The sequence below is a fragment of the Fukomys damarensis genome, unplaced genomic scaffold (genome assembly GCF_012274545.1).
Source record: "Fukomys damarensis isolate Sample0158 unplaced genomic scaffold, DMR_v1.0_HiC HiC_scaffold_19, whole genome shotgun sequence".
Taxonomy (NCBI): Eukaryota; Metazoa; Chordata; class Mammalia; order Rodentia; family Bathyergidae; genus Fukomys; species Fukomys damarensis.
Window position 1 is genome coordinate 41,347,838 of NW_022900931.1, and position 67,706 is coordinate 41,415,543.

General features: G+C 52.0%; 1 protein-coding gene and 2 non-coding genes across 3 annotated transcripts; 1 reads left to right on the forward strand and 2 right to left on the reverse strand.

The window, feature by feature from the left end:
- Positions 1 to 3,062: 3,062 nt before the first annotated feature.
- Positions 3,063 to 3,134, forward strand: Trnap-agg. Its single transcript has one exon. It is a non-coding gene; the product is annotated as a tRNA-Pro (tRNA).
- Positions 3,135 to 3,630: 496 nt separating this feature from the next.
- On the reverse strand, positions 3,631 to 3,702 carry Trnap-cgg. The gene has a single exon. It is a non-coding gene; the product is annotated as a tRNA-Pro (tRNA).
- A 9,466-nt stretch (positions 3,703 to 13,168) lies between these two features.
- On the reverse strand, positions 13,169 to 45,801 carry Rcsd1 (RCSD domain containing 1; the record flags this gene model as incomplete). The annotated part of the gene is made up of 7 exons (XM_033765963.1): positions 13,169 to 13,685; positions 18,691 to 19,341; positions 20,444 to 20,647; positions 23,616 to 23,687; positions 28,127 to 28,216; positions 29,324 to 29,425; positions 45,643 to 45,801. Coding segments are annotated over 7 exons (1,311 nt in total), but the record flags the coding sequence as incomplete, so codon positions are not given.
- Between the last annotated feature and the right edge of the window lie 21,905 nt (positions 45,802 to 67,706).

Here is a 67,706-nt window from a genome sequence, read left to right on the forward strand (position 1 = left end):
AGAAACAGAATCTGAGAGACATTTCAGAAAAAAGAAACCAGGACAACCAGGAGGGAAGTACAGTATAATCAAAAGAGAAGGAGTCTTAATTCTGGCCTGTCCTTGTCTTTAAGATCTGTTATCACAAGAATATCAGAATGCTGTGATCTGTGGGTGGTGACAGCAAGATGTTCCAGGCAACAATAAAAAATGGAAACCAGATCACCTGAAATAGATCTGCCTGAAGCCAAATCAGCTTCATTAACAATCAATCCTATAGGAAAAAAAAAAGTGTCTTAATCTTGGACAGGTATCTCTGATAGAAAATTTTGAGAATCTGAAAATTAGGATTTTAGTGTCTCCTAGATACTGACACACTCAATTAGGGGACACAGAGTCCTTGGGGAGGTGTCGATTATTACAGAAAGATTTGTTACCAGGTTTCTTCATTGAGCATAGCTAGGATAAAATGTTCCTTGAGATTCTGTCTCCCTGAAGCAACTTCACTACAACTGCTCCCTGCTTCACCCTGGACACAGGCCACAGGCATCCCTCCTGCCAAGACAGGACATTTCCTACCATAGGATAGGCAATCGGGATTCCGGGTTTTGTTACTGTCTGCTTCCTGCATCCTTGTGATAGATGCTGTGGTATCTAGTTTGCAGAGTAAAAGCCAAACTCCTTTTCAATCCCTAAAGAGAAGTAAGAGAGAGGGGCGGGGAGCTAAACTGCTCATCACTGTAGTAAATCCAGGCGAGGAAGGAGAACATAGGGACGTCTTAGTTTGTGGACGTGGAGGCCTCAACTGGTTATTGTTGTCCTGTGGGTTTTGGTGAATAAAGACTCAAGTTAGAGTGGTTTCAAATAAAACAAAGAAAGTCGGAGGCTATAACTTTCTGGCGTCAAACCATAGGAAGACAGTGGGCAGTTCCGTGTCCAGCACAATTTTTGCCAAATGTTTGTTGGTCAAAAGAACAATGAACACATGAGAAAATAAAGGACGGGCATTGCCACTCAGGTCCTGAAGAGGAAGGGTGGAGTTGGTGTGGGAGGATCGAGGCCCGGAGAGGGAGGTGCAGGGTGCCTCTTGAACATTCGACTTCTTTATCTATATCATATAGTAAACTTATCTATATTATACAGGGAACTTGGCATGCGTTTGCATTTTTTTTTTTTTTTTTGGTAGCGGGGATTGAACTCGGGTCCTTGCGCTTGCAAGGCAGGGCACTGAACCACTGAGCTAAATCCCCAGCCCCTGTGTTTGCAATTTCTAAATGAAAATTTTAAGGTTATTTTTCCCAGTAAACTATCTATAAGCACATACCTATTTTATGATTGTTCCATCTGGGAACATTTCATCTATTACTACAGCTATTTTTAATCAAACAATTTCTTAGTAAAAGGGTAAGTGAAATCAAAGGAACAATCTAAGCTTAAACCCTATTTTCTAAAGCTCATATGTCTATTTTGGCTACAATGGAAAGGGAAAGTCTGTGGTTAACTTTTGGCAGATCGCTAAGTTTTAATAAAGAACTATTGTGGTTACACAACCTCTTGGTTAAACGTTTATTCTATGTAGTCTATAAGCAAGTATTTAGCACTTGGTTAAGACTTTCTATGATATCTGTGTAGCTGTCTAATTATAGCATATTTTGTTCTTTAGTTGCTAGACACCACATTGGTCTTGAACGTTGCATTCTTTTCATAAAGGGCAAATCTAAATATCTTACTCTTTCCATCTTTCCACACCATTCTAACTCCATCTATGTAAGCCCCGGTGTAGAAAAAGCGGGGGGTTGCCTAGTGGCCATGAGATCACTCCACCACAATTCTTTGAGCGCCTTTCTGGGATCCCTATAAGTAACTGGACGCTCGGAAGAAAGCTGGGGGACTTTTGTCGGAGTGAAATCCTCCCTTCCTGAAGAACTGGAAACCCCTTCAAAGAAAGCCCCCGGATCAGGGGTCACGCTTAGGGGTTCAATGACTGACACGACTGACACATATTTCTCAGACGTAGCTTGTACAGGTTTCCTCACTAGGACCGAATTTCCCGTAATCACAATAGAGCCAATCAAAAATAAAAGGCAGAGAGATGCTTTCAACCTGAGGCCTGTCATTGCTAGAACTTTGTCAGGCAGCAACAGAGGAACCTCAGGCTTCATTCACCAGGGGTTTACTTAGCATCACTCTATCTGCCTGTTGTTTCCTCCGCGATTATTTGCTACAGAGACGATTCACAATTACTATGTATCAAAGTACGAAAATCTGTACTGACAAGGATTTGGGGACAATCTGTGCTCATTCAGAATTGTTGAGTACCATCTCGCTATCTATTGTAAGCAACAATGTGAAGGATTTAAGGGTTAAAAGTATAATTAAGAAATCATGGCTTCTTCACCTACCTAAAGGTATCAGCACCAATCAGGCAACAATCACACAAAATTTTGTCAATTACACAAAATTCATGTTGAGTGTCTTGTCCTCCAAGAAATTGGAGCCCGGGGAACTGCAACCCAAATGTATACCATATACAGTTGGATTGATATATTAAAGGATTTTTTTCCCCCACTGGAAGGTTAGAGCCTGGGATTTTCCCAAAAATCAAATAGATTTTTCCCGCTGAAGAGAACAGTTGGAGTACAAACACAGCAGTGGGGAGTCACAAGGCTCGAAAGGGGGAGGGAGCTTTGAACAGTAACATAAAAAAGTATTGGCAAGAACCGGATGACTCTGCCATTATTGGAAAACGTGACAAAGAATGAGTGTGACTGACGGGCACAAGTCAGCGAGGAAGACAGTCTGGAATGCACCACGGGGACATTGGCACAGGCTCGTTGCAATTTATTAACCAAGAACATAAAAAGAATTACGGTTTACCAAACAAGAGGTCCATATCACGCTAGTGACGACATTGTTTTCATCTATGTCACTTATTTTCAAGAAGCAAAGAGGGAACAGAAACATAACATCCATAAAATACAATAGCTAAAAGGAACTTGCAAACGAACGACACAACCACTTGGGGGCGCGGGACTCAATTTCTCCATGGACCTTTAGGATGGTGGAAAAGCACGACATACGGCGGCTCGTTGGTCTAGGGGTATGATTCTCGCTTAGGGTGCGAGAGGTCCCGGGTTCAAATCCCGGACGAGCCCTATGTTTTTACAGGGCCCTCAAGAGTGAATTTTTCGGGGAGTGATCAATAAATGTCATAAATAAACGTAAGCGGGAACCAAAGCACGGACAGTTTTTGAGCTTGGAGCGTACTGTAGACGTCGCTGTCACTGCGCCTGTGCTGGAGGAGCGCGCCGAACGCCGCGCCCGGGGGTGAAGGCGGGGGTGGACGCGCTGGCCGGGCTGCGGGATCGAGCTCCCCGGGGACCCCACTGGTCCCTGCGTTCTCCGACCGGGTGTGCAAGCTGGGGCGTGTGACTTAGGTAATGCCGCGCTGTCTGTTGTACCGAAACCACAGATGGTGTGAATTGAGCTCCCCCGATCCCTAGCTTCCTAAAACGAAAGAGATCGGCATACTGGCCCGCGGGACCAGAGAGGCCCCGTTTCAGTTTAGAATGGGCTGTCCGAGAAAAATAATTTTGGTTTTCGGATGGTGAGAGAGGAAAGAGAAAGACAAAAAACAAAATAACCAGCTCCGGGCTCGTCCGGGATTTGAACCCGGGACCTCTCGCACCCGAAGCGAGAATCATACCCCTAGACCAACGAGCCGCTCTCAGGCTCGGGGATGCCGGCACCTCCCTTCAGCTTCACACCGCCTCTCCCGCGCTCCCCCTTGGACCTGCAGTGACCCTCGTGCCTCGGCGTCCCACTCCGGCTGCCCTGGCTCAGGATCCAGGGCCCCTCTGTGCACCGCGGGTTTGGATCGCTGACGGCCGAGGAGTTCACGGACGGAAAAGGAGATCGTTCGGGAGGGAACGCGGTCCCTGCCCGCCGCTCAGCCGGCTCGTCGCTGGCACGGGAGTTCTTTGAAACCGTCGCAGGCAATCCCCGAGGCCCTACCGCTCTCCCATTTCGCAGAGGAGGAAGCTGAAGCCCAGACGGGGTGGGGGAGGAGACGCAAGGGCCGGGAACAGGGTGCGCGCGCAGGGCCAACATGCCTTGTACACGCCGGACCCCCACAATGTGAAACGCGGGGCGGGCGACCGAAGGAAATGATTCAAGTAGGCCGCGTGCAGTACGAGTCGGCCAGAAGGAAGCCCCTTCAGCTGTGTAACCAATACGCACGAATATAGAAATGGGGGTGGAGAAAGAAAGGTTTAAAAAACGGGCCACGTGGCCGGAAAGTGGTGGCTCCTGGCGGGGGAGCCTGGGGCGCCGGGGCCGGGATGGAAGGTGGGGAGGAGTGGCCGGGCTGGGCCTTCGCGCCCCCGCCCCAACCTGAGCCTTCCGAAGGCCCAGCCAAGCAGAGGTCCCAGGACCTGCTCTCCCGGCTGGCTCATCCTCTCTCACCATGGCCCTGCTCTTTGCGGTTTGCGGGGGTTGCACAGATTTTCTTATTTTGGGGGACAGTGTGTGCTATGTAGTTCAGGCTAGCCTGAGCTCACTATGTAGCCCAGCCCGGCCTCGAACTCAGGGCGATCCTCCTGCCTCAGCCTCCCTAGTGCTGGGATTAGAGGTGTGCACCCCCACATCCAGCTGTATTTCCCCCCTTTTTAGTAATATATGTCTGTGATGAGGAATGAATGCATTGACCGTGGGGAATTCATCCTTTTACTTTGCCCTTTCTCCTCCCTCCATGCCCAGCTCCCCGCTCCCGTCTCCACACAGTCCTCCTGTTTCCTGTGGTTTGTAAATTTGCTCTTTAAATCATTCATACTTTGGGATCCACATATAAGAAAAACCGTGAGCTATTTAACCTTTTTGTCTGATTTCAAGGTGCATCCACAAGACCCCCACTGCCAGAGCCCTCCTGCATTCTTGGGTTGCCTTTAACTCGGGGTGTGTGGGGTGCGTTGCTGCGTTTTCAGCGGAAAGCTTCTATCTTCGCCAGCTTCTCTGGTCTTCCCTTCGTTCCCCCTCGCTTCGGTTTAACGCTAGTGCGCTTTGGGGGGCACCTTGACGGCCGGTCAGGACCAGCGCTTCTGCCTTCCGGGAGCGCCCAAGGTCAAGGACACATGGAGAATCCGGAAACCAACGCTCAAGAGTCAGACCTTTCCGGGATCTCCTGCGACCTGGGTCCGGGTGTCGGGGTGTCCGCGTGCGGGCGCCGTGTCAGAGGCGGGCAGCTGTAAATCTTGCCTTTGCCAGGGGAGTTGGTGAAACTGTGGATACCCGCTTTCTGCCCGACACCACGTTCCCTCTTCCGACTGAGCCGAGGTTTGTGAGCTGGGTGTTGCCTTTAAACCACTCTTGGGTGGTTTGGGGATGGAGTCACCCTTTGCTGTCTCCTGAGAATGCACCCTGAAAGTTTTTGTGTTCCTTGTTGTGCTTCCCCAGGCCTGCCTTTCCATGCCTTGGAGTTGTCTGTGATAGCTCCCTGCTCTTTCAGAGACTCAGTGCAAATACTTTTCTTTATTGTTTTTTTTTTGGTACCAGGGAGAACTGCGGTCCTTGCACTTGTGAGGCGGCACCACTGAGCTAAATCCCAGGCCCGCTTTATTCTTCTACTCTTTGGTAAATAAGCGCTGTCCAACATGTCATGGAGATAAATACTGTTTGGTAAAGCCACTTGCGTAGATACTTTTCTCATATTTGGGGTTGTGTGCATCGATCCTGTTTACGGCTCTCGATGCTTGGTTTGCGGATAGCAAGTGAGCTGGAACCAGGAGCAGAGACGACCTTGACTCAGAGAGAACTTTGAAATGTGTAACTCTGTCTTCTGATTCCACTTAAGGGCTTCGATGACATCAAAGCTTTTGAGAATGGTGAGGATGTTAATTTTTATTTAGGTCAGATCTATGTTGTTCATGAACTTAGGGAAAAAGTAGGACCGTTCAGAGATGGTTTAGAACAACCAGGGTGATGGTTGTTGAAACTGTGAGTGGGCGTTTAATCGTTTGTAGGGGTGACTTTGTGACTATTTTCACAACCTGATGGTGAACAGTGTTGCTTACCCCTGAGTTCTGACCCAGTTTAGGCTTACGCGATGCAGACATGGCCAGACTTGGAGAAGTCAGCCCTTCGAAGTGAAAATACAGGGCAGCATCTGGGCCCTCCCGTCCAAGACGCCTTCTTGCTGACACTGCCGTGGTGGGCCTGTTTCCCCCGTTACAAGTCTTGCCCTGATTTAAACAGAAACTTGGGTCTGATGGAAAATTTATGTCCTTTAGTAACTGCTACTCCAATATTCTGAAGTAGCTTCAACTATTTTTTTTTTCTACATAAAACACATTTCGGTCTGGTTTTCCCCCAGTGATACTTTTTCTGACGTTTATTCCGTGCCTCCCTTCTGTGAGTCACCATTCATTTATCAGAGCCGGCTTCTCTCCACTTTTCATTCAGAAGCTTTCCCTCAATGTAGGTTTTGGGACTGCATGAGGTGATATCACATCAGATCTAAATTATAAAAGAACTTTCCACAGGGACCAGTCTCCTCTGCCAGGGAATCTTATTACCTTTCCGTCTTAGGCAGCAGACCATGTCCATATGTTATTGGGCTAACAGGGCAAAAGTGTGTAGTGTTCAAGCCAGGCATGGTGGTGCTTGCCTGTAATCCCAGCATTGCTGAGGCTGAGGCAGGAGGATTACTGAGGGTTGAACGCCAGCCTGGACCACATAGCAAGCCCCGTCTCAACAAACAAACAACTGAAGTGTATGGTTTTCGTGATCAAACCTCTGATTGTTTATGAGGACATGCTCTTGACAATACGATACAGAAAAAGATACAAAACTAGATAGTGCCACATTTATATTTTGTAACAACCAAGGGTGAAAAGGAAAACCTAATGCACTAAAAAACCAGAAAGAAATCTATAAACTGTTAACGCTCATCAGTCATCTCTGGGTAGTGAAATTATGAATGATTTTTTTTATTGGCTTCTAAAAAAATGGTTTACCCCTCTACAAGTTTTCTAAAATAAAGATACACTGGGGCCGGGGATTTAGCTCAGTGGTTCTGCTGCCTGCTTTGCAAGCATGAGGACCTGAGTTCGATCACCTGGTACCAACAAAACAAAACAAATAAAATGAAGATGTACTGATTGTATGGTGAGAAGAAATATAAGGATAATTCATGTTCTTAAACCACAAGGAAAACAGGGCCCTTAAAACTGTATTTCCTTGTGTTTGGTAGAATGAACAGGGATGCAGAATTAGAGGCACTGCAAAATAGGTCTGTTGTGCTTTCCCAGCCCGTGACTCCAGAGGTCATCAGTGGAGCCATTTGTGTCACTCCTGAGACTGTTCAGCAGCCCTGGTTTCCTTGAGCAATAGTGATAACCAGGCTGGGGGCTTTGCTGAAGAAGCTGTTATTTTCTTGGAGGAGAATATGAGTATTGACCTCCTGGTGAAAGCCATCTTTTGAGTACCAACCGTACAATGGTTCCATGATCTTGTTTCTGAAAGGCTGAGTAAAATATAGTTCATTCCATTCATACTTTAAAAACAGAAGCCATTGATAAGTAGGTGCATTAGTCATTTCCCTGTTGCTGGGACAAAAATGCCCTACACTCAAAGCTTAAAGGAGGGGCTTATGTACACTCATGGTTTTCAGTGGGTTCAGTCCATGGTCTCTGGCTCCAATGCTGAAACGCCATGGTGGAAGGTATGGGCCAGGAGAGCTGCTCACCCCGCTGGCATCCAGGAAGCAGGGAGCTGGAAGGTGAGATGCACACTTTCAGGTCACATCCTAGTGACCTGCTGCCAGTGGGGCCACCTCCTCAAAGCACATCCCACCTCGAACTCAGCCATGGATGAATCTACTGAGGAGTATAAGTGCCTCTACCATCTGGTCACCTTCTGATCGCATGAGATGGGGAGAGGATATTAGATCTAAACCATAGCAGTGTGGTAAGTGATTTTCTAAGTTTGCCCATTTTCAATGAATTTTCTCAAATTTCATGTAGAACTAGATCATGAAGGGCCAGAGTCATTACTTCCTGAATGTCCAGCGGGGGATGCCAGCCTGTCTCTGCCTCTTCCTCTCCTATGCTGGCTGGGCCAGGACCAAAGTGGAGAAGACCAGCTGTCCAGGATTAGGAGGAAGAGTAAGAAATCTTTCTGCTCTTGTGGTGGTTTTATTCTCCTGACCCCCTTTCACCATGAGGCGCACAATACATTTATCCTCGCCTCCTCCTCCTTGCAGAGTCTCAGAGAACCACAGTTTCCACTCTGGAGTTCCCACAGCTCTCTCAGGATTTGAGGGCAAAACAAATAGTGCTCCTTTCTCAGCACCCACAGCCAGGCTGGCCAGAGCACTGGTCTCCCCGTGAGCCTAGATCACCCCAAGCAAGACTGACAGAAAAATGGTTTCCTGCCCCAAGACCGCTGTGCACTTCGCCCTTCATTTTTAACCCCCTCTGGGACAGATCTCAAAAGTCAGCTCACACCAGGCAGGTGACACACACCTGTAATCCCAAATACTAGGGAGGCTAAAGCAGGGAAATTCAACATCAGCCTAATCAATTTAGTGACATCCTGTCTCCGAATTAAAAAAAAAAAAAAGTGCTGAGGATGTAGTTCAGTGGAAAAGTATCCTGGGTTCAATTCCCCATGCGGCAGAAACCAAACCAAATCAAACCAAACCCACTCAGAACAAGATGTGAATGACATAGGAGACTTAAAATGCGATCTCTCTCAGGAGTGTTTGCATTTTGACCAGGAAGTAGGACTGATGTCAAAGGAATCAGCAGCTAATGTTGACATTTCAGGCATCAGATTAAGAGGATGTTGGGTGGCCTGTGATGTGAGAAACAATCCCCCCAATCCAGTTTAATCATTTGCTATTTAACAGATATTTACTAAGCACCTCTCATGTAGGTTGCACTGAGAACAGTAAAGAATAATACAGATGCTGACCCTCATAGAGCTCCAGCTTAGTTTTAGACAGAGCAGTATGTAACTATGTACAACAATAGGACTGATGTTCTTGGGTGGCTTACGAATCATTTTATCTGATGACATTTGGATTTTTCTCAGCACTGTTTACATCTCTGCCACCTGCTTCTACCTCCCATGAAGCATTTTTACCTGGTGTGCAGGAAGTCAACGAGAACTAAGCAAAATATAATTTTGAAGCAAACCATAGAAGAGTATTTTGGTCTTAGACTATTTTGGTGTTTCAGGTAATTGCCCTACTAGGGACAACTATTGTTTTTGCCTCCCTAGCGTGGCTTCTTTAGCTCATGGTGATACAGGAGAAAAACAACTCCTGACCTGTGAGATGAAAAATGCGCTACGTCTGCGGTCCCACAACGTTGAGGAATGAAGTTTCGAACCCAAGGAAGAAGTTAGGAGAGTTTTATTGGAAACAAGCAGAGAAAAATAGCTCCTGGATTTCCAGCAGGGGTCCCCAGTGGGGTGGCAGTCCTTTGTCAGGGGCAATTTAGACAGCAAAGTCACAATGGGCCCAACTGCAATCGACCTATAGGGTTGCAAGTGCAGCCGCTTAGGTGATACTGATCCAATAGGGAAACGAGTCACATCCCATGGGGGCGTGGAAAGAACAGAGGCATTCTGGGGAAGGGATGGATCCAGGTGCCCTGGTCACCTCCCTGGGCGATTGGTGCCTATCTGGACTTCCTGGACCAGGTGGTACAAATTACAGTGTAATTTTAAGCTACTATTTATCTATCTATTTATTTTTGTACCGGGGATCAAACTCAGGACCATGGTTGCCAGACAGGCACTGGTTACTGTTTATTCTTTAGAGAAGCAAGTAGTTCCTGGCCATTACATCTTTTATCTTTTTTTATTTTTTTGAGACAATGTCTCGCTGTGTAATTCAGGCTGGTCTTGAACTCACTATTGCAGACCAAGGTGGCCTTGAACTTGTAGCCATCCCCCTGCCTCAGCCTCCCAAGTGCTGGGATTGTAGGCATTGTCCATACAGTGTAGGTACTGTACCACCACCCCGGGTTGTGTCTTTATCTTGAGGCCTGGCCTTCTTTAGTTGCGCCTCCAGCCAGTTTTGATGTCTTTATTTTTGTGCTGACTTCTCTGTGAGCCCTGTCCCTCTCCGACTGCTTCATTTTTATCATGTTGGCCACCTGTGAACAGCACCCTGGACGTAGGTTGTGGAATCACCTCGGGGGCTGAACAGGACCGACTCCCCCGGCCCCAGCTCTGGAAGAGGGCGCAGGAGCGGTCCCTGCCTCTCCTGTGTGCAGTGGTGGGGTCAGGGATGGGCACTCGCTTCTCTTGGGCCTGCGGGAAGCCCTGAGGACTCTTCCACGGTGGCTGGGAAGGGAGAAGCTCTTCCCTGGAGGGAGCCTGCCTGTGCTGGGGCCAATGTGGAGCAAGTAGAGGTTAATGTTGAGAGCTCCCTGGCTCGGCTGGTGCAGCTGTGTTCACGTCTCCCGGTGGACTTGGTGCGGAGGTGAACCGCAGGAAGGGCTGTGCTCTCCTCAGCCACTCCTCACCGGGTCCCTGGGGTCAGCGGCCGCGCCCTTCCTCGTTCTTGGGATCAAAAATGCCTAAGCAGAGCAGCGCCACTCATTTATTTCCTTGACATATGAGGCAGAATGGAAGAAATAAAGACGGGGGAAAAAGAGACAAGGAAAATCAGAATTTTGGAACTCTTTTTGCAAAACTGCAGGTTGGGGACGCAACATTACTTCAGCCTTTTGCCTCTTTTAGGAAACTCACTTTTAAAAAATTCCTAAAGTTCTGAAAGACACAGAAAGCCTGTAAACTGGGCTCTGGACCTGTGCTTTTCACCTTCCTCCCACGGACTCCACCCTCAGGAGCCAGGGATCTCAACTTCAAGCCAGTGTGAGTGGCTTGTGACACAGCCAGAGGGGGAGCTGACATACGTTCCCGGTCACCCACCCACCCTGAAGACACCCTGGGCACCCCAGATATCTCCAGCTCCATACAAGGTGCCTCTCCCTCTTTCTCTCTTATTCTTTTGAGTGTGTACTTTTTTGTGGTACTGGGGATCGAACACGGGACCTTGCACTTGCAAGAGAGACCGTGGAATCACTGAGCTAAATCCCTGGCCCTTGAGTTTGTACTTTTTAAATGCCTGTCTAGGAAATCCTTTCTTGCCTCTTACTGATGAGTCCTGATTTTTTTTTTTTCCACGATGGAAATCAGTGAACCTACAGCTTAATTCTATGGGAAGGGCAGGTTTAGAGCCTCCTAGGACCTTGTCCAGGGACATAGCTGTTACTAGACATCTAGTCAACAGCCTCCTGCCAAAGTCTGCCTGCAACCTGGGCCTCGGTGACTTCTGAGAGCCATGGTCCCTTGGGGACTCCTTGTGGTCCTCTGGTTACCTTGTTTGGTTAGAGCAGTATCATGTCCCCGTGAGATACTGGCGTGTCCCCTCCAGGTCTCTGTGCTTTTTTCTCTTACTTCCTCTAGAAGGAAGAACGAAGCTTGACTGCAAAGATAGTGGGTTAGGACTTCAGCCTGTCACTGTGGAACCATCAGCATTTCTTTCAAGCCTTTTTTTTCACCCCCTCGGTACCAGGGATAGAACTTGGGACCTCAAGCCTGCTGGGTAGGCACGGTACCACTGAGCTAAATCCCAGCCCCTGAAAGAGTCTTCCTAGCCTGGTCCATTTTGTACTAATTAAGAAATAGATAGGGGCCTGGGATTCAGCTCAGTGGTTCCACCACCTGCCTCACAAGCACAAGGACCTGAGTTTGACCCTTGGTACCCCCCAAAAAGAAATAGATGGGCTGCTGTTTTTGTATGTGTGTGTGTACCCTTCTCCACTAAACTACCCAAGCTAGGCTTAAATTTGTGATCTGCCTGCCTCAGCCTTCCAGGCTGTGGCGATTACAGGCATCTGCCACCACACACGCAGCTGAGAAAGGAATGCTGTTTTCACATTTATGTTCCACACGCTGTGTCCCCTGCCTTTCATCACATGGTCACAATCACCTCCCACTTACAAAGCACTTGCCCAAATCTCCACACAGCCCAACGGCACATAAGTAAAACCGTCTGTCATCTAGACAGACTTCTCTGTTGACAGACGGACAGACAGACAGTATACGCGTCTCAAAAAAAAAAATAAATAAAGACGATGCACGTGTCTCCCAAATTCTGTTAAAATCCAAAGTTTATGATAGTTGTGACGGTATCTATTGCAAACAGGTTACGAGTTACAAACTATTGAAAAATAGCTTTGAAAAAATATAGATACCCTAAATATTAACACTATCCTGAAATTAGAAAAACTGTCAATCAGATGAGGAAACTGAGGTACCACTGGTGACAAAGGCAAGGCCTCTCTGTGCCCGAGACAGCCCTGTGAGGCAGGCCCGGTCATAGCAAGCGGAGACCCGGAAATGCTGAAAGCAGAATAAAGACCAGAAGATGAGACTCTTCCCTGGACCGGCACCTTTCAGTGCGGTGTGTGAGGAGGGCAGGGGTCAGCCGCTTCTCCTTTGCCTGTCCAGACACAGGGTTAGGCCAAAGCTTCCTAGGAGAGAAGAGGCCCAGCTCATTCCTCCTGAGCTAGATGAAAACCTGCCTTAGGTTCAGAAAAGCTTCGCAGCAGCGAGGGAGGATGTTTTCTAAGGCAGCCTGCACACCACCTGCTCAGGCACTCCCTGGAAGTGAAAATCCGGTGAGAGGCTCTGTGAGTGCGGAATTCATCCCTGCAGGGGCAAAGCGCTTGTCCTGTGGGTGCCGCACTCTGCCAAGAGGGGGGCAGGACCCTCTTGGCACCCTGCCTCTCCAAGGAGTCCCACCGTGTCCTCAAGGGTGGCGGAAGGCTGGGAGCTAGAAAACTAAGGGAGCAGAAAAGCTCCTCTTGGAACTGACACACCCCGGGTACTGGGAATTGAACCCAGGGCCTTTGCACTGAGCTACATCCCCAGCCTTTCTTTATTGTTTAATTTGAGACAGAGTCTCACTGATTTCCTAAATTTCCTGGGTCGAGCTTGAGCTTGCAATCCTCTTGGCTCAGCCTCCCAGAGTTCTGAGATTATAGGCATGTGCCACCACCACGAGCTAATTTATTTATTTGTTTTCAGACAGGGTCTTGCTTTGTTGTGCAGGCTGGCCCTGAACTCACTATGTAGCCCAGGCTCTCCTTGAATTTGTGGTGATCCTCCTGCCTCTGCCTCCCTAGTGTTGGGATTATAGGTGTGAGCCACCACACCCGGCTATTTTTTCTTTTTAAACGCAGTTATTTCTTCTAGACCAATATTTTCAGAATCGATTGTGCAGTTCATATTTGGAGCAAGCTGACAGGCTGTCTCAAGGGTCTTGACACAGTTGGAGGTCTTTTATTTGTATTTTTCAGCAAGACTACTGTCTTTTTTTCTGTTCACTTAAGATGAATTTTTACCACTATTTGAGAACCGTAAACATTTCTGAATAGTAAAAAGGCTGTAACTTTACACAGGCAACATCTGATAAGCTTCCCAGGAGCCGGTGAGAAGCCCAGGGGCTGCAGTCTCCGAAGCAGTCACCACTCCTCCCTGCTTTAAATGTTTGTGTTTTAAACAAAGTCCATTTAGTGACACAAACTCAAGCCGACAGACAGCTTCCTCTCCTTCACCTCCAGCAGCTTCGTTGCTAGGGCACCACGAGCTCTTTTTCACATCTTCGTATCCTGGACAGGGGGCTCGTCCTGGGAACAGGGGAGGAGAGAATGAATTAGGAAAGGCTGGAGAAGTCCTGTACTCGGCCGACATCCTGCAAGGATAGCTGGAGTGTGCCCGACAGGAAGTCTGACGCAGGCCAGCTCGTTCACACACGACAGCAGTGTGAACTGGGCATTTCTAACTGTGTCACAGGCGAGACCCTGGAGGCACAGGGACGGGAAGTGACTCCCTTCGGTCACACAGCTAGGAAGTGCTGGAGTCAGGATTCAGACCCAGGGACCAGAGCTCTGGCCCTCAGCTACTAGGCCGTTACTTCTCCCTCCATGCCTGGCTTACTTGGGTCCCACCGCCTGGCTCTCTTAGCTACTCTCATTTCCGCTCAACTCTGTCTTCCTGCTCAAGGTTCTTTGGCAATATAAATGTGGAGCAAGAACAGATGGAGCTGGGCGGCTGTGTGGCTCAGTGGTAGAGCGCCTACCTGCCATGCACACAGCCCCGGATTTGATCTATGGCCCTACCAAAAATAAAGACTGACACACTCAGCGAATGGGCTGTTTGTTCCGTAGCTCCTCAGAGGTATCACGGTTAGGTCTGCCCCCTAGTGGAGGGGCGCTGAAGCACAGGCCCTGTCTCCGTCACTACTGAGCTTAGACACTCAGAGACACTCGGGGATGTGGCCCCGGTGTGAGCACAAGCAGGTGTGCAAGGGGACGCCTGCCTAGGGACAGGCAGGAAAGGCCTGGAGAGGGCAGAGATGCGGAGGAGGAGAGGGCTGAGCCCATGCTGGGCTGCAGCCATAGCAGGTGGCAGGGCAGGCACACTGCCCATGTGGAAAGGTGGGTGGAGCCCTGGGCCCCGCTGTGAGGACAGGAAAGGTCAGGGACCCTGGCAGGTAGAGAGCAAAAGGTTTAGCGTAGAAGAGGAGACAGCTGAGGTGGGTTCTTTTACGTGTTTGTTTCTGAGACACGACTTGCTACAGCATCCAGGCCAGTCCTGAACTTCCTGTGCAGCCCAGGCTGACCTCAAACTCCAGTGGTGATCCTTCTGCTTCAGCCTCCCTAACGCTAGGATAAGAAGCATGCAATGATGGGCCGGGCTGGCCAGAGGTAGCAAGTTTTAGGAAGGTGGATTCGGTGATGATGGGTAGGATAGGGTAGAGACAGAATTCTGGGGGGAGTGAGTTATGATCACACAGAACAGAAAGAAAGGCTAGCACTGGCATCATGGAGGGGCTAGGAGGGCGGAGGAGGGAGACCTCAGACAGACAGCAAATGGCTGGGGAGCACGGGTGTGGATGCAGGGGCAGTGTGCCCTGGACAGGAGAACGGAAAAGGGATAAGGGCCACCAACAATGGAGTCTGTGTGCCTGGCACCCAGCTCCCCCGGGAGGGAGGAAAGGAATAGGCAAAGCAGACATTGGAGGTGGGCAAAGGGCAACCGGAATGTCAAACTCAATATTGCAAAAGCAAGGAGAATGACTTGGAAAAGACCTTGAACCAGGCAGTTAGGAAATCTGGCACTTCCTGCTGGGACATCAAAGTCCCGGAGCTGATGTCTGGGTCATCTGCGTGTGGGTGTTTGCGAACTGCAGAGCCCCTGCCCCTCAGGAATGGGCACGTAATGAGCGTGTCAGATTCATTTTAAGTGGCAGAGTTACATCTGACTCAGTGCCTTCTACCCAGTGCTCCCTGTCCTTGTCAACAGGGCTCGTCTGAAATTCCCCAGACTGGGGATCGAACCCAGCATCTTAACACTGAACACTTCCTCTCCCTTTTTTTCGTTTTAGAATTTGAGACAGGGTCTCCCTAAATTGCTAAATTGTCTATGCTAGACTTGAATTTGTGATCCTCCTTCCTCAGCCTGGCAGAGTGCTGGGATTACAGGTGTACACTGACATTCCCAGAAGCAGCTAACCCTTTTGAGTGCTCTCTTCCATCTGGTGCCTTTGGCAAAATTAGGAAATGTTCCCCCGCTTGCTGTTTTGTTTTTGGTACGGGGGGGGGCGGGGATTGAACTCGGGACCTTGTGATCTCCAGGGACCTTGTGCTTTCCACTGCTGCGCTAAATCTCCAACCACCCCTGTTTTCTCTGGAGAGTGAATGGCCTCCTCCTTTGTGTTCACAGAGCACCATTAGCAGGGGAATCCCATGAATTCTGCGACTGGCTCTGAGTTTACTTCTTTCTGCCTTTTTTCCTCTTTGACCATAGCGAAAGGGAAGGTGGCTGCTTGTTAAGTGCTGGCTGCATGCGTGTGACCGTAGTTAGCTTATGTGATCTACTTATTTCTATCAGTCAGAGCACAAGGTGGGGAGGAGGTCAGGCAGAGAGAATTCTGGCCGCTGCCACTTCCTGAAAAGGCCTCCCTGCCTAACTCTGCCCAGCTTTGGGAGGAGCGGAAGGAGACTGAGGGCCGCGCGCCTGGCAGAGGAGCCTGGAAAGAGTTTCCTCCCTGACTGAACTCGGGACCCTGGACAACTCCGAGGCTCTCTCCAGGGCTTGGTTTCTCCCTTTCTAGAATGAGAGGATTGGGCGAAGTGGCATCAACACGGCGACAGCACAGAGGTGAATCCAGGGCCAGTGGCTGAGTGCAGGGGAGGTTCCTTTGAGCCACGTGGAGACAGGCTCGGGGAGGGGAGCCAAAGCCCAGGGATGGGCCAGAAGTGGCCGTGTGAGGATCGGGGCATTCTGGGCAGGGAGAAGGGCACAGAGGGACCTCGGAGGGGGAACGAGCCCGGTGCGTTTGAAAAATAAAAACATCAGCCAAGCGGGGCCACAGGGAGGCTGCAGCCAGGTGTGGGAGGTCCTATCCCTGCTCTAGGGGCCTGTGACTGTGTTCAGAATGGGGCTTTTGTAGATGTAACAAAGGACCAAAGACGAGAGTGTTAGACAAGCAGTTAGGCATGAGCCGGATGGGTGGGGCAGCCTGTGTTGCCAGGTAGGTACAGGATTTCAGTGCATAATACGTTTATAATCATCCCTTAGGTCTCAGACACAAAGTGGCCCCACAGCACAGTGGCATCTTAGGGTGACACTGTGCCAGGTATTTCTGATACCTGGCCCCCTGGTCATCTAACCCCAGAACAAGGCATCCTGCACTGCATTCCTGGATGCCACAGCCCCATGCCTGGTGCTATCAGGAAAGGAAGTATTCTTTAAGATCCTCCTGCAATGGGCCAGGACCTGACTTAAATCAAGAATTTATCGTTCTAGAAAATTCTCTTCCATGATTAAAGCTTACGAGGAAATACTGTCCATCTAAAAAGGTCAGGAAACCAGGTGTGGTGGCTCACACCTGTGATGCCAGCACTTGGGAGGCTGAGGCAGGAGGATCACCATGAGTTTGAGGCCAGCCTGGGCTACATAGTGAGTTCAAGGCCAGCCTGAACTATACTGCAGTACCCTGTCTCAAAAACAAAACAAAATAAAAAAAACAAACAAGGGACAGGAAGGTATTTTGCAATTCCAAAGTAACTTCCAAGTAAAATGTTGCTATGCAGTACGATTATCCTAGTTCCCTGGACCCCAGGAGTGACTCTGGGGTACACAGAAATGTATCAAATTCGTGCTATGTTTTGATGCCTTCGTGGCACTGCCCATCTTCTCGCTTGAAGGCCTAGCTCCCTCTGTATCTACTTTACAATAAAGTCTGCCTAGACTTCTGCTTGGCCTAGGTGTCTTCACCAAATTCACCAAGAGTTCGAAGAACCAAGGGCTAGGAAGGGAGGGGCCGGTTTCTCGGGGCACAAGGACCTGGCTTCCTGGTAGCAGGGTACTTCTGGGTTTGGGGGCCCTACATCCTATGACCACAGCTTACTAGAGAAGAGAGAAAACGTAGAGAGGGCCATGGGAAGATGGGCTGGCGGGGAGGGCAGGCGTGGGGGGCAGGCAGCAACCCCCAAAGAGGTCAGGGTCCTCCCTCAGAGCCCACAGCGAGCAACCTGTTAGCACCGTCAGCCTCCAGGCCTGTGAGAAGCTACATTTTCCGTTGTTTTAAGCCCTCCAAGTTCACGGTACTCAGTAAGGCAACTCCAGTGAGAGCGTTGGGTAATTTCAGCAAAGAGTAAACCATCCAGCCCTGTGCGTTGGTGTACACCTGTGGTCCCTGCCGTCTGGGAAGCTGAGGCAGGAGGATCACAGTTAGACCCCAGCCTGGGCTATTTATTGACTTAGCAAGACCATGTCTCAAAAAAAAAAAAAGTTTAAGGGCTGGGGATGTGTAGCTCAGTGCAGAGGTCCTGGGATTAATTCCAGTACTACAAACAACAGCAAAAACATAAAAGAAAGAGATAATCCAAATTAATCCACCAGCCACCCAGTTGGGTGGGTTGGTAAGAGGCTGCTGTCCCAGGGGGCTTACAGTGGACAAATGACCAAATTAACAGAATGGGAAAGAAAACTGGTTGGGAGTGACCAGGCTGATGAGGCCATCAGGGTTGGGGGTAGGAGGCAGGACCCTGAGTTTTTCCTTTTCTTTTTGCAGTACCAGGGATCAACCCTAGGGCCTCCCACGCGCAGCCCAGGACTGTGTTTCTCTTGGGGGGACTTCCAAGGCCTCAGGGCTGGTTTTCACTCACAGCAAAGACTATTTATTGCTGGGTGAGCCTAGGCAGGAGGACAGAGACGGGTTCCCTCCCTCTTTCTGTGCAACAGGTAAGTGACCAGAAGTCACGTTAGGTTCCTTCCTAAAGCCCAATTCCAATGCCACCTTCACCAGAAGCGTCCCCAGCTTCTCACCCCAGCCGCTCTCTGGTGCTGTAGGGACCAGTGACCGGGCTGTATCAGTCTTGCTTCCTCCACGGACACCAAAACCCACCAGGGAGCCCGTCAGTGAGAAGCTGGACACAGCAGGAACTTCTGTCCCTGGCCACCGGTCACAGCCTGTCCCCACACAGGCGGCACCAGCAGGAGCCTGGTACCTTCGTTTCCACACACTGAACTGATTCACCCTGGACAGAGAGGAGCAGAGCGCTCGGCAAGGGCTCCAGGTGGCCTGGCACAGCGGTCCCCATGTGAGCAAGCCCAGCCACCTACCGTGGGGAGCCCTGGGCCCCTCTGGGTGTCACTGCTGGGCTCCGGTGTGGCCTGGTGCGTCCTGGGGCTGCAGCCTGGAGCTGCCCCTTGCTCTGGCTTTTCCTTGCCTTCCTCCTGCGTGGGGCCACTGCCGCCTTCCTTCTCTCTGGCAGGGGCCTGGGCAGTCTCCTCCCCTTGGATCGCCTCCTCCGGCTTTGCATCTTGGCTCTTCAGGCCGGGGCCGTCCTGTTTGTCTCCCTGCTTTGCCTCTGCAGACTTCCCCAGCTCTGCTTCCTCTCCGGAGGCCTTTGCTTCTGAGGGGGGCGCACTCGCACCCTCGGCCTCCTCAGGGCTCCCCACCCGTGCTGGGCCCCCGCTGGCCCCTTCTGAGCTCCACCCGGCTCTGTCCTCCTGCTTCTCCGTGCTGCTCACTGTCCTCCGCAGAGGGGGCTTGCCGACCAGCACCCTGCTCTCCCCTGCACCCCCACGGGATGGCGGGGACCCCGGGGCCTGGCTCTTGGGTGCAAACACTTCATCCCCGTTCTCCTCCCTGGTGCCGTTCTCCTGAGATGACTCGGTGGCCCTGAAATCTCCGAGGTCCCCGCAGTCCGACTGAGACCTTCGGAACCTCCTGGAGGGAGGGCGCCTTTTGATGGAGCCCCTGGTCCGCACCTGGAAGAAGGGACGAGGGACAGTCAGCCCAGGCCTGGACAGGTGAGAGAAGGACTGTGTGTCCCTCAGGGCAGTCTCAGCCTCCCACGGGAGCGAGCCAGTGCCTCCCTTCCTAGGAGGGTGAATCCTTGTTTGCCTTTGGGTATAAACTAGGGCCTGTGCGGTTGTGCAGTCACACGCAGGCATCTGGCTCCTGAAGATACAAATGCTTCCCCTCAAGAAAAAGATGATCCTACAGCTTTGTAAAACATTAACTGGTTGGTGTCTAGCTTAGCACCCACCCCCACAAGAGGGACTGAGTTCCCTAAGTTACACACCCAGGCGTTTTTTTTTTTTAATTTTAAAAGTTCTGCTGAGTAGCTAAATCGCCCAGGCTGGTTTGGAACTTGGGATCCTCCTGCCACAGCTCTCCACTGGCTCCGTCTGCCTTCTGGGGGCTCCATCACCCCGAGATGGAGGGCTTCTGCCTTGTCCCCAGCCAGCAGGCCCAAGCCTGCCCGCCACCTGCTGGCCCCCAGTCTGTTCTTCGCCCTACTTGTTTGGACCCCTGTGACTTCCTGCTGGGTGGACTTCCTGGGCCGTCCTGGAAGATCTCACTGCCCCACCCTTAATTCCAAAGCCATATGTAGTTCAGATTCCCTGGCAAGAGACCCTTCCGTATGGCTTTTGCCTGGTTCTGTCCCACATCGCTAGCCACCTGCTTAGACAGCACTGGACTGTAGGCCTGCCCCCTACCTCCCCTGCTGGGGCCGGGGAAATAAAGAGAGGACACACACAGGATCGGGGCAGCTCCTACACACAAGCCCTGCCGGATGCCTTCTGCAAAGGGAACAGTTTGGTGGCCTCTACCTACGTAGGAACGGTCGGAGCCACGCTGAGTCACTTTGGACCATTCATATCAGGCTAGACCGGGATGTTCCAGGCTTCTCCGGGAGTCTGGAGAAGGCCTTTGGTTCTGTTCTCAGCTTCTGACCTTAGCCTTCTGTGCAGCTGCGCTTGGTTCCCTCCCTCCCATCAGCCTGCCACTGGGCACAGACAGATCGGGGTGGGGGGCTGTCCCCGCACACTTCCGCAGCACGCCACCGTACACAGGCAGGTGTACCTTGTTGTAGCAGGGCAGGTGACTCCCTTCCGGGGGCTGGTCGAAGCTGACGGGTACCTCCTCCGCCTCGCTGGGCCTCGACCGAACACCGGGACTGCTGGGGGTGGGTGGAGGGCTGTGAAACGGTGACACCGTGGCCTTGAGGCCGGGACTCTTGGGCGAGGCCCCGGGCAGCAGGACTGCGGGGTCAAAGGTCAGATTGGCCTGTCACGGAAAGGAGAGGAGTTTCAAACGGCTGGGGAGAAGGACTAAGCTTCCACCTGGCTTGGGGGTCACCAGGACTGCTTGAGACCAGTGAAGGGGAAGCTTTCCGTGTCACCTCCCACCCCATCATCAGCCACCTCACGCCCTGCTCCCGTAAGCACTGCCCACTCCATCCCACCCCCCGACCCCGACGCTTGGCTTAGCACGGGCTGCCTTTCAGAATACTCTGTGCATCCAACCAAGATGCCTCGCTTGGGCAACTTCATTTAAGAAGACTGTCTCAAAATGAAAAATTTAGAAAGGGCTGGCGACATAGCTCAGTGCAAGGCCTTGGGTTCAGTCCTGGGCTCCGCAATTAAGTTTGTTCTGCTTGCACTCATTAGGGTGGTGACTAAGGAATCCGCCCAAGATCCGCACCAGGTCTGTCCCCTTCAGCCTGCAGGCAGCAGATGCCTCTTGGAAGACGGACATTACACTCTAGGAGTGATGGACAGACAGACACGGTGTGGGCCACGCCCGGCACAGCCCCGGCCACCAGGGTAACACGTCACCAAGGCTGCAGGGGACGTGAGTCTGGGGGGAGGTCCTGAAGCCATCCCTGGAGGCAAGAAGGAATTCTCCCCCCTCCCCTCCCCTCCCCTCCGCCTCCTCCTGTCCCCCCATACAAATCCCTGCAAGGCTGGGGTCCCCAGACCCGAGGTGCTGCTAGGCAGACAGCAGTGAGGCCTCACAGGGAAGGGAATAGCTTGGACAGCAGATGGTGGCCGCTGAAGTCCTTGGCTTCTGTAGACCATCAAACCTGACTCTGGACAGTGGACCTTTTCGTTTACCAGCTGCCGTGAGACCTTTAGCAAGTCCAACAGCCTCTCCGAGCCTCGGGTTCCGAGCCTGACTTCCAAGGTCTTTTTGGGCTGCTCTCGATTTACTGGGCCCTGACCCCGGCTGGCCCACTACCCAACACTTCTCCCTTCCTGCTCCCTTCACCCCGGGAGGGCTCCTGTGTGAGGAGGTTGGGTGTGCAGACTGCAGAGTTCAGGAAGGTATTCTCAGCTGAGTCAGGGAAAGAGTTAAATTCACAAAATATAAAAGTTAAGCAGCAGCACTGTGAGCCCAAGCCAGGTGGTGGCTTCCGGGGAGGGCCGGACCCCAGGGCTTCGGGACTTGGTTCAGAGGTCTGCAGGGCTGGGGGGCTTCACCTGTGCATTACAGGAGGGCCCCTCCCCTGCTAAAAGGCCAGCAGAGAGACTTCCCCCTAGACAGCTGCTTGCAAATAAAATGGACCCTGCTAGTGAGCAGAAAAACTGACCTTCAAGCTTGGACAGAATCATAACTCGTTCAACAGAACATTTAGAAGAAAATCTCAGCTGAGGTTGCCTTTCTTGGTTCTTTTGCTCATGTGTTGCCCACGAAGTAAGGACCCTACTTCTGTGAGATTCAGCTCATCAGCCATGCCACTGCTGACACTGACAGCCAGACAGGCAAACCTTCTGAACCTGCTGCGTTTCCGAGAGGTCTCCTCAGTGGCTGCGAATGGGGATGAGCGCCGGGTCTGGGAACTCGTCCCTGCCACTTGGACGAGTGGGCCGCAGGGAGACAGAGTTGGGGGCCTGGGCGACACCCCTCTGCGGGATGCTGGAGGTCTGGCCCCTTGCGAGAGTTCGCCGGCGCCCACGTGGGAGCCCCTTCCCTCTAGAGTGGCAGTGACGCCGCCCTGCAGCTGCAGGGCCTCAGGGCTTTCAGGAGGAAGCACATTTCAGGGGACCTCAACCCCAAGCCAGCCCGGGAACCGGGGAGCTCCCCGTAGCCAGGACCTGTGGAGCCTGTCGCTCTGTCTTGACATCCCCCGGTGACGCTGAAGAGCACAAGCTGCGCGGGACCGACTGTGCCCTGAGCCTCGCTGCCCCTCCTCCTGCGAGCCGGAAGAAGCTGGGAGCGATCAGGACCCCGCCCCGGCTCCAGCACGGTGCCCGCCCCTTCTCTGTGCTTCGGCTCAGGTTCCAAGGTCTGGAGCGCCTTCCTCACCCCTTCCAGCCCCACCCCAAATCGGACTGGCGCCGGATGCGCTTTTCTCCCGCTCACTCTACTCCCTTCTCATGTGGACTTTCCGGGGCACTGTTTCGCACCAGGGGAGGTGGTGGGGAAGATTTTGTCCCCAGGGGACATTTGGCGAAGTCTGCAGACATTTTCTTCACGGTCACAACTTGTTGGCGGGTGCCACGGAGGGGTGGGACCGGGGATGCCGCTAAACACCTTGCCAGGCAGCCTCCCGGAACTCAGTGCCCCAGCTCTGCGCGTGCCAAGGCTGAGGAGCCCGACTGGCTGGGCAAGAGTGGGTTGAGGAAACGCAGGGAGATCGCTGCCACTACTCTCCTCTACGTCTTTCATTGTGTCAGGTATGAACATCTCATCTCCGCAAGATTGCGCGTTCAGGGGCAAGGCCACCTGTGTGGCCACCACTCCCAGAGAGCCAGCCCAGCGTGGGCACAGTTCACGAGGGCCCTGGGCACACAGGGCGACAGGCGGAGAGACCAGGAGGAATGCTCTGCACACCAGGAATTGGGCTGTGGTGTCGCCGTGCGTAGCCGCTGGAGTTTGGCCCTGCGTGTGTAATGCTGAAGCGATCGAGGTTCTGTTCGATCCTCCTCGAGGCTGGCTACTCCTGGACTGTTTCCTTTAATCACAATGTGCTTTTCCTATGCGACATTCGAGGCATGCGGTCACGCACCCCCGAGGAGGCGTTACTCGTGCTCATGCCTGACACAACCCTAAGGTTAGAGCTTTCCTGGGAGAACCCTGAGAGCCTCGCCGCTGGACAGTCTGCTCACGAGCTGACAAGCAGGGGCCACTCTGAGGTGGCCTTCGGTGTCACGACCGGGAGTTCCGAAGGCCCCTTCCCGAGCCCTGCACACTGAGTGTGACAAGTGGGGCTGGGTCAGAGGGAGCCGCGGGCGCTGTGACTTCTCCTTACCTGCAGCTTCTCAATCAGGGGTGAGCTCTTCACCTTGACTTTAGGAGGGTGGCTGCCATGAGGCGACGCTTTCTACAGAGCAAACGGATCAGAATAACCAAATGAGTGAGGCGTAGGGAAGCGGGCTCGGATGGCCCAGAGGCCACATGGGGAGGAGACGTCGGTGCCCCCTCCGTTTCCTGGCCCACTTACCTCCCAGGCCTGGGTGAAGCCGTCTCCCCTTGTGCCCTTCCCTCACCTCATGACTAGCATGACCACTCGAGTGTACGAGCTGAGAAGCTGAGGCAGGCACTCGGGACGCAGGAGAGACCCAGCCCAGGGAGAATGACTTTGCTGTTACTGCAAAGGAAACTACACCTGTGGGAGACAAGTCTTCACCTCGTAACCTTCGACAAGGTGAACCAGCCATTGGAGGGAATTCCCAAAGCAAAGGCAAAGCAATCACCCCTTTCTGTTTATTACACAGAAAGCAAGAGCCTGGCATGGTGGTGCGTGACTGTAATCCCAGCACTTGGAGGCTGAGGCAGGAAGATCGCCAAGAGTTTGAGGCCAGCCTGGGCTCCACAGTGAGTTCAAGCCCAGCCTGAACTTTACAGTGAGGCCCTGTCTAAAAATTTAAAAAATAAAATCAAGAAACTACAGACCAGGAATGAAATGAAATCCAACAGAACTAGTATGGAAACTCCTCCACTCAACTAATGGTATTTTGGAAAATTCCAACCATGGCATGTTTTGGTCAATTGTCATTTTCTAAAACATGGAGCAGGGCCAGGGATTTAGCTCAGCGGTTCTGCCACCTGCCTTGTAAGCGCAAGGACCTGAGTTCGATTCCCCGGTACCCCCCCCCCATAAAAAGCCGGACATGGTGGGGCACGCCTGTAATCCCAGCACTAGGGAGGCTGAGGCAGGGAGGATCACTGCGAGTTCGAGACCAGCCTGGGCTACATAGTGAGTTCCAGGTCAGTGTCAACTACACAGTGAGACCCTGTCTCAAAAATCCAAAACAAAACAAAACAAATAAATAAATAAAACACGGAGCATTCATTTTAATTAAGCAGACATGAGTATCACACATCTACCACATCCCTGGCGTTCTGCTGGTTACGCGAAGATGAAGACTCATTAGCCTCTGCCCTCTAGGCGTGGGCAGAAGAGTGACTCCTTGTTTTATGTCAGACATCCACAGCTATGTGGGAACAAAGTCAGTGATACAAGGATTTGATGACAAGGATGAGGAAAAAGGCAGCGATTCCCACGTGGGACAGAAGCCCAGGCACAGAAGGGGTTCCTCTTACAGTTTGGGACCAACATGGGTAATCTGCCCTCACTCCATGGTACTAATTTGCTTGAGCAAAAGAATCACGCTGACCGCTTGGGGACAGTCTGACTGTCCATGAGGGCGATGGTATCTCAGTGATGGCACGAGGGAGAGTGACTCCCTGATCTTGTGACCTGATTAAAGCCCGGTGTCCAGAGAGAGAGCTGAGACAACCACTGGCCAAGACGCAGGACACCCAGACCCTTCCGCGTCTACCTTACACAGGGACTACACGGATACTCCCGGCCTCAGACTCTGCCAGAGATCAAGCTTGAGGGATGCTTGATGCCGAGGACCTCCTGGCGCTCAGAAGCCCCCGCCTCCTGTAACACCTATTCCTGCAGCAGCCTTTTAAGGAGCTCTCTGTCTATGGTGAGTACCGAGAGCTTCCAGCCCCTCTGGGCGGTCCTCAGCTTCTGCGCTTTATGGAAGAATTTCAAGGGGATGGGTGTTGTTGAAGGCACTGTATCAGAAACCGCAGCAACAATTTTTGCTGGAAAAGCTGTTTTTTTGTAATACTGTGAACTCTCTCCCAACTGGCCGTTTTATTCCAAAGGCAGGAGAAATTCACAGGGCAAGTACTGGGGACCCAGCAGAGGTGTCACTCCGCCCTTAGTAATTTGAACTACAAGTGGAATCCTATATGCAGTTCCTATAGACGACAGCAGGTGGCAGCATTTCCTTTACCGTTTAACCGAGGGCTTCAGGGACATGCAGGCGGTAACAGAATCCGTGAGAAAAACCCAGCTTCCCAGCCCTTTGCATGTATGTAGAGATATGTTTCTATGACATCCCAATGCGTCTTATAATATCTAGAGGCCGTGGGCCTGATTTTTCATATGGCAGCATTTTTCAGCCCTTTTCAACAGCTTTAAACTGGCACTGTGCATTAGGAACCCAGGCCTGGCTGAGCCCCGGCCCTCTGGCCCAGTCTTTAGCACCAGGACAGCCGCGGGCTGCCCTGGAGGACCTTGGAGGAAGTGTGGCCTCAGTTTCCCCCCAGCTGCCAGGCGCCAGGCCACCCACTTTACTTCTGTGTGAGTTTCAAGGCAGCAAAAAGTTGACCCTCCCAGGAGGTAGCGTCTTTCTTGTATCCGAGCAGCCTGTCCCTCGGGGCAGGAAGTTGTTGGTTGTGGAGGTATGATCGAAAAACAGGGTGTGTATTTACATTTTTAAAAAATGATAGTAAAAGACACGTTGTCATGGATTCCCCTCTCAATACTTCCCTTGCTTCTAAAACGCTTATTCCCATGGGTCTTGACGGTTCTGGAAGTCCTGTTTCAGGAGTGTCTTTAGTTGCACCGTCATGGCTGCCTTTAGTCCCGAGTTGATTCAAAATGTTTACCTTTCATGGTCATTTTGACTCTGGGGAAGAACCAGAAGTCGTGCAGTGCCAGATCTGGTGAACGAGGTGGATCGGGACGCCCTGTAACGTTTTTATGAGCCTGCCTTTCAGTTGGGTGGCACTCAGCAGCATTGATTGTATTTTTGGTCACTTCGTGGGAATGTCTTCTACTCTAATAAGGTTTTAAAAATTAAGCATTCACCGTATTTTCAGATAACCCCTGAACCCTCTCCCCTTCTCTTCTCCTAGCCCTTGGCCATCGCACACCGGTACTTCCTGGATGAGGGACGAAAGCTCTCTGTTGACCCCACACAGCCCTTACGCCAAGTCCCTGCCAGGCTGAGCCCTCCGCTTTATTCCACCCAGCCGCCCTGGTCTATCTGGGTCCTGTCCTCATGTGACAAACACAGAACCAGAGTCAGTGATTTCCCAAGCTCTGCCGGGTTATCAGGGGACACCCTCGGGTGGCCACAGCCGCAGAGCCATGGAATCTGAGGGGAAAGTCACAAGGAGAAGCTCAGCCTACAGAGAGGGAAGTTGTTGGTGTGATTTGGTTTCAGCACTGCTTGGTAACCCCATGAAGCTGCCCGTCATAGCGCCAGCCCTGGAACAGACCCCGCAAGGTCTCAGCACGTTCTCAACGCCCGCTTGGGCTCCCCTTCTGGAATGAGACCTTCGTTCAGTGGAGGGAGGCGAGGAGACCCCGCCAACCCTCGACCAGGTCCTGCTCTAGTTTTGGCTTTTTCTGACTGGCTTTGGCTTAGGGAGTTGACACAAAGCCTGGAAAGCCACGTGTATTTCAATTGTTTTGAGCGTCCTAGATGAGAAAATGCAGCGGCCAAGGGGCTCGCCCAAGTTCACACAGGCATTCTCGGGGTCTGTGGTCAGGATGCTGGCAGAGAGAAGGGGGAGAAAAGCCTGGCTGAAGTGGGATTCGCCAACCCAGCTCTCTGTGGCTCTCGCTCCGTGTTTGGGGTTGGCCTCCCGCGGGGGACACGGGGCCTGCCCTTCCAATGCTGCATCCATTCTGGCCCTGCCGGGACCACAGGGAGGGTGCCGGGGCAGGGTGTGCAGAGGGACTGCTGCAGCTGCAGCCAGATTAGCAGGGTGGGTGCCTGTGCGGGCTGGATCTATTACTGGCTATGATCTGTGCCGCCAGCGCTGGCTATTTATATCTGAGGGCAACGAGGCCTCCTGCGCGCTCTGGTTTTCTTCCAAGGGTCTAATACAATAGCCTGGCTTTTCCAGGACCCAAGGGGGAGCCGTGGGACTCTCCCGCATTACAATCCCACCACATGGCAGGACAGCCTCTATCCAGGGTCCTTCTGTACACAGAATCCTGAGATCAGGCCTGGGAGACCTGGAAAAATAACACAACTTTCCCAAATCCCGAATTGGGTGTGGTAATGATTTTCTTTTTGCTTCATTTCTCAGGCTTAAAAAATGTTGTTTCTGTCCTTGATCAGATCATAGAGGAGGCTCAGCAGGACAGATTATAGAGAAACCTAAATTCCAAAGTAAAGCCGCAGGTAGCACTAGGAGAGGGATTCAAACTGAGTGGATGCCTGTCTTCTCAGCACTCTGGGAGGCTGAGGCAGGAGGATTGCAAGATCAAGCCTAGCCTGGGCAACTTGGCGACTCAGCAAGACCCTGTCTCAAAACAAAAAATAAGAGAGGGCTGGAGATGTAGCAGCTCAGTACAAAGGCCTTGGGTGCAATCCCCAGTACGCGTCCTTGAATAGAAAGTGGTTTAATTCTCTGCATAAATTTCAAAGCCTGAAGGTATGATTTTTGTGCCTCTTCCTAGAAGAAGAAAACTCACAAGTGGCCCGGTAGCGGAGTACTTACCTCTTCACCATTCTGGCCCATCTCTACCTTGTGGGGGAACAGGGGGAGGGAGCAGGGCGGTTTCCTTCTGGTTGGTTTACTGGCTGGTGTCTAGAGGGAGAGTGACAGACAGACAGACAGACAGACAGAGAGACAGCTAATCAGGCAAGAGGGAGGAAGAGGAAGGAAGTGGTTCAGTTAGGCTTGGTTAGGGATGGCTGGAGAGGATGGAATGGTGGTGGGCAGCTCCTCCTGTCCTGTCCCTGCCTATCTTCCCTGGGATTCACCAGCCTGCACCAGCAGGCACATCCTCCCTCAGCCAGCTTTAAAGAGCACTAGCTTCAAGATCAATGCTGTCTCCTTCGTCCTTCAGGATGGGTCTAGAAATGAGGGATCTGTTTTCTTGGTTGAGAAGATAAAAGTGCCAAATGGTGCACCCAAAAGGGTAAGGCAGCCCTCATGCGGCCCCTATCCTACCCTGGGGTCACCAGAAGCCCCCTTTCACCTTGGGGGTGCTCTTGTCATCTCGTTGTAAGGAGCGCCTCACTGTCGGACAGAGAATGCGGTCCAGATCTCGCCCAAGTTAAGATGAGGCCCTTTCCACTGTTCGTTTGCTGCTTGCTTTCTCTCTTTCTTTTTCAATATCAGGGATTAAACCCAGGGCCTTTGCACTGAGCTGCATCCCACCCCACTTTAAAAATTTTTTATTTTGGGACGGGATCTTGCTAAGCCACTATATTGCCCAGGCTGGGCTTGAACTTGTGACCCTCCTGCCTCAGCCTCCTAGAGTACTGGGATCACAGACATGCGCTACCACGCCTGGCGTCACCCTGTCTTCTGCAGCAGCCTCCCTGGTCCCTGGTTTCCCACTGGGATGTGCTTCCCTCCAAGTGTCCTCTCTTCCTTCTGCCCAGCCTCCCTGCTTGGGACTCTTAGGCTGCTCGCCAGGAGCCAGGTTTGGGGACCTCTGGGGACTCCCCCACCACCCGACTCCTCCGGGCTCTTGGTGTGGAGGCTCACGATAAAAGCATGAAAGCGGATCCGCATCACTTCCCTGTCCTGGCCTGGCGTGCCGCCTTCCTGTGGGGAAGGGTTCAAGGCCCGCTCTGGCACATTCCTCGCTTTCACAGGGACCCTCTGTGGCTTCTCTTCCTAATTCGGTCATCCTCCCTCTCCTCGGGCCAGACCTCCCCTTGCTGCTTCCACCTCCAGGCTCACCTCCTTGGTTGCAGCCGCCTGCTCCCGAAAGTGCCCTGCCAGCTGGGCCACCGATGGGGACGCCGAGCTGTCCACGCAGGTGCTGGGCTCTGCGCTTCTGTCCTGCAAGGCAAGGCCAAGCGGAGGGCAATGTGCGCATGAGCACACTCCACGTTCCACGCGGCGGGGCAGGCCCGAGAAAGGCGCGGGTTTTGTGGACAGAGCTGGAGCGCCCAACCCACCGACCTACGCCGAGGTGGGGGTGTGCGTCTCTTTTTTGCCCCCTATACTGGCAATGGAACCTAAGGCCGGCAGATGTGTAGGGAAGAGAGGGAAAGCAGCGCTGGGCCCCACTTTTGGCCCTGGGAATGGCTGTGCTGGGGTTTGTGGGTGCGAGAACCCGGCTCCGGTTCCTGAGGTCCAGCAAGTCCGACCCAGCTGCAGCCAAAGCTCCAGAGGCTGGCTTCTCGGGGATGTCCCGGGAGTCACCTCTATTCAAGGGACCAGGCCTCCCCGCAGAGTCCCGCAGATCGGTGTCCCTCCGGCAGGGTCACCAGGCTGCTCCTGCCTGCCCTCAACACCTGCCATGACCCCCACTGCCCTCCCTGCATCAGTGCAGGCCGTCAGACCGCGTGTGGTGAGCGGCGCCACCTTGGCAGAGACCCCTGGCAGCTGGCGTGTCCATTCTGGGCAGCTTGGTGCCCGTGAAGCTGATGGGCCTTGTCCCTGGCTATTTATTGCTTGGGTCTTGCTGACCATGCTCCGCTTCCGGGGAGCCCACCACTGCTGCAGGAGGCATTGCAGCTAAAAATAGAGTGCGGTGCCTGGCATGGTGGTGCACGCCTGTGTTCCCAGCACTGGGGAGGCTGAGGCAGGAGGATCACTGTGATTTCAAGGCCAGCCTGAACTGCGCAGCAAAACCATCTCAAAATAAATACATAAATAAAGAAAGCAAGCAAGCATGGGGGAATAGAAAATTACTCTCCAACTTCTCTGTCTCCAAACAAGAGGCTCAGCAGCCTGAGAACCCGAGGCTTCTGGAAGCACTCAGGGTTTGAAAGCTGTGTGGAAGGAATGAAGATGCTACAGCTGAATTCATCTTCCTGGAGCCCAAGAATAGGTTTTCTTAGACTGTCCAAGGACTCCAGGGCTTGTTTCCCTTCTCCACTGCCCCTCGCCAGACCCCTTCTGTTCCAGGCTGTGGGAAACTGACCGATCCTGTCTGTGGCCTGCTGGGACAGCCCAGTCTGAGCCCAGAGGGGACAAGTGACTTTGCAGGCATCACACAGGCGCAGGCAGACAGGACCGACTGGGAAACTGCAAATCACCTCCCGCGTCTTCCTTCAGTCCTCCCTGGTTTGCAGATTGCTGGCCTCTGTCCACCTTCTGGGGCTCAGAGTTTTCTTCCCCAGCCTTCTGGCAACCAGGCCAGCTTGTGAGCCTGGGCCACAGCCCCTGGGGGCATCAGACTGAGAGGCCAGGAGAAAGTGACCTCTTCCCACTTCCCTGGGACTTTCTTCCAAGAGCCTCGAGCCCTGTGTCTGCAGGCTGCGGTGTCCTGTCAGGTAAAGACAACTTGGAGGCCTCAGACCATCCGTATAGAGAGCCTTTGTGCTTGGGCCCTGCCTATCTCTCTGCCTGCCCTGTGCCCCCACCCCCACCCCCAGCCAAGGTCTAAGTGGCTACAGCACAGGAAACTGCACCAGCAGGCTGGATGGTCCACAGCACTGACAGCACTCTGTCTGGGGCTGAGCCACCCTTGCTCTGGGCCAAAGGCAGGCTCCTTGCTCTCCAGAGCAAGGCCAGAGGACCCAGAACCTCAGAGGGACGAGGGATGCTTGCTTTTCCTGTTCTCCACAACTGGAAAGGATCTCAGTCGATGGAGCACAAATGGATACAGCCTTGCTCCCCCTGCCCTGGGCGGGCGGACCTGGCAAACAGCTAGTGTTTTCTTCTGCACAAAAGGGACACCGCTTGAGGTCTCCAGGTCTCTCGCCTTATGGAAGGGGTGGTCCAGCTGAGAGGTGATGGTGGAGTGGACCAGGCTTGTCATGGGGAGGGTGACAAAGGAGGAGCTGGAGGCAGAAATGCTGGGCTGCCCTGGGGGTTGGGACAGAGAGGATGGGAGGTGCCTCCTGACTTCTGCCCAGGGCATTCTCTCCTGGGCTGGTGGGGTCAGGTGGGGCAAGAAGAGCTCTTTCTTGGCCCGGAAAGTTGAGGTCTCAGACCCCAGAGCAAAGATGCAGCAGAGGAAGCTGAACGCACATCCGAGTCTGAGTTAGCGGACTGGACCTAAGCAAAGGAGTACAGAGCAGGAAAAGAAGGGCTCCCGGGCTGAGCCGTGCACCGCCCCGTCCTCTCCACCAGGGTGAAGGCACCCCTGTTGTCCCAGGGAGGCCTGGCTGCAGACTCCTGTAGACTGCAGACGGGCTGGGCTGGTGAAAGTCAGGGTGGGTAGGAAATCCTGCGTTTCGTATATAAGTCCCTGCTGCTGGGCCATTTATTCCTCCTTTCTCGAGCATCTGTAGACACCGGTGAAGGCACCGTGGTAACAGGGATGACCCTCTGGGGGGAGGTGGAGGGGAAGAACTATAAAGAGTAGATACGGTGAATGAATAGAAATGTGTAGACATGAACAAACATTCTGTTCAGGATCAAGAGTCCCAACCCACTTGTACGGTTTAAGGGCGTGAAACCCATGCAAAGCACCATTAACCAAAGGGCCCACGGGTGCAGGCCGGGTGCCCCCCGTCAGCCCCAGATTTAATGCTGCTGCCCAGTAGCCCTGTCGGCCTCTGAGGTTTTACCATCAGTGCAGCTCGCAGCCTCCGGGGCCTGGAGGGTCCCCTGGTATGAGGCTGGGTGTAGGGGTGAGGGCACAGCCTTGGTTAGTGTCCAGCTGAATTCTTGGCTAACGGACAGATGGGAGGGAAATGTTCGCTCAGTGTCCTTATGGTGGTAGGCCCGTGTTGGTGTGATTTCCGGGAGGACGCTCGTGACCTGGGAAGTGTCCCAACCCAAGGAAAGACATCCTGTGGGGTGTGGAGGGTGGGGGCGTGCAGAGCCCGGATGTCACGGCCACACACCCAGAGCCCATCTGGGTTGTGGCCTCGGCTCTGACGCCCACTGGGTGAGAACCCCTGCGAGACTTTGGCCTCAGGTGTCCCCCAAGATTCATGGGTCGAAGGCTTGGCTCCCAGCCTGCGGTGCTAGCGGGAGGAGGTAGAACCTTCAGGAGGCTGCCCTAGAAAGGGATTCTGGGAACTGTGGCTCCTTCTCTCTGCATCCCAGCTGCTGTGGGGTGAATGGGCTGCCCCTCCACGTGCTTCTACCATGACACACAAAATCTGCAGGCCGGTGGACCACAGAGGGAAATCTCTGAGACTGTGCTCCACGTAAGCCTTTCCTCCTCCACAGCTGATTATGTTTGCTACAGCGACAGAGAGCTAACACACCCTCGCTGAGCCTTGCTCTCCTCGTTAGTAAGCCAGGTTGTTAATCCCCATCAGCCTTTGTGCCGCCCCACTCGGCAAACACACGTCCTGGCTTTTGGAGGCTGCACGGCCTTCTCCCAGGACAGCAGGAAGTAGACGAGTAAGCCCGGGGTCCCAGCAAGGTTCAGAACGAGTCCTACGTGTGGCACAGGCTAGACATGGGAATGTGAATACGAAGATTCACAATCCTCCAGCCTCTAGACCTTCTCACTGAGCTGAAAGGCAGACTTAGAAATACCACGGTGCTTGGAAATATCGTTGCTGTGCGTAGCAGACACAGCCCTGCAATGGAGATGTGATGGAGGGGCACTTCATCGGCTCAGGTCGGGCGCATTCAGCCATGTGCTGTTTGACAAAGGGGCCAGAACATACACTGGAGGAAAGAGAGTCTCTTTAATAAATGGTACTGGAGAAACTGGCTATCTACATGCAGAAGATTGAGTCGAGACCCAGGTATCTCACCATATACTAAACTAAAATAAAAACGGATCAAGGATTTAAATGTTGAAACGGAAACACTTAAATCACTGGAAGATAAAACTGGTAAAACCGTTGTCAAGGATTTTCTGATCAGAACCCCAGTGGCACAAGAAATAACACCAAGAATCAAGAAATGAGATCCCATCACATTAAGAAGCGTTTGCACACCAAGGAAACAGTCCACAGAATGAAGAGACAAACCTGCAGAATGGGGAAAACTTTTTTTGCCAGCTATTCCTTGATAGAGCACTAAGATCTAGAATATATAAAGAACTCAAAAAAATTAGATCGCTCCCAATAAAAGACCCAGTCAAAAATGGGCAACTGAGAGTAGAGACTGCTCAGAAGAAGAAGTACAAGTAGCCAATAAATACATGAAAAAGTGTTCGGCATCACTGGCCATCTAATGCCATCTCTAAGAGATGAAAATAAAAACAATACTGAGATTCCACCTCAGTCCAGAAAGAACAGCTATCATCCGGAGATCAAATAATAACAAGTGCTAGCAAGGCCTTGGGGAAAAAGGGACCCTGCTGCATTGTCGGAGGGACGGTAAACTAGTGCAGCTGCTCTGGAAATCAGTGTGGCGATTCCTCAAAAAACTAAAACTAGAAATTCCATTTGACTCGGCTCTTCCCCTTCTAAGTACCTTCCCAGAAGAGTCGGACATCATATTACAGTGACGTATACAGACCCGTGTTTCTAGCAGCACAACTGGTAAAAGCACAGTCTGGGAAGCAGCCTGCGTGTCCATCAGCAGATGAATGGATAAAGAATGTGGTATTTATACACAGTGGAGCACTACGCTACTCTGCCATAAAGAAGGGTAAACTTGAGTCATCTGCAGGAAAATGGATGCACCTTGAGACCCTCATGATAAATGAAATAAACCAGACACACAAGCTTAGATACCACATGGTTTCTCTTATATGAGAAGCTCAAACTGTAAATAAGGAGCAAAATAAAAGACAGATAATAGGAAGTAGATAGAGAGATTTTGTTTAAGTGGGAAGAGGATCAAGAGATGGAGGAAAGCCGCGTGCAGTGGCACACGCCGGTGAGTCCAATACTTGGGAGGCTGAGGCAGGAGGAATGCCATGAGTTCAAGGCCAGCCTGGGCTGCACAGTGAGTTCAAGGCCAGTTTGAACTACATAATGAGACCTTGCCTCAAAAGAAAAAAATCGGGGGGGGGAATAAAAAATAATTAAGATGGGCTGGGGATAGAGCTCAGAGGCACAGTGCCTGCCTGGCAAGTGTGAGGTCCTGAGTTCGATCCCCAGAACTAAACAAAAGAATTGAGAGGTATTATGTACATGAAGCAACTCCCCGCAAGGAATGTAATCATTATGTACTGCAAATATGTACCAATAAAAAAACTGCAGAAATTGCATTAAGAAATTTTCAAAAATCTTCCTGGGTAAATCGGGATGGCTGTGCAGAGGAGGTGATGAGGACTGTGCAAGGGGTGAAGTCGTCCCGCTAACTCACTGCGAACCAACCCCTACCCTTCCGCTGGGCGCTCAGAGGTGTGACAGGCTTTGCGGCTTAGAAGGATGACTCAGAGGTGGAGAGGAATAACTCAGTCCCTCCCGGGGCCCGCAGCAGGTAGGTCCTCTTCGAAGGCAGCACTACCCAAAGGAGGTCTGTGCTCTTCCTCTCCTGCTGTTTCTCTTTCTGATTTTGCCCACCTCTGGAATGTTCTGTGCCCCACGTCTGGCCAAGGCAGGGGCCTCTCAGAACTTGCTGCAAGTCCTGAGTTCAGACTCAGGTCTGCCTCTTTCTTGTGTGACTCTGGTCGAATCACTCCAGCTCTCGAAGCCTCAGCCGCCTCCGCTGCAAGATGGGGGTAACACCGTCCCCCTTCCCTGTGGGCCACTAGGGACGCAGTGGGGTAGAGGCCTCAGAGAAGTCAGGGGGAGACTGGCCACACCTCCAGACCTGTGGGTCACCCGGGAGCAGGATAAGGAAGTGAGAGCTTAGGGTATGTCAGTCATGGTGGTGGGCGGATTGAGGTCCCCCAAAGACGTCCGCATCCCAATCCCCAGAACCTGTGACTACGCCAGGTGACACGGACAGGGCAGTTAAGGCTGCAGGTGGAACGAAGACTTCCGACCAGCCGACCTTCACAGGGAAGGGATTCAGGGCTCTTTGGGTGAGCCCCACACAATCACAGGAACCTCAGAGTGGAGGAGGATGAGGTAAGAAGGGCTCAGCCGGCTTTGAACCTGGAGGATGCAGGAGGCTGGACAAGCCAGAAAGGCACAGAGAGGGCTCCTCTCAGAGCCTCTGGAAGAAGCTCGGCAGCTAACACCTGGCTTTTGGAACAGTGAGACCCACTTTAAGCTTCTGACTTCCCAAACCTCAGAGGCTACGTTTGTATTGTATGAACCACTGTCTTGGGATCCTTTGTTACCCAGCCACAGGCATTAAAACAGCCCCTTGAGTACCGGCAAGTGCTTGCTGCCTCTGCTCTGTGCCCGTCCCCACCTCCACTGCTGCGGATCCACCGGGGCTCTGAAGGTGCGCAGAGCACACAGAAACGAGTGAATGCGAGCACGGGAGGGGTTGGCGGGCTAGAGGCTGGAAGAGGCCGCTGGGCACCTTCTCTGCACGGAGGGGCACGGGGGCGGGCAGCTGAGCGTGCCGTGACTGCGGAGGGACAGGGAAGCTGGTGCCCGGCTCAGCTTCCAGGAGGAAATTCCAACCTGGCCAAGCGGGGCAGTGGGTCACGTGAAGCCTCCGAGGAGGGCCGGGTCCAGGGAGAGGGGCTCCTAAGCCCTAGGCTTGTAAAAGTGGCAAGATGAGGCCAGAGAAGAACCAGCAGCCAAGGGAGGACTCCAGAGTCACTGGAGGGCTTTATGCAAAAGAGCAAAGCCATGTGACTTATCATGCAAGGGGCTTCTGGCCACAGGGTAGGAAGCAGTCGGGCTGGGGGCTGCAAGCTGACCACGGACCCTGACTCTGCAGAGGGAAGCTGGGCTTCCAGGCTCTGATCTCCCGGGGGAGCCAGTGCTGCACATATAGAGGAAAGAGGAGCCGGCAGGGGGAGCAGAGGGGGGATAGTCCCGGCCACTCGGGAGGTGGAGCAGCAAGCAGTAAGGCCCCTGACAAAGACTGGGATCAGGACTCTGCCCTATGAGTGACAACCACTCCTAGCTGTGCAGCGTGGCGTAGCCCCGCCCTGTGGTCCACCCCTTCGGCACCTGCCACTCCCCGGCAGCCTTTCACGGTGGGTGCTTCTTTAAGGTATAGAGCGAGACTCAAGAGTGTCTCCGGCCTATAGTGTCTCCGGCCTACGTTCAGAGGGCGGAAGGCGTCTCTTGGAGGTGCAGAGTTCACTGTTTCAGCCACTGAGTGGGGATTAATGAGCTCCTCCTCTCCGAGGGTGACAGGCCCAGGCCAAGGAAGCACCACTAGGGAGCAGGGTTGACCCTCGGGGGTGTGATCAGGAGATGGCAGAGCCAGGACAGCCAGAGGGACCAGGGCTGCAAGGAGGCCGAGTGGCTGAGCAGCACCAGGGCCCGCGGGGTTACACTCGGGACCAACTTCATGAGGTCCTTCTCCCTCTCACCGGAGGGTACACAGAGGCCAGGGAGCTGATCTGCAAAACCGTGTTGGTCCTGTAGCTCCTGACAGCTCATTCTGTTTGTTTGGTTTTGTCCTCGGGGCAGAGGAGAAGGGGGCAGCACGGGTGATGTACACAGAGTCACTATAAATGCACCTCCTCCTCTCCAGCGTACTCAGAGAGACTCCCTGTCCTGCGGTCTGTCCAGTAACCAGTCCCTGGTCCCACGGAGAGCCCCTCACCCTGACAGCCCCCTCACCAGGGTGCCCAGAGTCCTGAGGTCCCACACAGTGCCCCGGCTTGGGGCCACCCTGCTTCCTGAGCAGGAGTTGGTGGCTGTGTGTGCGTCCTGGGATCTGTGACATTTGTCCTCCAGGGTGCAGCAGAGGTGAGGCCTAACCGTCTAAGATTAGAACAAGCTTCCCAAGGACCGGGCTTGCAGCCCAGTCAGCTGCCGCCTCTCCTGTTTCAGGCTGGAGTTGAGCACTTAGGGCGGAGGTGGCGCTTGGTGTATGGGGCAGCAGGGCCAGGGTCAGCAGGGCGTGTGGTGCTGGGTCCCCAAGGCCCTTCCCTGGAGAACCTCACCAGGCAGCCCCAGCGGGAGAGAGGCCTCTCAATAAAGCCAGATTCCTCCACCTGGCCTGTGGACCCAGGTCACGTGCGGAAGAAGGGACTGATGATTGTGCCAGGGGCTGCGGTGTCCTGAGCACGCACCACAGGCCAGCCAGCCACGTGCGTGGTCGCCTCTAACTGGAGTAAACTGGCCCAAGGAGAGAGCCACAGTCGGCTTGCTTGGCTGAGGGAACTGAGGCGCAGAGAGGCTAAGGGGCAGGAACGCTCTCCAGGGTGTTTTCAGGGAACTCTCACATCCGTCCCACGAAGGGACAGCTTCACGTAAACCGTAGGGAGCAAGTGGGGTGAGGGCTGTGGGAGCCTCAGAGCCAGCCTGGACCGGACAGGTCAGGAAAGTGAAAGCACATGCAGGACACAGCCAGGGGCATCAGAGAGGCTAAGGGGCAGGAACGCTCTCCAGGGTGTTTTCAGGGAACTCTCACATCCGTCCCATGAAGGGACAGCTTCACGTAAACCGTAGGGAGCAAGTGGGGTGAGGGCTGTGGGAGCCCAGAGCCAGCCTGGACCGGACAGGTCAGGAAAGTGAAAGCACATGCAGGACACAGCCAGGGGCGGAGGCCCACAGGCCTGGCCTCAGGGTATCAAGGCCACAGAGACCAAGAAGCTAGGAGGAAAAAGAACAGCACCCACTTCAATCAACGCCTATCTGGTGCCACTTGATCAAATTGCCAGTCGTTAATCTGACCACAATGCCTGGGGAATTTCAGATAAGAAGACCTACCTCCCCGCCAAAGCAAGGCTTTTCCAAAGTTTTCAAGTCAGAGTCAGATTGCTAGAGAATGGAAGGAGACTCTGTCACAGGCACCGTGTGCTTGCGTGAGGTCGCCCTGTACTGGGAATTAGTGCATGGGAATTCTTCCTCATTTGGGGGCAGAAGACAAAAAATAACTGGACTCAGAATAACATTAGAAGAACAAGATCTCAAGTTTTTGTGAATTGCTGAATTCACAACGTGTTTCACTACATCCACCAGCACGACGGAGAACTGCAGGAAGAGTCCCTGGGGACCCAGCTGCATACATACATATATATATATATATATATGGCTGCAACCTGCAGAACTGGTGTCCGAGCTTCTGCCCAGCAAGACTTCCTCTGGGTGCCCTGGGCAAACCTGTGGGAAACCTCTCCTGCCTGTTCCACTGCACTGCGGCAAAATCAGCAGCTCCTCTTTCTGTTTTACCACATCTGGGACTCATTTGCCTGCTCTGTAATCCTTGCCCTGTGGCATGTGCTCAGAACAAAGCGAGGAAACGGATCTTCCCACAGTGGAGGTTACAGCCCACCACTTGACTGTCGCTGTTTTACTTTCAGATTATTACTTATCAGGGCAGCAGTGCTGCAGAAAGAAAGGAGTAGGAGATCCTGTGAGAAAGGACCTGACCCAGAGACAGGACACGCTCAGTGGACGTGACGCAGGCAGACTGTGTCACACATGTATGTAAGTGTGTGTGGATGGAGGTGGACAAGAGCCTTGTGCACGGCTTGCATGAAGCCTCGGTGAGAAGAGACAGGTGTTTGAGGAATGGGAAGGAGGCCTGGGTGGTTGGAACTCAGCTTTTAAAATATTGCAAGATTTCTTCTCTCCTGTATGCCTGAGCCCAGAGGTGAGGTGTCATTCATAGCCCTTACCCTCGCCCACTGCCTACCCACAGCAGCTACTCAATAAGTGGATGGATGGATGAATGGATGCATGGATGGATGGATGGATGGATAGATGGATGGATGGGTGGATGGATGGATACATGGATGGATGGTTGGGTGGATGGGTGGATGGATGGATGGATGGTTGGGTGGATGGGTGGATGGTTGGATGGATGGATGGGTGGATGGATGGATGGATGGATGGATGGATGGATGGATGGATGGATAGATGGATGAATGGTTGGGTGGATGGATGGATGGATGAATTGATGAAATGATGGATGAGTGGGTGGGTGGATGGATGGATGGATGGGTGGAGGGTGGATGGGTAGATGGGTGCAAGGGAGGATAGGTGGATGGGTAGATGGGAGGGTGGACAGATGGGTGGATGGGTGGAAACATGGAGGGATGGTGCCTCAGTAAACCAACACCGTTGGGCTCATCTTAAGAACCTTGATAAATATAGACCACGATCTTGAGATGAAAATGGAAACAACTTGTCAGCCAGGGATCACCCTGAGCTTGCTGGGCTGAACTATTTTCTAAAGCTCAGCCCCTCATCCAAGGTCACTGGATGGTAACTAAAGGAAAAACAATGAAAATTTCCCCTACCAAAACTATTACTTAGGGGCCAGGGATTTAGCTCAGTGGTGCTGCTGTCTGCCTTGCAAGCACAAGGTCCTGAGTTGGATCCCCATACCAAAACAAACAAACAAACAAACCAAACCAAACCATCACTTAGCAGTCAGAGCCTCCTGTCTCTATTCAGAGCTAAGAAATCCACTGGAATCACAGGTCCTGATTCCTGAGTATCATCTTCTCCAGGTTGGCTTAATAACCAACCTATGCTAAAACAGGACATGTAAAAATGATTTAAAATTTGTCTCTTTCTTGGGCCTGGGATTTAGCTCAGTGGTGCAGCCACCTGCCTCGCAAGTGCAAGGACCTGAGTTCGATCCCCTGCCAAAAAACAACAAAACAAAAAAAATTGTCTCTTTGTTTACAGTGGTTGACTATTTCTGTGGGCTGCTTGGTATCTTCAGACCCATTTCATCAAGAAGTAAATTGGGAAAGAGAAGGGAGTGAGCTCCCCCTCCAGCGGCTGGCCAGGACCAGAAGCCTATATCCCTGGTCTGATCCCAGCCGGGAGACACCAAGCCTCTGGATCCCTCTGCCTCCAGGGGAACCCACAGCTTCAGGCACAGCAAGGGGCCCAGGTAAACCCAGGGAAATCCTTCCTGCTTAAGTTCTATTGGGTTTGATGTGACTAGCAGGAGAGGTGAGGGTAGAAGAACAGCTCTCCCTGCGGCCCTGACTCCTAGCGATGGTCCCCTGAAGGTGCTGTCCAATTGCTCTCTGAAGCAGCAGCCCCACAAGAGCCCAGACCTGTGTGTGGTGGCCCCTGGGCTGCTCAGGTGCCCCTGTACTCTGAGCCATCTGCACACTCAGTGCTTCCACCTGCACCCACCACCCCTGCTCCCAGGGCTCTCTTCAGAAGTTGGTTCTGAATTACTGGCCGCAGCCTTTTGTCTCCACAATAATAAAACAGCTCCTCACTGAATGGCGTGAACCCACATTAAGATGATTTCGCTTCATCCTCAGGACATCTTTGCAATCTGGGTTCCTATTCACCTCTATTTTACCAAAGAGAAAACTGAGACCTGCTCTCTTTGCTCAGATGCTCTACAAACACCTGTGCTCTTACCTACAACCCCATGTGCATTTGGGAGTTTATATTTGGGAATTATTCAATAATAAGACAAATGACCCAATACCAAATGGCAAAGGGTCTGAACAGACACTTCACTGAAAATTATAAATGAATGGTCGATGTGTGCGTTAGTCATTAGGAAAGCGCACATCGGGACTACAAGACACAGCACTACATAGCCACAGAACGTCTAAAGCAAAATAAGTGGACAGTACCAAAGGGGATGCCAACGCAGAGCAACAGGGCGTCTCGGACATGTCGCTGGAGGTGCCAGTGTAGCCAGTTGGAGAGATATTTGGGAGCATCTCCTGAAGATACACACGCATCTACTAATGTCCCAGATATCTCACCTGTAGACTATTTATCCCAAAGAAATGTGAATGTAAGTCCACATAAAGCCTTGCATGAAAATCTTCAGAAAAACTGTATTATTCATTAGCCAGGCCTGGAAACAACTCAAAAGTTCATCCCCTGGGAGCCGATAAACGAACATCTGAAGGCCACTTTGGAATATTACTCAGACACAAAAAGGAAGGGATTCCAGACACATATGACCATATGGGGGAATCTCAAAAGCATTCTGCCAAATGGAAGAAGTCAGAAAGGAAAGAGCACCAGCACGATTCCATTTACACAACACTGTGGGGTGCTGGAGAATGAACTCAGGGCCTTTGCACTGAGCTGCATCCCCAGCCCACTTTTTTATTTGGAGTCATGGTCTTGTGAAATTGCTCGGGGCTGAGCTGAAACTTGGGATCTTCCCGCTTCAGCTTCCCAGAGTACGGAGATTACAGGCACATAACACCAGGCCCAGCTCATTTGCATAATTCTTAAAAATGCAAAACCAAGACCAGGGATTTAGCTCACTGGTTCTGCTGCCTGCCTCACAAGCACAAGGACCCGAGTTTGATCCCCAGTACCAAAAACAAAACAAAACAAAAAAACAAAACCAAAACCCTAACCACAGAAAGCAGGTCACTGATTGCTCGGGACAGGAGTGAGGTGAGAAACTGACTACGTTGATTGCGATCTGAGTATCTTGTGGTGGTTTCATGACGGGACCACTGGGAGTTTTACTCTGTACGAATTTCACCCTGCAGAGGGGGTTAAATATTTTTAGAAGGGCCGATCATAGCAGAAACACAAAAGCTGAGGTGCACTGCTTCGCTTTCATCTGCTGTTCACCTGGGATGTGGCCTTAGTCTCAGGACACCAGCCGGAGGCCCCCAGGGCCTGGGCAGGAAGCGCTGTGGCTGCCCAAGGTCGGTGTCCAGCCCAGGGCTGCGTCCAGAACTCCTACAGCCAGACAGTGGAGGCGGCTGGGAATCTGGAGCTTGACAGCACAGTTCATGGCTTGTGGGGTTTGGAAAGTGGACTTTGCTGCTCAGAGCCTCGACTACGGAACGTGGCTAGCACCACCCTCCCGGGGGTTCTGGGATTGGGTTGGATTGATCTAAACCCTGCCGCTTCCTGGAGGTATGACTGTAGATAAAACATCTGATCCTCTGAGCCTCAGTTTTCCCACCCACTTGAAACAGAAGGTTTAGAATGGCACATGTCTTATGACTGTTATTAAGCTCAAAGGGGATCATGCACATAACAACCCCCAGCCCCAGCACCCAGCACACAATAATCTTTCCCTTGTGCTAGCTAAGATGCTGAAGGCACAGAGCAGGAGTCAGAGGGACTGGGGGCTTCCTTGCTCTCTTGGTAGATCTGCCAGGCTGTTGCCAGTTTGGCTCTGAAGAACTAACTGAGAAGGGGTGCCAGGAATCTGCTACCACCGAGTTGTTTTCATTCCCATCTTGCAGAACAAATCGCAGACCACACGGATGGACGCTGCATCTGGATGGCAGAGGAATTTACAAACTGGAGTCTTCCGAATCACAGGAAAGAGCGGCCTGGTTAATTGGAGTGGGACTCTGGTCTCCAGCTAGACTTCTGCTCATAACTGGGCCATTCATTCATCACTGAGATGTTTCTAGGCTGTGGGGCAGGTGGAAGGACAGAGGGAAGCCTGCTTCTGGCTTCTGAAGGCAGGGGAGCGCCTTGCCTTTCACCCCCGGCCAGTGCTATGGAGGGGCCAAGAGAGCCAAGTGCCCCAGCAGCGAGCCTTGGGTATGGGCCCCGAGCTGGAGGGCCCTGTAAGCCCAGGACTGGCTGCGAGTTCTGGGTAATTTCCCAAGTGGGAACAGGGATGCTCAGGGCTCCTGCTCTCCAGGGGAGCAGGGAGAGGAACTGGGGGCCGAGCCTGTCGCTAAGACAGCCGAGCTGCCTTCAGACTCAGCGGGAAGACCCAGGTGAGTTTTCGTCAGAGCTGAGCCTGGCAGCTTCGGCTTAGAGCTCGGGGAGGCTGCTGGCGCAGCAGCCAGGGAAGCACATCAAACTGCGCCCCACACCTGTGACATGGGCTCACAGATGACACTTCCCAAGGCCCCTTCCGGTGCACACACCTTATTTTTAAACTTTAAAGTCAGGTGAGTTTTCGTCAGAGCTGAGCCTGGCAGCTTCGGCTTAGAGCTCGGGGAGGCTGCTGGCCCAGAAGCCAGGGAAGCACATCAAACTGTGTCCCACACCTGTGACATGGCTCACAGATGACACTTCCCAAGGCCCCTTCCGGTGCACACACCTTATTTTTAAACTTTAAAATCATTCTGAAGAAAACTGGGAAGACGAGTTATTTTTCTTATGCGGATGAAACAGAGGTGGGGAACCCAATTCTGTGCAGATAAAATCAGAACAAACTGCCAGGAAACTCACAGCTGCCTATGAAATTAAGCCTAATGGGACCTAAAAGTGAAGAGTCCCTCCCTGCCCTCAAGGAAGATTATAAATTAGTAGGCTGGGGGGCAGTGAGTCCCTTGGAAAAAGCACTCCAGGAAGCAGAGTGGTATGGCTCAAAAAGCCTGGAGGCCTCTGGAGCAACTAGAGAAGAAAATAGGGGGAAAAGTGGTAAAGAAGAGGATGAAGGCGTACAGGCCAAAGGAAGAACAAGTGTGAAGGCTAAAGGGAACAGAGGGCTGTCTGGTTACTTTTCTCAGTGCTGAGACAAAATGCCCAACACCCTCAAGTTAAGGGAGGAAAGGTTTTATTTCAGTTTGCCTGTAGAGGCTTCAGTCCATAATCAGCTGGCTCCAAGGCACAGTGACATGACAGAGGGGTACGGCCGAGGAGAAACAGTTCCTCACAGGCAGAAGGCAGCAAAAGCAAGCAAGCCACAAGAGACAATAGCAGCTTCTTTATGCCCCCTCTGTATTCTGTCTAGGCTACCCGGCTCTGGCAGGCGCCAACCCAGCCAGGGGACTGATTCAGTACTCACACACCCTTAATGCCAGCATCTGAAAAAGCCCTACCTATGACCACATGAGGCTTTGGTGGACATCTGGACACAAGCCATAACAGGGGTGCAGAGGGGAGAGACCTGGGAGAGTTCTAGCTGGATTCTCCAACCATTCCATACCTTCCTGCCATTGCCTAGTTGAGCGGGGTGGGGGGGACAACAAAAAACAAAAAAAACTTTCACTTTGGATTTTTGTTTTTGGTATTTCTGGGAATTGAATCCAGGGGTGCTCTTCCCTTGAGCTACATCCCCAGCTCTTTTTTATTTTCTAGTTTTGAATCAGGCTGTCACTAGTTACCCAAGTGGGACTCGCAATTCTCCTGCCTCAGCCTCCCTGAGTGCATGCGGCATTGTGTCCAGCTCACACTTTGTTTTTTATCAGAGAAGTCACACAAAGAAGGAATAAAGATTTTGCTTTCATTTGTGTGACTTTTTCTGAGGTCTACTTTGCCAAGGGCCCCAGGTGGAGCCCTCGGCCACCCCTAGCACTTCACAGCTCGGGACACCAAGGTGGGGTGCAGGAAGCAGGATTCTCCACAGTGGGATCCTTCATGGAAGATTTTCAGGGACGCCTTACAGGGGCTCGGGCTGTGAGCAGAGTTAAGGCTCAAGGCTGCCTGTGGACCAATCGGACCTCGGGCTGTGAGCAGAGTTAAGGCTCAAGGCTGCCTGTGGACCAATCGGACCACTGCATCCTCACAGGAAACCCAAGAAAGGACTAATAATACACATGGGAAGGGCCTTATAATCCAAATCTAAACACAAACAGCCCATACCGACTGTTCCTATCCTACACCAATTCATGATATGGCCAGGAACGGGCAAGTGTCAGGTGACAACCTGCTTGGCAATCTCACGTTAATCTCTGTAGGTTCAGAGCTGCAGGTGTTTGAAAGCACGTGGGACCTCAGGAGACTCAATTATCCCTACAGGGGTCCCGGTGAGACCTCATTTTGGTGGGGACCAGGGCAAGTTCCTGAAAAACGGAAAGTGATCCATCAACACCGCGCTCCCAGAGAAATTAAGTGCCGGCCCCTGCGTGCTCTGCTGAGGTTGCCAGGCTAGCGGGGGAAATACGGAGCAAAGGTACATTAAATGTAAGCAAATTCAGCAGATGAAGAGGGCAATAACACAGAGGTTGTATCCGGGAGGGGCAGGATTCCAGCTGTGAGGCTGGCTGGATGCAGCAGGGGCAAGAAGTGGGGGCCCCTGGGGAACAGGAGGTGGTGGGAGCTGTGCTCTGGGGGACAAAGCCTGACGCATGCGCTCCCTGTGCTTCTGACGGCCCGGTGGGCAGGCAGCTTGAACCCTGAATTTCAGGAGCGTTGTGTGTGAGGTGGGGATGGAAACAGTCAACACTGCCTGCTCGTGCGTGGGTCGAGCGAGAGCACGGTATGAATCGCAAATGCCCAGCGCGTCGCTCGGGTATCTGGGTGTATCCTTAAAGGATTTTCAGGGGGAAAAGTTCTTACCAGGCAAACCAAGTCTGCGAAAGGAGACACCCGGGCACGCCCCACAGTGAGGCAGACAGCTTTGGGAGGGAGGCCTGGGTGTCCAGGAAAGGATGCGAGACCAGCTGAGAGGACAGTAAAGGACCCTGGCACCTTGGGAGGCCGTAGGTCAGGGGCAGGAAGAGTTCAGGGCCATTCTGCGTCCATTCTCCTAGAAAGAGGAAAAAAAACAAACCATAGAAGAGCCCTGGGAGGAAGGAAGCGAGACTCGGGTGAGGAGCCAGTGGGGCAGGGGCTGCGTGGTGGGACCCAGGCTGAGAGCCCCAGGCGGAGAAATCCAGCTGCTGTCAGAGATAGGCTGCAGCCAGACTGGGCACAGGGACTAAGCAGAGGCCTGTGCTCACAGTTTCCCGAGGCTTTGATGAATTCACATGCTGGTCTTCAGGGTTCCAAATGGAAGGCAAGTGGTGATGACTTAGCTGAAACCTAGGTTGTAACAGTGGAATATTCCAAGAGAGGGATAAGATAAAGTGCTTCCCTTTTTCAGGGACAGAAAGCTCAGAAGCTATTAAAAACTTTCCCCTAAAGATCCTCTATTAAAAGAAAAATGTAAGGTTAGCCAAACACGGTAGAATGCACCTGCAGCTGCAGCACTCAGGAGGCTGAGACAGGAGGATAGCTCTGAGTTCGAGGCCAGCTTAGGCTACATAGTCAGTTCAAGGCCAGCCTGAACTACTTAGGGAGACCTTATCTAAAAGAACAAACAAGCAAATAAAACTAAGTATGGTGATATACACCTGTAACTTCAGAACTCCGGGAGGCTGAGGTAGGAGAATTGCAAAATTGAACAGCTTGAGCAATTGAGCAACTAAGCAAGACCTTGTTTCAAAATAAGAAAATAGAAGAAAGAAAACAGACTGGGGATGTGGCTCAGTGTGAAGGCGCTGGGTTCAATTCTAAGTAATGCAATAGACAAGTAAACGAGCACATTTAAAAAAAATTTTTTTTTTTTGGATTTTTGAGACAGGGTCTCACTATGTAGTTGAGACTGAACTGGAACTTGCTATGTAGCCCAGTCTGGTCTCGAACTCACAGAGATCCGCCTGCCTCAGCCTCCTGAGTGTTGGGATTACAGGCGTGCGCCACCACACCCGGCAACAAAACTTTTTAACGGTCAAAACACCATAAGTGAAGTACAGAGAAACAACAGACCTGGTAAAGTATGCGTCAAGCAGAAGAGGTGGTAGTGTGTGCTGCAGAAAGCATTCTCACTTGAGGACTAGAACGGCACATGACAAAGACTATTCACAGGCCATTCAGAGAGAAGCAAATTGAAAGAGCCGGTAGACAGAAGACATCACGGGCACTGACTGTGTAGTTGTCAGGGAAATGTAAATTAAGTTAGCAGTAAGCTTTCTCTTTCCCTTATCAAGCAAGCAGGGAGAGCAGAAAGAGGAGGGAGGGACATCAGGAGACAGGGAAAGGAAGCCTCCTGCGCTGCCTGAGACACAGGAGTTGTTAAATCTCCCAGGAAAGTAACCTGGCGGCATCTGTTAGATCAGATCACACAAACCCATGAGCCCTGCCTCACGCTCTACCCACCCTGGCCTTACAAGTCCCTGAATATGAGGACGAGGAGACAAAGTACATGGCCATACAAAGGAAACGGCCTATGAACTAGCCCATAGGGGTACCAGGAAGCCATGGACAAGAATGAATAGGGAGCACCCCACACTTTGGGAAACTTGTACAGTGAGCAGGCAAGCCAGGATATGATCCCAGTGGGTAGCAACTCGAAAAACCTACCGCTTACCTGTATGCACATCTGCATGCACACAGATGTGTCGAATGTATGTGGAACTGTTTGTACAGTTACAGCCACATAAGGAATTCTGTAGAAGGGGGATCTGAGGTTTCCAGAGACTGGGACAAAGGGAACCGGAGCTGATTTGGGGGAAGCAATCTAAACGAAACACTGTCATATAAGCCCAGCATGCTGGGTATGACCTCAGTCATGCGAGTGACTGCGTGTGTGTGTGTGTGTGTGTGTGTGTGTGTGTGTGTGTCTAAATTACAGCCAACTTATATATTTTCAAGAGAAAGAAGGAAAATTGCTGAGATATAGCATAGCATGAAAAATATCCAATACCGCCAAAGACTTCAATGTGGACGCGTGGGTTTCAAGCGCTGCCCTCCAGAATCCAGAAGGCCCAGCTAGCTTCAGCTGTTGTCAGTTGTCAGCTTCTCCAAATTATCAAAACCAAGTCTTGGGCGTCTGGGCAAAGGCCATATGTGTCCAGAGGCAGGAGGAGAGGTGGCGAAGTTGGTAATAAATCCAGAAGGATATTTCACTACTCAATTTAAATCTATGTGCTCTAGCACTGTTTTTAGGAAGTAGGAGACATACTAAAACCTAGGCCAGATTTCCTCATTCACAGAGGTCCCCGATGTGGAAATTTAGTTAGCTCTTGAGTGAGGTAAGGAGCAGCGGGAAGGGCCTGAGGCTGAGTTGGGTGACCAGCCAAATGGACACCAATTAAAATAAAAATAGTCGGTGGACTTAGATCAACAAAGACTGAACTTCCTCAGGCTACCCGGGGTGCAGTCCCCTCCCTCCTAAAGGGAGCTGCAGCCTCTCCCTGCTAAGCTCCTGAGCACCCAGGAGTTTGAAATGCAAAATAATCAGTTTTTCTCTAAAACCTCACTTTCCTTAAAACCCTACCTATTGAAAAACTGGGCTGGAGAGGCTGAGTTTGAACTGGTCATTTTTTAAAATCCACAACCGCCTGTGATAGGTGAACACTAAACAGTAGGTCCATTCCTGTACTCTGCTTATCTGTAATTCACTCTGGATCCAGCAGCCCTGCGGCCACCCACTCGGGACACCTCCCGGAAACCCAGGAACTGTTCTTCTTCTTTCCAGTAAAAACTCTCCTAACCTGCTCCCTTGGTTTGCGACTTCATGCCTGTATGTGTGCAGAGCCACGAGCTCAGTACACAGGGTAACACAGTTTCTTTATTCTTCCCTACCACTCTCTGCTCTCAGAACTGACCAAGGTGAAGCCAGAACGGTGCCTTCCCCTTCCCCATACCGAAACCAAGTCACCGGAGACGAGGAAGGAGACGGGAGCACATGCTTTCTTTTCGGCCACACATCCCTGCCCATTCATCCTAGACTCCTGAACACCACTGGTGAGACACAGACCCTGTCTCCGGAGGGTCAAATATTCATCAGTTTTGGGAAGGGGGAAGAGGGTGTGAACCAATACAGATGGAAAGCTTTCTGCACGCAAGGATGGTCACAGGCCACAGCTCCGCGAGACCTAGGAATCCCATCTTGGTAGGGTTGGGCTCGATAATGTTACAGCACCCGCTTCTGTGAAATCTATTTCGGTTCTACATGTGAAGGCCAAGATGGTGAACAGGGGCGGCCGTTCTGAGGATACAACTGACTCTTGGGAGCAGTGAACCCACGCACAGCAGGTGGGAAGTGGGACTTCCCACAAATATGAAGCGTCCTGATCCTATTTCCATGTCCTCTTCCTCCCCTTTGGGCTGGGGCACTGCAGACCCCAACCCTACCCAAACTGAGGGGGTCCTGGTACTCAGCTCCAGCCCAACGTCCACCTGTAAGACCATGGAAAACTTTTCAAAAGTCCATTGAGAGCCCAACATCACCCAAAGGGTCTGCTTTTTCAAGAGAACATTAGAATGGAAAACTTCAAGTACAATGTATAGATTTTTTTTTTTAGTACTGCGGTTCCTCCCCTTTGGGCTGGGGCACTGCAGACCCCAACCCTACCCAAACTGAGGGGGTCCTGGTACTCAGCTCCAGCCCAACGTCCACCTGTAAGACCATGGAAAACTTTTCAAAAGTCCATTGAGAGCCCAACATCACCCAAAGGGTCTGCTTTTTCAAGAGAACATTAGAATGGAAAACTTCAAGTACAATGTATAGATTTTTTTTTTTCCAGTACTGAGGATTGAACCCAGGGCCTTCACACTGAGATACATTTCCAACCCTTTTTAAATTTTTTTATTTTGGGATAGGGCCTTGCTAAAGTTGCCCAGGCTGGGCTTGAATTTGTGATCCTCCTGCCTCAGCCTCTAGAAATCCAGCCTGGGTGAAAAGACCTGGGTTCGAGACATCTTGTTGCCCTCAGCAGCTGCTAGACCCTGTAATAGTTCCCGGCCTTTGTTTCCTAATCAGTAAAATGAGTCAGAAATACCCGCCTGAGAGGATGGCCAAGAGGGGTTTAAAAGATAAACTGCGTAATTAAAATATTTCCTAAATATTTGTCCCATTCCTGCTCAGAGACAGATGTGATGCTCGGCAAAGCATATAGACTATAAACAAGCAGAGAGACGCTGCTGCTTGACAAACAGTTGCTTCACTTTATAAAGGATTTCCCATCACAGGCCTCTCTCGTGGATGAAGAATACGATGATTTCTCTAGTTTTAATTTACATACGACTTTTACTTCCTTGTAAAAATAAACCTGTATTCTGCCTTTTCCGTATCAAAGCATCCTCAGCTTCTCTGCAGGGCTATCACTGTTGGAGGGGGAGTTGCCTGATGTGTAACAAAGAATGATTTTATGGGAGCTGCCTAGCAGATTCGTCTTCAATGCCCGCTGCACCTCCTGTCGGCTGCTACTAGGAGAGAGTCCTGGGCCGGGGATTGAGTTCAGTGGTTCTGCCTCCTGCCTTGCAAGTGCAAAGTTCCAAGTGCGATCCCAGGTACAGAGAGAGAGAGAGGGTGCGGGGAGTGTGCTGCTTGACTGGCAAGCATGGAGCAGGCTGTGGAGTTGCAAGCTGGCCCAGGGCGCCCTGCGTAGAGGGGGATCTGCAACCACACACAGAGGCCTCGGCTGGAGTTTGGAGAATCTCGGGAGTAAGGCAAGTTATGTCACAGCCTCTGCCCTTTCCAACCACATCACTGTAGGAAACACCTGTAGACAGCAGGAAGCTAGAGGAATTAAAAATATCTGCTTCATCCCCGAAAATAAAAGGAGAGAGGAAAATAGGCTCTATTCTTCCCGGGAAAACAAAGCCATATCTGGTCGCGCCATTTCCTCTCTGCAGAGCCCTGCCCTTCTGAGCCCCTCCTGCAGCAGATGCGGGGCTGGACCAAGCTTCAGCGAGATGCCCCAGGTTGGCGGGGAGCAGGTTTCAAAGTCCCCAGGCGTGGGATTTCCTTACAGGATGGAGGGCAGCATAGGCTGAGCTCTTTTCCTTGGGGAGAGGCAGAGCCCACAGCCACCTCTGGAAATCAGGGGCCCCCCGTGCTCCTCCTCCAGTCCCCGACCCAGGAAGTCTGTCCTGGGAGCCACGAGAAGCAGCAATGATGGGTCCATCTGGGAAGGACTCGAGCTGGGTCTGGGAAGACAGACATTAGAAGCCCAGAGTGGGGGCCGGGGAGGGGTGAGTTCAAAATGGCACACGTTAGGGGTGAGTTACAGAAACACTGCCACAGATAATGCATTTATAACCACGTTAGGTCTCAGGCCTAAAGCGATCCCACGGAGCACAATGTCATCTTAAGGTGCACCAATCTGCGTATACAAGTCCCTTGTCCATCTGTCCTAAGGTCACACTTTCTCAGCTAAATAGTAAGGGTACCACTTAGTGAGCATCTAGTGTATGCTAAGTACTGTGCCTTTTGGGGAAGGTAACTTCATTGGAGCTTCACGGCCACCTCCACTGTTGCGGACGGCAGAGCTGCAGCTGAGGGACAGGCCCTGAGCCCCAGAGCTGTGGCTGGGCAGCCAAGTCCAGGCCCAGCTCTCCCCGCCGGGTGCCTCTCGAGCCTTGTGAGGACCCTGTGCATTTCCGTGCCTCCCGTCTCTGCGCACCCTCCTTCCTTTAAGGAAGATTGGGTGGAGGCAAAGGCTGTCAGGAATCTCGTGCATCTCGGCGTGTAAAACCTCAGCAAAGGCCAGAAGAAATGAAAAGAGAGAAACTTCTGAAGCAAAGGAAGAAAACGCCAACTGGAAGTTATCACTTGGGAAGACACACGTCATAGATAATCATTAGGAAAATGCAAAATAAGTATGAGGTATCATCACACAGCTATTAGACCGCTCCACACGGTATAAGGAGAAAAAGCCAAAGCTGCCACCATCGTGGGAAAAATCGCTCCCTTAAAAACTGCTGTCAGCCGTACACACGGATTCATCTTTGCTACTTTCGAGACGATAATCAGACACTAAGTAATGAGAGTTTAAATTTCTTTGTTGTGTTTTTACACTATGGAAATAAAGACAGTAAGACAAGGAAGAGAAGGCAGAATACAAAATTTATGTGCCCAGTATGAGTTAGTCACAGTGTTAGCCACATAAAGGTGGAAAATCAGAAGCCACCTAACACTGCATCTTAAAGTAAACCGCAGAGCCCCAAGGTAAGGAAACATGATGACCCATAGTCAACATCCAAGTGACCCCGGAATCTCTAATGCAGTAAGGGTGCAAGGCCAACAAATCCCTGCAAATGCACAGGGCTCTGCCCACAGTAATCGAGCACAAAGAACCTGGGCAGAGGTGGCAAAGCAGTGAATGTTCACGGGCCTTGAAGCCCTTTGCAGCTCCCCGATCAGAAGATAAGCACGGGAATGCGTCCTCGCTGAGACCGCAGTCCCTAGGCAGGAGCAGGCCTGGCTCCCCTGTGACAACTGCTGGCCTCTGACCCAGGCCTCAGGCTGGAAATATCCTCAAGTATCAGGCCCGGCGAGGTTTCAACTATAAAGAGAACCAACCAGCTCCTTTCAAACAAAATCCTCCCCACCCAGATGGTAAGACCCGGGAGGATGACGGACCTCCTGTAACCAGGCTGCCCTCCTCCTCTTTGCGTGAGAGGAAACATCTGGGCCCACCCCCCAGGGGAGCAAGGGGGCGAAGGATGCAGTCCCCCGGATGGGGGCTCAGCCCCTGTCTGTGCCAGCCCGGATGGCGGAGGGCAGGCAGACAGGGTGGGGCTGGTGCATGTTAACGTAACGCCATTCTCGGCACAGCTCAAGCAAGGCTCAGGGCTGGGATGTCGCCTCTGTGGGGACCTCCCCTCCTCCCAGGGCCCGTGGTCACCCCCGGCCAGGACACCCAGGTAGAAGGCAGCCCTGAGTGCTGAGTTTTGTTAGAACCGCAACCAAACTGCTGCAAGCTTCCTGTGTTCCCCACTTCCATTAGACCCCAGCACCCTGAACAAGCAGTTCAACCTGCACGGTAGGTGCTTGTTCCACATGCACTAGTGAAGCGATGATCAGGGATCCTCTCTCCCGCCAGCCCGGCCAGCTTGCCCTGGATGCGAGGGTTTTTCCAGAAGACAACATGTCCCTTCTCAGAGGTCAGCCCGAGCTCTCAGGTTCTGCTCCATCCTGGACGGGGTGAGGTTCCTGTGTCCCTGGGCCCCTGGGAGCTGCCCCCACCAGTGTCAGGACATCTCCCCCACCTGCGGTAGCACCATTGCTATTGCCTCATTTCCTGGGGTACCCACACCCCTTCCTCCTCATCCCTCGGGTCCCTCTCTGCCGTGGGAGGGGAGGCCTCGGGCTCACAGGCAGCGGTGTCCGGGAAAGGGCTCTTAGCGGGCGAGTCTGTGGCCTCTCGCCTCACAGTCCCTCCCTGCGATATCCTTCTGAGCCCACGATTTGTGCACACTGGGTACAGAGAGCCCTGCGGGAGGAAGAGAGGAAGGGAGGAAGGGAGGAAGGGAGGAAGTCAGGCTGGCCAGGATGGGAAATGTGGAAATACGTATCCATATCCTTTGACCTAACAATTTTACTCCTGGGAATTGCTTCCAAAGAAGAGAAGGATACATGTACTGTTTATAGCTAAGTTATCTATAATAAGGAGAGAATACAAGCAAATGTCATGGCCTCAACTAGGAAAATGATTAATAAATTAGGGTGTATTTGTAGAATAGAGCACCACGGAGACATTTAAAATGAAAATATGACTGTGTAGAACAAAGATATTTCCTTGAAATAACATTAAGTGAAAAAATAGAGGGCAGAGTTGTGTATGTGCTGATTACAATTACGTAAGGATTATGTATGTGACTAAAATGAATAAAGACACATAAAGTTGGAAGTAGTTATATATAGTGGAATTGTCTTTCTCCCTTTTCTGAGGCAGGGTCTCTCTAAGTTGCTAATTTGTGTGTGTGTGTGTGTGCGTGTGTGTGTGTGTGTGTGTGTGTGTGTGTGTGTGTGTGGTGTGTGGGGCTTTTTTGAGACAGGGTCTCACTATGTAGCACTGGCTGGTCTTGAACTCACAGCAATCTTCCTGCTTCAGCCTCCTGAGTGCTGGGATTAAGTCGTATACTGCCACATCCAGTCTAAACTGCTGAACTCCTCAAGCTGGGCTTGAACTTGCCTTCCCCTAACTCAGCCTCTGCAGTGGTGGGACCAAAGCAATTCTTCTATTTATTATTATTATTTTTAAGATAAAAGGGATAATATTGAGAATCAGAAGGGAGCAAGAAAAAGAAAACAGAGCTGGGGTACAGCTCAGTGGTAAAGGGTGTGCTTAGCATCCTCAAGGCCCTTCTTTCAATTCCCTGTACCAGAAAAAAAAATTTAAAATTTAAAAATAAAGAAAGAAAATTTTAAAAAGTAGTTGTTGCATTAGGATGAACTTTTTAGAATTTTAACATAAGATGTTAACTTAATAATAACATTTTAGTGACTAGGATCTACAGAAAATACCCTGAACTCAAAGTCCTAGGGGTTTCTAGAAGGAGTTGTATTGACTATAGTTTCATCACTGTTTTACAAATAACAACAAGAATATGTCTCATTTGAACCTTCTCAACCCAAGGCTGTGGGTTTGTAAACTATTTGCCGTGCAACTGTAGCCCGACTAACACTGAAAGCACTTAAAGACCTTTGACTAATGGAGAATCATTCTCTCTACCCACTCTCCACCCTCTGGGCTTCCGGGTCACAGCCAGGGACTCTGAGGATCCTGTTTCCCAGAGGCCTCCCTTCTGCAGCTAGAGAGAGAGAGTCAGAGGAGGGAAGGGTGACCGGAAGGAGTCCTGGGGCCTTCTGGGTGGAGGTGGGGACAGGAAACTAAAAGGCCTGCATTTGGGGTCTGGAAAGAAAGCCTGAGTTTGAGACTCTGTCTCTCTCTCTTTCTCTCTCCCTTCCTCCTCCTTCTTTTCTTTCTTCTTTCTGTCTTTCTCACCCTCATTTCTTTTAAGAAGAAAATCTCTGGGCTGGAGTTATCGCTCCATCCCCAGCACCACAAAAGGAAAGCATTAGGTTATGGTCAGCTAAAAATCCCAACCCTTCGTGCACGCAGCAACTTTCCCCTCAGTCCTCTGCTGCATCTACAAGGTTAGGGCCTCAGCCTGCTCCTTTCTGTAGGCACCGTTCACTGCCCAGGTTCTGGAAACTTCTGTGCCCCTCTAAGTTCCAGCTCTAAATTTAATTTCCTATAAAGCCTCCATGGAAACTCAGCCTCACCTGACTTCTCAGCCACAGATTCTTCTCCACACACCCAGAAAGTGCATCATTCTGGTCTGTCTCTAACTCCTTCCCTATCAAACACTGCAGCCGAGTGCCAAATCCTCTGGATTCTCCCTCAGTTTAGCTTTCAGCTTCTCCACCTCTCCAATCTCTCTCTCTCTCTCTCTCTCTCTCTCTCTCTCTCTCTCTGTACCAGGGATTGAATTCAGGACTTTCTACTTGCGGGGCAGGCGGCAGAACCACTGAGCTAAATCCCCAGCCCTCCACCTCTCCAGTCTCAAGGCTGCCTCTCCCTGGCTGAACCTTGGCTGGACCTGCACCTCTGCCCTCTGCCCACCCGCCTACATGAGGCCACATCCGGGGCCCCAGGGCTCCGCTCCACAGACTCAGCCTTTCTGGTCTGCGCACAGCCTGCTCTCACCAGTCTCCCAGCACCCTACCGCCTTGGCCTCACACTTGAGACCCTCTGTTCTCCCCACCACTACTCCTTCCGGGCCCTTTCACCCCCGCCACCTGTTCATAAAAATTCTTCCTAGTTTTTGATGCCCGCTCCGACGCCCCTGCCACAGGTGGAGAACGTTCTCTCCCAGGGAAGCCCGAAGCCCTATGGTGTTGCAGCCCGCAAGGCAGTTTGCCACACCCTGTGCCTTATCTACCTGGGACACGGGGCTTCCACCACCACTGCTGAACCCTCAGCTTACTTGAAACATTGTCTTTATATTTCAGTCTCTTTGGGGACCAGACATTTTCCAGGCAACAGCTCCCAAAATATATCTGGGACGACTGAACAGACACATGCATATTCCAAGCCAGGTCTGTCCTACACTGGAAATGTTGATAAAACTAAGCAGAGGCCTTCACATTCACCCCTGTTTAATTTCATGATGTTGGTCTTGGCCTGGTACCCCATCCTATATAAATCGTTTTGAACTTGAATATGTCATGTATCATATTAACTATCCCAGCTGCAGGTCATCTGGATTCTTTCTGTTTTGCATTCAAGTCACTAACAAAAACGTTGAACATGTCGGGGCTCACCACCAAGCGCTGTGGCCTGCCTCTGGAGACTTTCCTCAGGAAGGACATACGGTGCTTAATGAGAATACTCAGGCCAAGACAGCTCAACCTACTGGAATTTGTCTTGCCAAGAAATGTCATGTGACTATTGCAGAAGTCAGAATGTTCACGGAGGTATGTGAGAGCTCTCCTTAAACCCAGACGGAACCTCCGGCCTGGGGTCAGCTGCCGTGGGGACCTGGGCTCCAGTTCGGACGGCTGCGGTCGTGGCTATCTCTGCCTCCCCCAGGGCTCAGCAGGCCCCTGGGGGAGCCATGACAGGTGAGGACAGGTCAAGGCACAGGAGGAGCAAGGGAGGAGAGGAACAGAAGCTCTAGTGCTGACCCGCCACCCTCTGTCGCTTCTCGCATCGCAGTTACCTGCTGTCATGCACATTCCGGAACTATCGTATGGAAAATTCCACACATAAACAACTTCTGTGTTTTAAACTGCACTCTTTTCAGAGCCCAGTTTCAAGGAGATACAGAAAACTGCTCTGGAAAGAAAGAGAGGTAGAAGTATAAAGTATTTTTCCTAGTACCACCACACAGATCAGAGCCTTTTTTTAATGCTCTAAAAGGTCTCCTTCCCCTACATTGGAAACCTCACTGTCCCACAGCTCTGCCGAGTCACCAATGTCCCCCTCTTTGTCCTTCCTTCTGCCATCCTCCACTAGAAGACACCCTCAGACTGCCATCATTTTCACAGCATCAAGCTAAGAAGTATTAACAGCACCACCATGCGTTTGTGGGCCCACTAACTCTTCAAGGTGGTACCCTACATTGTCTTACTTATGGCATGCACGGTCTTACTTCCTCTCACGATAGCCTGCAGGGTAGGCAAACCAGGTGTCCATTTCACAGGTGGAGGAGCCAACCAGGACCCTAAGGCTAGCAGCGGATACTGGATCTGCAACTCCTGGGCTTCCTCTTGCAGTAGCCCTGTTGGCCTAGCGCGAGCTCAAGGATCCAACAAAGGCCACAGAGGGTCGCAGGCGGCCTGTTGCTAGCGTGGCCTTCAAACTCCACTGCGGATGCCAATGTACTCAGAAGCTGACTCATACCTCACGCTTGCAACAGGCAGGGCTTAGGAACAAGGCCGGTGGGAAAGGATGGCGGCTTTATGTGTGATGTAAGTGTACCGAGGAAAAAGGTATAGATTTCCCTATCCCTGTGGCAAGGGCTTTAAAATAAGTAAGGCTGGCACAGCAATAAGCAAAGGGACTTTCAAGTCCAACGGCGCCAAACACTACCTCGGGGTTCCTGGAACTGGCCATGCCCAGGCTCAGGTGTTTCAGGAAAGATCTTAACGGCTTCCCCTAGTGGCTCCTGTTTCTATTTCTCTGGCGTGTTTTCCTGTAGGAGTGGATACATACGCATCCCCTGGCTTTCCCTTAAAACCTACCGGAGCCCAAAGCGTGAAGTACAGTTGGCGTCGCTGCAAGCACTTTTTGTGCTGGGGAAGCAGCTTTCATTTCAACCAGGAGGAACACCACCAGCCACGAGAGCCGTGGGCGTCTCCAGGGAGTGAGTCTGTGTGGTACAGACAGCCGCTTCCTTCCCTGGCCTTCCCACAGTCCCTCTTCCAGACCCAGCTCGGGGATCATCTACTCTGAGCAGACTCCAGCAGCCGTAAAGATGCTCACGAGCTCGTCCTAGCTCTCATCATTCGGGTCCACAAGAGGACTCTCTGGGTGGTGACTTCCGACTCTTCCAGGAAAAGGCATTTTAACTTTCCTTCCTGCAAGTTCTACCAGGATGGGTCTCAGGAGGAGGACACCAAGGACGCAGAGCAGAGCCCCCACCCGAGGCGAGCAGCCCGAACGCTGGTTTCAGTCAGTAAAACTGCGGCACTGTTTGTTAAAGCCGCACCAGCCTGTCTGGTAATTTATGCAGGAACAAGTTACTCCCTGTCTGTGCAGAAGCAGTGCTATTGTTCTGTAATCATCTCTTTCGTCTACATGCCCCAGCCATCACCAGACCGAGAATAAGTATCGTCTTATTAACTCGTATTTGGTAACCTCTCAGTACATGCCTTCAAGGGAAAGACAGGGTGAATGAATGAGCGATAATGGGTCACAGAATGAGATTAAGCAAAATGTCATTTTATAATCTTGCTAGGCACGATCTTTTATGAAGATGTAGGTGATCCTACAAAAAAAAATTTTTTTTTTCCTCAGTACTGGGGACTGAACCCAGGGCCTTCCCACTGAGCTGCATCCATTTTTCCTTTTTTATTTTAAGACAGGGTCTTATCTCACTAAGTCATCAGTTACCCAGGCTGGGCTTGAACTTTAATCCTACTGCCTCGGCTCCCCAGAGTGCTGGGGTTATAAGCATGTGCCGTGACCAGATCCTCTTGAGCAGCTCTCCTCAGCCTGCTAACAGGATCGTTGTCTCGTTGCCAAGGGCCCAGATCAGGGAGAGATGAGCTTCACTCTGTGGAAAAGCTGTCTAGCACCCCAGGGAACAGAGAAGGGTACCTGGGACCCCCACACACACCTCTATGGACAAGGCTGTATATGTGGGCTAAGAGGTAGGAAATCATTCACAAGGAGGTAGCAATGAATATCCATTCAGAAGTGGCGATAGATAAGATGTTTACAACATAGCCTAACAACATCCAAGGGTTCACACTACCAAACCCCGAGTCTCCCACCTCTGTAGAGACAGCAAGTTTCCTGCTGTAAAAGGGGGACCGGTGACTCCTCTAAGAGATAAGATCGCTTCCTAATCCTTGGAACCTGTGAATGCTGCCTTACATGGAAAAAAGGATCTTTGCAGATGCAGTTAGGGATTTCGAGGTGAGGAAATCCTTCTGCATTATCAGTGAGGGTCCTAATCCAACCATATCCCTATAAAAGACACAGCAGAGCAGATAAGGCCAAGGTTGGAGAGGTGTGGCCATAAGACAAAAAACAGCAACCTCAGGAGCTAGAAAGGTTTGGGGTGGATTCTCACAGCTTCTGCAGGGAGCAGGGTCCTGTAGATACCTTGATTTCAGATTTCTGGCTTCCAGAACCATGAGACAATAATTTCTGTCATTCTAAAGCCATCCAGTTTATGGTCACTTATTAGGGTGGCCCTGACAAACCCACTGGCCCGCTCTGGGCTCTGCACTTGGGCAGCATGGCAGTGTTCGAGAGCACCTCGGAGAGTCCGCGTTCCCCCAGGGAAAACAAGGCCATAGAACCTCCCCGCTTCTCTCGCCCTCCCCTCAAAGTCAGGCTGTCACCAAGGACTGGGGCACGACGAGGGCGCCCTGAGAAGACCCTCGAGGTTTCAGTGGGAAGCGGGCCAGTGAGGGGCGCAGCGCTGCACCTGGCAGGCCCCTGACCCTTGCTGAAACAATGATAGTAAAAGTGCACTCCCCCTAACCTCCCTACCCCACAAGTAGGAAGTGAAAAACCTAGGACACTGCACTCGGAGGACTTCAGAGAGCCGGAAGAAGACAGGGCCAGCGCTGGGCAGACAACAAAGCAACCACGAGACTTTTTCTCACAGCGTGCTGAGGTTAGAAGGCCTTTGCTATAGTTCCAATTCCTCCACTTAAAGAAGGAGAGGTTTATCTGGGCACCTGGTTACAGGCTGTGGTTGGCTGGCTCCAAGGCAGAAAAGGCATGGCAGAGGGGCGCAGAGGAAGAGGAGCTGGTCAGGGGACGGTGGCCAGGAATCTGAGAAAAATGAGGGGAGGGAGGGAGACGCTCTTCCAGGCCACGCCCACGGTGACCGCTCCTTTGTCCAGGTGCCACCTCCTCACTGCACATCAAGGGGTGAACCAGTCACCTCCCACACACATGAGGCCTTTGAGGGAGACCCGAGGCCTAACCATCACTGCCACTAATTGATTTCAAGCCTGATGGCTGGCGAATCTTGTTCAGTACCCTCACCTGGAAAACCAAGGAGGATGAGAGAAGGCACTGCAAAACTCACACCCTAAACCTTAATTTTTTTTTTTTTTTTAATTGGCTCCAGGGAGAACTCAGGTTTAAACCTTAATTTTTTTTTTTTTTTTAATTGGCTCCAGGGATCGAACTCAGGTCCTTGCACTTGCAAGACAGGTGGCGGAACCACTGAGCTAAATCCCTGGCCCTAACCTTAATTTTTAAAAGCCCACTTCCTCGCTGCCTTCGTATGGGCACCAGCTTCCCCCAGAGCTACACCAAAACCTTTCAGAAGTCCGCTGCGTGTGTGGGTGAGGCTCCATCCTCCGGGCCAGACCTTAGCAGCTCCATCCTTGGGCAGCAGGGCCTCTGCCAGGCAGTGACCTGGCGCAAACTGGAGGAAGGTGGCCAGGCTGAGGGGGTGGAGCCAGGGTTTCTCTGGAGCCAGAGAAGCAAGGGCCCAAAGATCCCACCCAGTGTGGGGGGGTGTCAAATGTGGCTCTGCTGGGCATCACGGTCCAGATCTGAGCAAACTGAGTATTTGAAGCCTCAGCCTCCTTACCTATAAAGCAGATGCGGTAGGATTTGATGAGGATTCTTAAGGGAGTTCTTCAGCAAAGCATCTGTATGTGGCAAGCATTCAACAAGGGGTGCTAATCGCTACGCCGCCAACAGCAAGCTTTTTAGGACTCTCCCACACTGCCGGAGGCGCAGCTGCTCAGAAATGAATTTCCCACTATCCATCAAAACATATCTCAAAAGCCTGACAAGCCAGGGACCTGAGGCCTGGGAACGCATTTGAGAAGGCTGAGATGAGGGGGGTTGGCCAGCAGGGTGGGAGCCGTGTCCCTCTAACTCGGGGTGAGCTGCAAGGGCACGGGGTGCAGCGGGGCGGCCCAGAGCGGGCGGAAGCCTTCTGGAGTGCCCCATAGGAAGGAAATCCTTCACGCCATCTCGGGCGAGCACCCAGCTTGGCTGTGCAGTAGCTCGGCTTCTCCTTTCTGTCACCCACGTGGCTGGGCGGGGCTGGCGCTCCTCTGCCCACTGGGGCTCTTCCCGGGCTGCGGAAGGTGAAGAGGAGCTGCATGGGCAGTGCGTCCAGCGAGGGACTACGGGTGGACGGTGAGAGGGCTCAGTTCAGGGGTGCGGACGTGTAGCATGTCCAGGGGCCTCTCAGCAGAGGTCCGAGGGCCTTGAGGGCGACTTTCAGAGCCTGGCCCACAGACATCTCTGGCATCGAGCTGATTCCAGACATCCTCAGCGCGAGCCTTTGGGTGCGGACGCAGGCAGGAGTGCTCCGCTGGCTCCAAGGCCCCTTTGGCAGCAGAAGCACATGAGTTCTTCCTCTCCTTAGCGGAGAAGCTGACTCTGAACTCCCAAGTACCTCAGGGCTGGTCAAGATAGCATCTTGTAGTTTTTAGGTCATGGCATGTGTGTATATCTTGTTTCCCCTAATAGAAGAGCTCCTTTTATGGCAGGAACGGCACCTTACAGTTCTCTGTGTCCCCCACCCAGGCTTCCACCCTCAAAGAACTTTATCTTGCTCTATCCTCCAGGGATAAACTGCGGAGTTCCCGAGTGTCCCGAGCATACCCTGTGGTTTATTGCACCAGTAGCTTTGTCTTGCATTCCGCTGACTGGAATACGCTCTTCCCAATTTTCTGCACTTGGTTAACTCCTATTCATTCCTCAATGCTCAACCCAGAAATCGTTTCTAACTGGAAGCCCTCTCTGAGCCGCTGGCTGGATGTGACCCTTCTCCTCCTTCTGCTCCACAAATGTGCCCCTCCCTTCCTAGGCTTTGAGTTCTTTTAGGGCCAGCAAGGTGATAGACCCATCTACGGTTAGATCACTAGGGTATAGGCAGGAGGGGGCCCAGTGTGTGTCGGTGAACCCTAAATAAAAAGCTAGTGCTGGGTATGGTGGGGCACGGTTGCCACCCTAACACTTGGCAGGGAGACCCTATCTCAAACACAACCACAACAAAGCTAGTGTGTGGCATCTTGTGTACTGCCACCAGTTGATTATAGATGATCCAGACCAGGAAAGAGCTACAACTGTCACCCTCAGGCCAGGAGGACGTCCCTGACGCAGCGCACGAAGGTATCTGGATATAAATACATCCAATTGGCAGGAATCGTGCCTCAGACACAACTCACTGGTGACGATGCTGCCAGTGTGCAAAGCTGAAGGTGGGCCTTCTATGATGTGGGTAACGTGGAAGAACGTTACCCTAATGCCAGCATTTCTCAGCACCCCATCTGGGCATATCCAGGTGGGCTCCTTCACTCCCAGCAAGGATGGGCATGAGTGGCATCTCAGAGGGGTCAGGCTCTGAGTCCAACTCACCTCCCTTGGGAGCATCGGGCTGGAATGGCAGTGACTGGGGGCCCTTTCTGGGCCCTAGAACAGGATGTGACCCACCCAAACGTGTAGGATTTACAGGACTCACCTCCCGGGCTCAGCAGTTAGTCTCCACAACTGCCGAGAGACAGCTATTCAGAAAGCCCTAAAGAAAATAAATAGGAAGCTCACTGCCCCAGAGACCAAAGGACGAGGGTGTCGCCTGCACTGGTCTGGTAGACACCGAGGAGACCGGCTTGCAGGGGGTGGGGGCTCCCGAGGCTGTTCGTGGAGGTTTGTGGCTAAACTGCACTGTGCAGTGGCGTCACGGTACCACCTCGTGTGCAGAGAGATAAAAGTGTCCATGTGACACCCGGGGCTGGAACTTTGTGATGAAACTCTGATAACCCAAGAACCAGCCCTCTGATGTCTGCAGAGGTTGCAGGCTGAGCTATCCCTGAAGAGAGGAAAACTCAAACTGCTGGCTTTGCAAAGGCCCAAGGGCACCTGCCTCCAGCGCACCTCAGTGTCCAACTGCTCCCCACCTGCGAGACCCTCATCCTATTCCACCCAGACCTCTGTCCTTGTCCAGTCTGGTGAGCTGAGCAAAGTGGCCAGGCAGACTCTGCAAGCCTCCAGTATTATCCCTGGAGGAAGGCGGGGCTGCCTTCAGATTTCCCTGGAACCCAAATGCCTTCTCTTGTGGCCCTGATAAGATTACCGGCTGCTGAGCCGCCAGCGGTCAGATTTCCCACGGAGCTGTGAGCGCCCTCCTGGACAGAAACCCGACTCCTTCCCGGGAATGCGACTTACCCTCCTGCCACACCCCAACTATCACCACTGACCGACAGATGGGAGCCATCTACTCCAGGGAGGACACAGGGGCGCCCAGGGGCATGCGGGGTACCTGGCGTGCCCACAAGTTCCCCTCAAACCCAGCCTCCGAGCCCGGTGCAACCTCTATGTGTGATCCACCAGCTCCAACCAGTGGACAACTATGGCTCAGAGAGAGAGGTGGGGCAAGAATCAGCCAGGGCTCCAGGGCTTCTACCAGTGCTCCACAGGGACCTGGCAAAATGATCTGTTTATTAAATCATGGAGCCTCCTATCTCCTAGCAATTTTTTAAAAAATGTGGTAGAAAATATTTAATGACATACAAAGACACGAATGAAAACCTGAATTATAAGAAGAGCACGATATGCATGCCAGTGTGTACACCCACATGCACACACACACCCTTGTCATCACCGATACTGACAGTCCGTGAGGGTGAAAAGACAGGACAGCCCTATATGCGGTCTGATCAAATATATGGTGAAAGCTGCTGCCCAGTTCCAGGCGATAGAAAGGTGTGTTTGGCCTCGGCCATCTTGGGCCCCGAATCTGGCACTGCGCGACTTCCAGCTCATCCTCAAAGTCAACATGACCATGAAAGGTTCTGAAACATTCAAGACGTCGAGGCAGCCACAACAGGATGATTAAAGACATGGAAGAGGACGTTAAGAACTGCTTCAGAAAGAGGCAAGATGGATGCGGTGGGTTCAAAGTGAGTAGGAGTATCTTGAGTGGTATCAAGGGCAATGTGTCTCTCACAGTGGTAAATTTCAAAATGTAAACATTCACTGTATTTTTTTTAAGGTAACCATTCAACATAAGATTTGGCATGTAATACGGGAATAAGTATATATATATTTTTGGTACCAGGGATTGAACTCAGAACTTTCACTTGTGAGGCAGGTGGTGGCACCACTGAGCTAAATTCCTGACCCATAAAGGAATAAATATTGAACAAGTGGCCGCATGACAAATACTATCTAAAAAGATCTTGACTTTAACCAGGGAAAGGGGTTTATTTATTATTTCCGTCTAGAAATTTGTTCAGTGGCAATAAAATGTAAGTTTTGCAGACTAAATCCTTCATCTGTTCACTACACAGACACATGGTTTGGGGAGAGAAGTTTAATTTTCATGTTATCTACTCTTTAGTTGAACACATGAAGGATTCAGTGAAAGTTAAACTCTTTTCAAGCACCCTGAGGCTATCTGGGAGTTCCCACAGTTTATATTTAAGTAACTGAGAATATAAATGTAAGTTCACTGTTCTAACTTTCCTGCTCTTTCTTAACTATACATTCTGGTCCCCTGTGTTCCTATGTACTGTAACTTCTCCTATTGTCTTTCCTAGAGAAGAAACACATTTGCATCATAGAGACCTCTGTTTCTCACGGAATGCTGGAAACATCCACCTCGGACAGTTGAACCAACATACCCAAACTGCCTTTGTAGAAACATCCAATCAACAGCAAAATAAAAGAGAGACAGGAAAAACATGGGGAGTGGTGAGTCTCTGCAGGGCACTGTACTCATCTCTGGAGACCTAGAGAGCACTCACAGGGCAGTGACTCTGGCGCTGCCCCTCGCCCTGGCACCTGGGGGAACTCTACTCTTCTGGGTGCCCTGGGGAGCTCAACGGGAAGTGGTTTCTGCCTCCTGCTGCAGCACATGGTTTCCCCTTTCCATCCTATTGCCTCTCAAAGTCAGAATGCACTGCACTCTCAAAGACCAGCCCCTTCCCCTCCACGAAATGACTACGTGTCTGCCACAGAACCCCTCCTGCATCGTGGTCACCATCAGAATGGCCTACTTTCCACGGAGCAGATCCCAGAGCCATCTCCACACTGGCCTCCAAGCTGTGCCGGTGGTTTTTATAGGAATCAGAAAAGGTAGGGGGGGCGCATAACTAGGCAAGGAGACTTTGCATAAAGAAAAACTGGGCTGGGGATTTAGCTCGGTGGTGTCTGCCTTGCAAGCTTGAGGTCCTGAGTTAGATCTCAGGTACTGGGCAGGCGTTGGGTGGGCGGAGCAAGTGATAGCTTGGGTCACGTGACTTGGAGGTCAGGTGCTGCTCGCCAGCTGGCGAGTGTCTTCTCCACTTGGTGGCCCTGAAGCTCTATCCCATTACCTTCATTTCTCCACTGCTTCTGGACCTTCTCCCCACAGCTGGCCTACTTTATCCCTGCACCCAAAGCCGTAGGCCTCCCCCTCCTCACCATCACCACCCTTTCTGGACTTCTTTCTGAGCCCTGTCTACCCTGGCTTCCTGTAGAACTCAAGCTCTGCAGGAGTCACTGTTCGGTGCACACTGACTGGAGAATGACATGCAGGTCAGGGCAGAGTGAACCCCAATTTCCTCTGTGGGATTGCGGGGGTTTAGATTGCAGGGATCGGAAGGCAGCTCCGCCTTATTTACTCCAGAGGGTTTACTGTGGCCCAGGAAATGACCGATGCTGGTGAGAACGGTAAAGTGACTTTAAAAAATGATTCTCCAAAGGCTTCCCACAGGTAAGCGGACTCTAGGGAGCGGTTATTAAGTGTTGTTGGTCTGATTTGCATTCCTAATACTGGAAAGTCACATGACTCAACTTCTGACCCAAATATAGTAATTCTTCAAGTCTCAAAAGTGGATTTCACCTCTCAGAAGAGGGTTTAGGCTGAGATTTTCAGGAACCCCCAAGCCCACACCTGACCATCACACCCTACCATAACAAGCTCGCTTCAGGCTGACATCACGCCCTCAGACTCTGGCTTCCTCTTCCCTTCCTTCACCATTATGAGCTGCTGCATTTTTTTTTTTCAGGTGGTATTGACAAAGAAACTTCAAAAGCAGTCACTCCCAGAGAATAAATCCACGCTTAGGCAGATTCAAACAGGGGTTCCCAGCTTACAGTGCCATCCCTCCCCAGCCCCCCAGTAGCCCCCGGCACCCCGGATTTGGGGGTCTTCATAGAAGCTGTCTGCACGTGGGAGGGCCTTCTCTTTTCATGCCTCCACCCCTCAAGCCACACAGGAAGTTGCTCTGCTGACAGTTTTGGGGCCTCTGCCACCCACTGTTCCTTCCTCAACTGAGGGAGGAGAGTTTCCATCTGGAAGAAGCCCTCACTGCCTCCCCAGAACAAAGTTTAAACTTGCCTCAGCCCTCAAACAGGAGCCTACTATAAGCTTAAGGTTCCTTTGCTTTTTATGTCCAATTCATTTTTGCAAGAGATGAGACAGGTCATACATCATATGAGACCTCTAGCCTGAGGGTTAAGGCGCTGTTTGCTCCCAGAGGAGGGAACCTACATGTAGAGCAACTTCTTGGGACCTCTCTCCCAGCCCAACATGTGGGGGGGTCCCCGGGGTTGGCATCCTCCTCTGCTCTGCAGCCCAGAGAGCTCAGGATAGGGCCCTGCAGCTCTGAGCAGAAGTGTGAGGCCACCTGCTGAGCTTTCTGGTGAGCGCCCCAGTGTCGCTGTCCTGTACGTTTCTGCAGAAATGCACCCCACTCCCTGAACGTGATCCCTTAAGACAACCAGGTGAGCGAATGTCCAGGACAAACCTACTGCCTCTTTGGAGAAGGCAAGCGAGTCTGGCATAGAAGGGACGAGCCACGCTGCGCAAGGGGCCTGGTGAGGGGAAGAGATAGCAGCTTCTGTGAATCTGGATTGCTGCAGCCCACAGCCCTGGGAGGAGCGGTGTCTTTCTTTCCTTTTCTTTTTTTTTTTTTTTTTTTGGCACCAGGGATCAAACATCAAACTCAGGACCTTTTCAACTAAGCTAAATCCTGGGCCGCGGAGTGGTTTCCTTTTGAGGAGTGGGAATCACCTTAAAACTACACAGCATTTGCACTTTCTCTTTTCAAAAGCCCTGGGTCCTGGGAAGGCGGTGTAGGGTGAAATGGTAGGTCTCAGTTTCAAGGAGATCTGTGGACACCTCCAGACAAGGAGAGGGGGCGGATTTGGGGTGCCGGGACCCCGCGAGGTAGAACGACATAGGAGAGTCCCCGGGCCTCCACTCAGCAGGGCCGCAGCCTGGTCACCCCTCAGATATGGACAGTGCACCCCAATACACTCAGTCCTACAAAGCGGGGGCATGCAGAGCAGTCTCAAGCTTTATCACAAAGCAGGTCACTGGACTGCCAGAAGAGGGGAGCGTTACAAAAGTTAGGAAAAGAGTGGACAGGCGCAAGAGGGACTTCAGGGCCAGAGGACATCGGGACTTCTAAAAGGCCAGCGTGCAAGTGAAGTACGGAGCCCGCACTGGCAGCGAACTGCCAGCCTCCGTCTGCCAACTCGGTTCAGTCCCCAGCTCTTCGGAGTCCAGGGCTTCTGATTTCTTGCCGGTTTTCTGCTCACACAGTTACCCATTTACAAACCTCTTCTGCACCTACTTTTTGTGTTGTTTAAAGCACGCAAACGCCTGATCAAAATGCCCGGGTTCTCATGGAGGCGCCCTCCTCTCCCGGGCTCCCCGCCAAGCCCTCGCCCACCCCAGGGGTCCCCCAGGTGGGACTGAGC